Below are 72,089 nucleotides of genomic sequence, written 5' to 3' on the forward strand. Positions count from 1 at the left end.
TCGGGGTATACACGTTGATCCTGCAAAGATTGAGGCAGTCAAGGGATGGGTTACGCCAAAGAATCCGTCAGAAGTTCGCTCTTTTCTCGGATTAGCCGGTTACTACCGGCGATTCATCGAAGGGTTCTCAAAGATTGCTGTACCGCTTACCTCCCTTACTCATAAAGACAAGCCTTTTGTGTGGGGAACCGCGCAGGAGACTGCTTTCCAAACCCTCAAACACATGCTGTGCCATGCACCAGTTCTTACACTGCCGGACGGAAGCGATGACTTCGTTGTCTATTGTGATGCTTCAAACCTTGGACTTGGCTGTGTTCTCATGCAACGAGACAAGGTTATAGCATACGCATCTCGACAGCTCAAAATCCACGAGAAGAACTATACAACCCATGACCTTGAGCTAGGCGCAGTTGTCTTTGCCTTAAAGATTTGGCGACACTACCTGTATGGTACAAGGTGTACGATCTTCACCGATCACAAGAGCCTACAACATATCTTTAACCAGAGAGAACTCAATATGCGTCAACGCCGATGGGTAGAACTTCTCAACGATTACGACTGTGAGATCCGTTATCACCCAGGCAAGGCGAATGTAGTTGCAGACGCCCTCAGCAGAAAGAATTACGTGATAGGTGTTCGAAACATCCAGGCTCAGTATAACCTCGAAGCTCTCATCCGCGAAGCACAACACGCTTGCTTTAACGAGCGTACGTTGAAGAAAGAACGAATCTATCACGGTGGAACTCAGCTCGTGAGCAAAGCCAACGGGATATTCTATTATCTGGACCGAATCTGGGTTCCGAGGAGGACAGATTTGCGAAAGATCATCATGAACGAAGCCCACAAATCCCGATATTCCATTCATCCCGGTGCGGACAAGATGTACCAGGACCTTCGCTACAAGTACTGGTGGCCTGGGATGAAAAGGGATATTGCTCTATATGTTGGTAGCTGTTTAACTTGTGCAAGAGTCAAGGCTGAACACCAAAGACCTTCAGGCTTACTCGAACAACCGCCGATACCCGTATGGAAGTGGGAAAGCATAGCTATGGATTTCATAACTAAGCTTCCGACCACGCCATCAGGTCACGACAGTATTTGGGTCATAGTCGACCGTCTAACCAAATCAGCCCACTTTTTGCCAATACGAGAAGACTATAAGGTGGCCAAGCTAGCCCAAATCTACACCGACGAGATCATTAAGAATCATGGTACGCCTCGAGACATCATTTCGGATCGCGATGCTCGGTTTACATCGAGATTGTGGGAAACTTTTCAAGCAGCTCTTGGTACGACGCTGAATTTGAGTACCGCATTCCACCCGCAAACCGACGGGCAGACTGAAAGAACGATACGTACTATTGAAGACATGCTCCGTGCGTGTGTTATTGATTTTGGTGGTAGTTGGAACAAACACCTACCGTTAGTCGAATTTTCGTACAATAATAGCTATCACTCCAGCATCGAAATGGCACCTTTCGAGGCCTTGTATGGTAGGAGATGTCGCTCGCCTATTGTATGGCACGAGGTCGGTCATTCACAATTGACTGGGCCCGAGATTCTGCAAGAAACGACTGACAAGATCCACCAGATAAAGGAAAATTTGGTAAAGGCCCGGGACAGACAAAAGATGTACGCCGATAAACGACGCAGGCCCCGCGAATTTGCAGTTGGCGACTACGTGCTCCTAAAGGTATCACCTTGGAAGGGAGTAGTCCGATTCGGCAAAAGAGGGAAACTTGCGCCTCGATTTGTTGGACCTTTTAAGATTCTGGAAAGGATCGGTAAAGTTGCCTACAAACTCGAATTACCGGAGGAACTCAGCAATGTCCACCCGACTTTCCATATTTCAAACCTTCGAAAGTGCGTAGCCGACCACGACGCAATAGTACCACTCGACGATCTTCAGGTCAATGAGACACTACACTTCGTGGAAAAGCCTGTCGAGATCATGGACCGACAGACCAAGCAACTCAGACGCTCTCGCATTCCTATTGTGAAAGTGCGATGGGAAGGCAAACGAGGCGCGGAGTTCACTTGGGAACTCGAAAGTGACATGAAGGCCAAGTACCCGCAGTTGTTCAGATAGATCTGAAGCATCAAATTGGTAAAATCACACGGCGATGTACGGTTCTCGGCCTAATTTCGGGACGAAATTCCCTAAAGGAGGGGAGACTGTAACACCCCGTGTTTTTCCAAAAGTCAAAGTCAAAGTCAAGTGTTGACTGTTATTGGAATTAAAGATTAATAAAGATTAATTTCATTTTAGTTTCATTTTGATTTTCGTATTATTTGGAGTAAGTGTTGTACAATCAAACTAATCGACCGATAATCGAACTGTGAATCAACGACCGACTGTGAATGATGGGAAGTAACAACGCAATAAAGCTAATCAATCAATAATCAAGCTAATCAAATCAATCATCGAACTCAAGTGTGGGGATTTTAGTACTTTATACGTGTGTGTGTGCCTTATGTGTTACTTGTGCATGTTTATTTTTATGTTATGTTAAAGTGTGTGGTGAATCAATCAAATCAATCAAGACTCAAAGGTGAATCAAACTCAATGGAAATCGAACCCGAAATGGTTGTAAGGATGCTTGTATGTTAGATATAGTAGTTGAGACTAAAAGTAATTTGATCAGGAATTCTATCATCCTCAAATCATCGTTCATCGAAGTCGAAATATCAAAAATCGTCGCGAAGCACTCAAAACCAGGCAAGCCGATCGAACAGGGCAACCTGATCGAACAGGCTAGCCGATCGAACAGGACTGTTCGATCGGACAGCTGCTCGATCAGGGATGCTGTTCGATCAGCTGACCCTTTCCTCTTTTGGAAGCCTATAAATAGGGCTGTCCTTGTCAAGCTTTCCACTTTTGGAAAAGCTCTGACCGACCAGCCTCTTCTTCTTACTAAATCTCAGATTTCTCTCAAACCGGTAAGTATTTCGCTCTAATCCTTGTACGTTTTTGTTCATTAATCGATTCTCCATCTTTCTATCTTTCAAAATCTGAATTTCATCCATGAAATCACCAAGATCTAGGTGTTCTTGAGTGATGTCATCATGGTGTTCTTGGTGTTCATCAAGAACTTCATGTTCTTGACTTCATTCAACCATGAATAAGCTAGATCTAACCGATTTCCACATCAATAATCTAAAATCTACCAAAGATCTTAACATTTCACGGTGGAAAAGGATTTGAAGATGGGTTTTCATCTATCTTTCAACTCTTTTACACTCAAAAAGGTGAGAACGAGACTTGAACCGATTTACAAATCAATCTAAACAAACACATGGTTCAAGATTCGGGTTCTACCGAGAGATATACCGATTTCGGGTTAAACGTTAAACTTGGGTTCCAAACCGTCTCTAACCGAGTTTGGGTGATTCCTGCTCGAGTCAGTAGACTAAGTAGGGACTTCAGTTTTGTGGTTCAACTCGTAGTCAAAATATCTCCAAAACATCAACAATTAACGGGAAGAAACAAGTGTTAAGTGAAAGGTTAACCAAATCGAGAAGCTGGCCGAACGGCTAGGCTGTTCGATCGAACAGCCCAACCGAACGACTATGCCAGCCGATCGACTAGGCTAACCGATCGACCAGCACTTAGACCCACCAACTCACAAAGTGTAGTATTGACGAGGTACTGTTCGATCGATCAAGCCACTCGATTGTAATCATTACTGCTCGAATCATGAGATACTATACTTCAACACTTAGACGTTTCGAAACATTGGAATGTCACCCGATCGAACATGCCAACCGATCGAGTGACATATTTGAAAACAACGAAGTGCTAGCCGATCGGTTGGGCTAACCGATCGAACAGCTGTTCGATCGGCCAACTTGAAAGGTAGTACAAACCATCATACACAAACACATCCTTCTCATCAAAGGAAGAAACAATCCACTTGAAGGAACCAGCCGATCGAGCCAGCCGGCCGATCGAATGGATGTTCGAACGGACTTTCAAACCAATTGAACAGCCTACTCGATCGAACTGCTGTCCGATCGAATGGCCTATTCGATCCAAGTACATTGTTTACCTTTTTCCGCGTTACTCATCGTTGTGTTATCGAACTATTCAGGCTAAAACTATTCTCAGTGCTCCCTTCAATCCACATCAAACCACTGTGAGTATACTCGATCCCTTTTTGCTTTCAGCACTTTTGGGTGTTACATACGTAATCTATCAAATTCACAAACAACACAAACTATTTGAACGCTAACCTACTTGCATGTATTACTTGTCTAAATGATTGCTGTTTATTATGTTTACACGTGGAGTGCTATCTACCTGCTTTAGCAACGTAGTACTATAGTTTGGACTCAGCACCCGTTCACACGGGGGTTGCTAAGGACAATTACTTGCATGGATTACGGTGGTAATCATGTATTGCGAACTGTCTCGGACAGTCAACTCGAAGTCGTTGGTATCGATGGTCCCATGTTGATAATTTACATGCATCGTTTGCCCTTGTGTACGTGCTTGGTTATGCGTAAACTATTCGAACTCTATATGCTATATCAAACTTGTGTACTCACCTTTACATTATATGTATTGACTTTTATTTTAACGTATGTGACAGGTGTTTAAGCTACTAGCGTGCTAGGGAAGCGAGGCAATAATAAGCTTCTAGGAGCCTGTGACCTTAGGACAGTGTCCACGTACCTGCCCCAGGGCCATAATTATCTGTAGATCTTGTACTGGCACCTGTAGTCAGTAAGATTTACGGATAGCCGTCTAGAGGTCTTAAAACAATATTTACTTTCGGTCTGTAATAATTAAGAATTTGAGTTGTCGGAACAGTTCCCATATTGTTTGGTTGATTTCTATGATAACTTGTTATTATTTGGGACACGGTATGGGACGTGTTATATAACTGAATTGTATGATAGTTGTTATGGAAACTTCTGAACAATCTGTTTCGCTCAGTGCCGCGCCCCGATGATTCCGCCATCGGTTGGGGTGTGACAAAGAGACCTGAAGAGCCGTTTAGAATGCCGTTTGATGATGATTCAAGCGATGATGATGATTTCATTAGTATGAGAGAAATAAAGAAACGGTTAATGGTGGTTGAGCAAGATTCAATTCATAAAGACGCCAAAATCATCCAACTTGAAGATACTATAGTTCAAAAGAATCAACAAATTGAACAGCTTCAAGGAGATGTCAGTTTGTTGTTCAACATGGTATATGATTTACGTGGAAAGTTGGAGAAGTAGTTTGGGAATGAATTTTCTGACCCAACAGATGTAGAGAACAGAAGAAAAGCCTTTGATAAAGATGATGCTGAGCGAAGTGCTGCAATGGAAAAGTATTTTGAAAGGGAGATTGATCCTGTTGCAGAGAAGGAAAAGGCTGAGAGAATTAAGAAGAAAAGGGAGTTTGTGATACTGAAGAACAAGAATCTTAATCCTGATGATGATGATGCTCAGGCAACTCATCATTTAATGGATGTTGGTGAAACTCTCTATGATAAGGTTGGAAATAGATCTGGTGTTGTTAGCTGGGGATTTGATCATGATCGTAGAAGATGGTGGATTAAGAGAAAAGTTGGTCCTGTTGAATGGTACAAGGCTCCAGCTCAGTTTCAGACATTTACCAAGATTGATTTGACAAACTTGTCTAATGCACCTTATGTGGATAACAAGCCTGGAGGTCGTGGTCATTTGTTTTACGAGAGGTTGAAGAGGGAGGTTCTTCGTGGTTTTCCCTCCATGCATACTGCAGAGTCTCTTGTTAAACCAGTTAAAGGTGTTCGAGATCGATATACAAACAAGCGAATGAAGGTAGTTCACTGGCCTGCAACTGACAAAGAGAAAGTGATTCCCCTAGTGAGAAAGATTCCAAAAGGCGCCTTGAAATCGTTGCATTTTTGGGCTTATGATGAACGTCTAGGGCAGGCAGTGATCGTTTGTGATGACGATGTGAATTTCCGCTTGGTGGATCAAGTCGATTTATTGAATCTTGCTTATGAAGATCTGGAAGTGTTAGCTCAGAATCAAATTAGAGCTACTGAGAAGTACGAAGAAATTGCTAAAGGATGGACTGCAGCTGTTGCTTCAGCTATTCATATTCGTACAAAAGGTTTTGGTGGGCTCAAAGATCGTTTGGGTGGTGCTCGTGATGGTTGAAGTCTCAAGACTCTCTATGCATAAACCTAGGGGGAGATTGTTGGAACCTTAAGGTTTATTCATAGAGAAATATGATAGTATAGGGTTGATCTTGTAATGTTTTAACTGATATGTTTTGGGTCAGATATTGTATTGGGTTTGTGAGATCTCGAGTGGGCCTTAGAATGGTCTCGATTCATTCTAGATAGTATATAAGAAAACCTTTGTTAGGTTTAGGGGTTAATCGTCTGGTAGAAGGTTAAGGGAGGCCACTCGAGATCAGGTGTGCGTGTGTCTTGTATCAGTCATCAAGTCTAAGGTGAATGCAAGATAGTATTGATTTGATTATTGAGTTTATTTACTTTATTGTTTTCTTGAATCCGCTTGTGTTTGGATTCCGCACTTACACAAGTTAACTTTGATATCATTGAAAGATCCTATCGGGTTTTACAGTCTGCTTCAGCAAGCAATCAAAGAGGACATTTTGATTTTGCTTCAACATGATGGAACTGCTTATTCGATCTGGACCGAATTGGAAGCAAAATTTGTAGGAAGCGATGATATGCTTAAAAACAAAATGTCGCTCAGGAAGAAAGAATTTGATTTATTCCGTAGTTTGAAATCTGAAAACACCAAGCAAATTATTGAAAGATATTGTAACTTGGTGAGAAATATGTCAAAACTTGGTATTAAAAAGGATACTGATGAATTGATTGAAAAACTTGTAGATGCGCTACCACATGAAATCTGGGGAACTTTTCTGATGATGCTGAGAAACAACAAGAAAGAATATAAAAAGCTAACACTGGGAGAGTTCATCAAACACCTGGAAGCTCAAGAGATGGAGCAGCAAAAGATTGCCAGGATGAAGAACTACGATGGAGAACAAGATATCAGTCTATATTTCAAGAGTGGTGTTAGTGAAAAGACAAATTTTTCTCCAAAGGTTGAAACAGCTTATAATGCAAAAGATTCTTCGGAAAAACCATCTCAGGGATCAAGCAGCACAACAGGATTCTCTTCATTTCCGACATATGATCCATAGTTCACTACAACAAAGAGTGGCAAAGTTCTTCAATGCAACATTGCTTTAAAGCTGGAAAATGATCAGAACTATACCGAGGAAGTTGCTAAAAGCCACATGTCTTTGTTGGTAACTGTGCTTGAATCCTACGGAGGCTTAGTTGCAGGGAGGATCGGTAATCCAAAGCTCACAAAAGAGGATTACGATCAAATTGATGCCGAGGAAATGGAATTGATGGACATTAAATGGTGTATGGCTAGTGTGTTGAGACGTGCTGAAAAGTTCAAACAAATTACAGGCAGAGATGATTTTCGCGAGGCTCATGTGTCAACTTTGGGTTTTGATAAGTCTAAAGTTACTTGTTTTCGTTACAGGGAAAAGGGGCATTTCAAGAGGGAGTGCACAAATCGAGAAGCGAGTGGAGCTCAAAACCCTTTCGGAAACAACGATTACCACAAAAAGGCGATTTATCATCAAGTCACACCACAGCCGTATCAACAACAACAACAACCACCACATCAGGCACAAACTGCACATGGAAGGGTGATTGAAGATTCAAAGAGAGCTTGTTTGGGAAAGAATGGTGGTTTCAGTTGGGATAATTACATTCCAACAAATAGCAAAGTGTGTTTGGCAGATCAAGATGATGAAAAGTTGGCTGAAGGTTTTAGTTGGGACAATTTCTGCTCAGATCAAGAATTCATGGCCAAAGAAATGTCAAAAGAGACGTCAAATGTTAAAGCTTTTATTGCTAATGCTTATGATCTGAAATGGGCAGAAAAATAAAGAAAAGTCAGGGAAGCTGCTAAAGAAAAGCGGAGAAAGATTGAAGAAGAGGAGGAAGAGGAAGAAAGGCTAAAAGCTGAAGCAGAAGCCGAGAGAAAGAGAAGAAATGAGTTTTTCCAATCAAACAGAACAGTCAAAGACGTTCCAGAGTTTGAAATCAAAGTTGATAGTGAAGCAGTCAAAGTTCCGGAAAAGTGCCTGAATTGTGATTCTTTGATCAAGCAAAACAATGAACTATTGCACAATATTAACAGATTAAAAGAATCGTGTGACACAATGAACATCGAACAATCTGTAGCAATGAATACACTCAAAGGAGCTTACATGAGACAGCTTGATAATGTCAACTTCTACACAAAGAAGTGTGCTGATCTGGAGTTGAAGCTGGCAACACAAAGAATAGAAACTGAGAGAGTCAACAATTTATTAGAAATTTACTCATGTTCTACTTTTGTTGTTGACATGATCTATCCGATTGTTGAGAGCTTGAAGACATTTGAAGAAGTAAAGACTTTAGAAGAAAAGAAACTCGTGACAAAAGACAAGGATGAAGTGAAAATTTCTGGTAAGAAACCAAGTGTGGTCTACAATAGATGTCCGCCCCCGGTTGAAAATGGATATTCGCCTCGAAATCCAAATTCTGAAAGAGTCAAAAAGGCAATTAACTTACAATGGGAGTCTGGGCCATCAGATAACTTGCCAGAAAATATTGATGTTACGTACACGTCATCCGACACTGATCATGAGTCAAAGTTGATAAAAAGTGTGGTCGATCAGGTGTTAGATAAAGATGACAGTGAGGAGTCAAAAATGGAGTTCAAACCCGAGTCAAAGTCTGAGTCCGATACGTCAAAGCCAACAATAAAAAAGGACAAACGGGTTTATGATACAAAATTTTTGCTATCAAAATCTAATTTGAATGACGAACCGGTCAAAGTAGCATATACTTTGAAAGATTCTGACAAATTATATTCTGATGAAACTTTTCCAATAAGAAGTGTTAGATTTGATATGATAAAAAAGGTTTTCAAAATTACAGAAATTAATATTTCTGAAATAAAAGATTTAAATCTTTTCGGAAAACCTAAACAATACACTTCAAGAGACCAACAAAGAATTAACAAGAAAATGGGTTACAATTGTGGTTACAGTTTCCAAAAGAAACCAAACCATAATCGTAATTTTAAAAAGAAAGGTCTTGGATTTAATCAAACAAAAAATTATAAAAATGAAAAAGTTTATAAACCAAAAACTGTGTTTGTTTCAGGAAAAACAATAGAGGCTGAGAAAGAACAAGCATTCAGAAAGCAGACGAATCAAGAATTCCTTGCCAAGAAGCAAGAAGAGCTGAAGAAGAATGTTGCTCAAAAGAAGACTGAAACAAGAACCTGTTTTCAGTGCAAAACTGATGACTGTCGTAAGGGTCATGCAAAAACCTAAATAAGCTACGTAGATAGCGTAAGTAGGGTATCGTATCCATGGGGAATTTGTGGTCAGTGTCACGTTTTTATCTAAGAACTAAATTAATTAAACTGGGGGTTTGATGAATTTGATTGTAAAAACTAAAAAAACTAATTAAGAGAGTTGTAATCAATGTGAGAAAAAGTAACCTCCACCCGGAATCCCAATTACCCGTTTAACATAAAAACCTGTTTACCGATTCAAAACACCACATAGACATGGCCTCGGAATTAATGAATTTGATTAGTTACTAGGGATAGTTTTTAAGATTCACTATGCAACCTAGTAACCCGTTCGTGTCAACTACCCACCGATTTACCAACCCGCTAACAACGCAAGAAAGTTGCCAATACGCTTAATAAACGACAAATAATTCAAACACAATAAACGTCTACCAAGAATCCAACACGAGTGGTCAAGCTGTACCAGTTACAAGAATCCGTAAACAAAGTTCAATGCAAAACAAAGCAAAAGTTCATCCGGGTAGAAGTCACAAGAGAATTTAGCCGCTCATTGTTGTCATACTAGCTTCGGTAATGATTCGAGAATTACAAAACATGAAGTATCGACTTGAATAATGGCGTATGATGGAAAATGATGCTTTTTCGTTCGTCCAAAACCTGATTGCCGGCTGCTTGTTCCAGATGATCGCGAACAACCCTAAAAATCCCATCTTATCGATTAAAAACCTTTTCTTCTCGGCACCTTCCCCCGCGAGTCGCGACAGAACACACGTATCACCCCGCGTATCGCGGGGACAAGTATCTGGGCCGGCTTCATTTAACATCCTCAGGCGTGTCGTGGAGCTAACCATCTCCTGTGCCGCGTATCGCGGGAATGTCCATGTTGACTTTTTCTAGTTCAGCTCCATATGTTGACTTGTCAGCTCCTGAAACCTTCATTTTTCCCTGTTTTAAGCCCTGCTAAACACAAACGTCAGTATTCTATAAATAACCTAACTCCTACCACTTAACGTATGTAACGAACTAACAATCGACGCTTATCACAATAAACTATGCTTATTTTAACTTAACATCACATCCCCACACTTATCTTTTTTCGTCCCCGAAAAATTATTCGCAATGGAATCACAATCAAAACAAATGGCTTTCGATATTTTCAATTATATTATTAGACACATCTAACTACACGTTAACCAAAATTGTGAATATACGATCCACTTAAACCCAACCGCTGGTTTCCAAGCCCTTATTTTCGATCCATTAAGTTCAAGTAACATATAGTTGTCTATGGATCCCACACTCAAAAGACTACGATTCCACCTATTCCCATTTCAGGCTTATGAGATTAAAAGAAATTAATTCTACCGTCTTATATAAAAAACTCTTATGTTAGTCCGATTAAACTTTATGATGGAAGAATGGATGATATTGCGAGCTTACATGCTTTTGTATACGATCAGTTTAGCGGGCATACGCCACACGAGTCACCATCCCCATGGTTAATGCCATAAACCTCACGTTTTTTTTTTCTTTTTACATGTGCTCAGATGAATGGATGGATTTTTTTTTTCAAAGCGCCACACTGTTTCGGATTTGTTTTCACAAAAAGAAACAGGTGTGCCAGTTTAATCGGAGAAACTTATAAGTTTTTTACTTATGACGTACCCCTTATACCTTCCACAGTCTCAGTTTTACCATAGTTCCTAAGGCGGGAACCCACAAGACTCCTATTTTTAAGTTATTTTATATCAAATCTAAGGAACCTTTCAACCAGCTGGGCCTACCCACATATCCTAAGTTAGACGTGTGACCGATTGTTTCGTTATCTCATATATATAATAATCGAAAAGCCAATGATTCAATTATACCTATCATTTTCCATTTTTGTGCAAAAACTTTTACGGGACATTTTCTATTTTTCTATTTTTTTTATAACGACACGACAACCTAAAGTAGACACTAGTTTCCCCCTCCCCACACTTATTTCCTTCATTGTCCTCAATGAAGAAGGAAACTATGACTCAAACAAACTGAAAATAAAAATAGAAATAAAAATACAACAACAACAAATGGAACAGACTCCCCTGATTTCCTTGCCACTCTGCATCTGTCTAGTTCCACGCCTTCCAAAACGCCTCGCACTCCAATCATAGTTCCCAGCCAAATACGACCCATTAATAATTCTAGCAACATCACCAAACATAATCATAGCATAATAAACATATATATATCAGCCCAACCGGTTAACCCTTACAATTTTCCCCAAAGATGTCGAATATCAAGTTAAGTACAAACCATCATCAGTTAAAACAAAATAAAGGGAAAAAAAATACAAAAGATAACCAAAATCACCGGCGCTGATACTGCTAGAACCATCTACTCGTCATCACCATCCCTCTCCACCGGCTGATGTGGCGGAAACCAATCTGGGATGGGAACCTGCTGCTGCTCCAACATATACCTCATCATGTTCGACTGCATCCTAAACATATCCATCATGCTATCATAAACCGTCTCCAGTGTCAACGGATCAGGCCGCGGAGGCCTCAATGGATGCTGTGGCCTCGGCCTCTCAAGTCGAGGAACAATAACTTGACGCCTCATGGAATGCCCAGCCTGCATGGCCTCAGACGCCGGTGTTCCCCCCGGTGGTAATACTTGCGGTGACATCTTCACCGGCTTCCATCTAATCGGATCATCTAACTCAACCACCCCTGTCAACTTCAAATCCTCTACATCGAACGGCCCAGTAGCCGGCCCCTCCTTCAGATGCACCTCGGGGTATCGTGCAAACACATCGGTTGCCATCGCAATCCGAGTGACATAAGTCCCCAACTCCAGCTCTGCACCCTGCCTCCGTCCTTTCGCAAACTGTGATAACAAAATCGTACCCAGATTCGCCTCCTTCTTCAACACTAAGCAGTACAAACAGAAAAGATCCATAGTGTTCACTTTATCCTGCCCACTCTTCCTTGCCAGCAGCGTGCACGCCAAAATCCGATGAACATATCTCAGAAATGGATCCCTTATCGACGACTCTACTGCCTCCCCTGACCAAACACTATCAGCAATAGTATTCCAGAACAATGCCAACTCAGACTCCAGCACATACTCTGTCCGATAATCCTTCTTCTTCTTGCACGACCCACGCAATGCACTCTGAAATAATTCTCCCTCAGCATAAAAACCAACCGCGCGTGCAAACTGCTCCACACTCCATACATAATGCTGTCTACCTAAGCTGAACGACAACGTGTAGGGCTCAAAGTATCGATCCATGTCATATTTAAATGTGGAATGAAACTCCGTTGTCAGCTCAGCGTACTGCAGATCATTGCATCTTAGCGCATCTAACCATCTCGGGCCCATGAATTCCTCCATTCTTTGCCTTTCCCCCATGGCTTCTAATATTTCCCAATTGAATGTTCTATGCTTATACAACTGCATTGTACAAAACTTATCCCTTCGCGCTAATTCATCTGTGCCCAGATCAAAATCCAAAAGCGTATGATTCCGTAACACCCTTTGATCTACTGGAAGGATTGGTGTTTCCGGCATAGGAGGATTTTCCGGCCCACTATATCGAATCGGTTCCCGTATTCTCTTCCTTTTCTTTGACCCAGCGCGACTAGATCCTTCATCCGACATCCTGTCAAAAGAAACCACATTACACAATTAATACCATGTTGTTGAACTTGTAACCGTATAGCATTTCATTCGCGGTTACAAGTTCCAATCGAATGCCGACTTGTATTGGAAAATCATTTAAGTCGGTCAATCCGTTCGAATGGAGATTGAGTACAAACGAACCGACCGACAATTAAAATTCCTTTTCTAACTCGATTTCAGCTCTTAAGAATCAAAATCGGCATTCGAAAGAAGATAGGAAGCTTTTTTAAAAATTTTCAGCATTTATTTATATTTTTTTTTCTCTATTTTTTATATATATGTACACTATACAAACCGAGCCCCGACTACCAACCGGCCTAACTTTCCGCTCAAACTCAATCGCCTCGACACGAATAATCAACCTATCCATTTGCACATCGTAACGACTAATCTCGATACTATCCGCTCCTACACTCTTTCTAAATATCATTGCACACTTGACATCAGCAACACACTACTACTTAAGCACAACTTAATGGTCTCCCTTCTAAATCCAATTAATCCGGTCACCACCCACATCAAACTGAACAACCAATGCTGAAATCATACCACACATATTTCTTATACTAAAAATCATTCCAACTACTATGCGATTCAAACTACACCCACTATTTGTTCACAAACCAATCTCTCTCCAATTCCCATATTCGCCTACTCTAAACGCTACCTGAATCAATTAGACACATCCCATTCTTTTTAATATCAATTCATGATCAACCCACAATCCCTATTTTCACGTCTCTCAACCCAAACCATATTCTTTCACCATTTACATTCACTACCCCTTTAACAAACTCACATCAAAACCAACAGAAACTCCCAAAATTCTCATAATCTATCACCTCTCTTTTACTCATAATTTTAACTTGAAATCAACTACATTCCTGTTTCAACACCCAATGTATCATATGCTATATTCAACACTCAGTCGACAATTTTCACAAATTTATCATCAAAGCATGAAAGACTTTATATAATCATAAAAAAAAATTAAACCTTCATACCTGGGCCTTCACTTGAAAGTGACAATTAGAAGAAAACTTGAAGAAACTATTGTTCAATCAAACTCAGCCGGTCGTCGGGTTGTGTTGTGGGTGGCGGCAGTGGTTGCCGGCGACAAGAGAGGAGGTGGTCGGCGGTGGGTGGAGTGGTCGGACGGTGGGTGGAGTGGAGAATAAAGAGAATAGAGAAGAGAGCTGAGGGTGAAAGACTGAGCGTGACCCAAGGTTTTATTTGGTTGGTTTGGGCCGCGATACGCGGAAGAGTAAGAGGAACCCTACGCGACACGCTAACCCGTTTTAAACAAAAATTGACTTTTTGACTTAAATTCCAGGCGACACGCGGAAATGACCACTGACTCGTCCGCGACACGCCTGGGAACCAATTTTCCAGGAGTTTGCTCAAATTTTTAGTTTCCATGCCTTAGAAAATTTTTGGTTTTTCACTTGTTTTCACCTCCTTCACCCCCCAAACGAGTTTTTATGATAATTTAGCTCTAAAAACATACCTGGGGCTCCTCTTCTGATTGTTCTCCTCCTCCTAATCATCTCATATCCCTGCAATACTCCGGAAACAACCCGAAAACAACCGAAAATTGTGCAAAAATGCCCCAAAAACTGATTTTTCAACCCGAAAAATCACCTTGTCCTACCCCCCAAACGAGTGTGCGTTGCCCTCAACTGCACTAAAGCCTAACCAAACCACCCGAGCGTCCCCACACTTGATTAACGACACTGTTATACTCGAAAACTCGCTAAAAACAATCTAACTAACTACGAAAACAAAAACACCAATTACAAATGAACCTTAGGCTGCCTCCTAAGAGCGCTAAGTTTTAGATCTTCAGCCAGATCGTACCTGTGCGATTACTCAACATATTCGCGGACCGTGCTCACGTATAGCACCTCCACGTTCTTTCCAGGGCCGTTAATTTCTCGCGCATTGAAGTACGGCTTCAGTCTATGGCCGTTCACCATCTGGCGGATATGATCATCAAAGTCCTCAATCTCGACATCACCGTGTTTTCCAACTTTGGTCACACGATAAGGTCCTGTCCACTTACTCTTCAGCTTCCCAGGGAACAGTTTCAACCTGGAATTGTATAACCAAACAAGCTGGCCAACTTCAAACACTTTCGGCTTAATCTTCGCGTCGTGCACTTTCTTCATCTTATCTTTGTATGCAGCAGCACAATCGTAAGCTTCATTCTTTATCTCTTCCAGTTCACCCAATGTCAATTGTCTCTCCTTACCTGCAGTATCATAATCAATGTTAATCTGTTTAACTGCCCAAAATGCACGATGTGCAATTTCTACCGGTAAATGACATCCTTTTCCGTAGACCAATCGATACGGTGTTGTTCCAATCGGTGTTTTGTACGCTGTACGATACGCCCACAAAGCATCGTCCAATTTATTGGACCAATCCTTGCGGTCGGCTCGCACAGTTTTTTGTAAAATTTCTTTAATTTGTCGATTAGAAACTTCGACTTGCCCACTCGTTTGAGGATGATAGGGGAGTGGCAATTCGATGATCAACACCATATCTCTTAAGGAGTTTGCCAAAGTTGAAATTCTTGAAATGAGACCCCCCATCACTTATGATCACACGAGGGACACCAAATCTCGAAAAAATGTTCGATTGAACGAACTTGCAAACAACCTTATGGTCGTTAGTCTTGGTGGCAATGGCCTCAACCCATTTGGACACATAATCCACTGCCACCAAGATGTAAAGATTTCCAGACGAATTCGGGAATGGGCCCATAAAGTCAATTCCCCATACGTCCAAGATATCGACAACGAGGATTGGCTGCATGGGCATCTCATCCCGTTTCGAAATGCTACCCATCTGTTGACATCGTAAACAATTCTTAGCGTATTCAAACGAATCCCTAAACACCGTAGGCCAATATAGCCCACATGATAGCACTTTTCGTGCCGTTTTCTGTCCACTGAAATGTCCACCACATGCGGACTCGTGCACCAATGACAAAACTGATGGAATTTCTTCATTCTCAACACACTTCCGGATAATCTGATCAGCTCCAACTTTAAACAGATCCGGTTCATCCCATATATACTGCTTTGCTTGTGAAAGAAAGTGCGCCTTCCTAGATCTCGACCAATGGTCCGGAATGATACCTGAATGAGCATAATTAGCAAAGTTAGCAAACCATGGTTGAGTATCAACAGTAAGTAAATGCTCATCTGGAAAAGTTTCCAGAATGTCATGTTCAGGTCCTTCAATCTCATTCACCACTCGTGACAGATGGTCTGCCACCACGTTTTCGCTTCCCTTCTTATCTCGTATCTCCAAATCGAATTCTTGCAATAAAAGGATCCATCTGATAAGCCTTGGCTTTGTGTCCTTTTTCTCCATAAGATACCTAATTGCAGAGTGATCAGAAAAGACAATTACTTTATTACCACAAATATAAGGTCTAAACTTGTCTAAAGCATAGACAACAGCAAGTAGCTCCTTTTCCGTGGTTGTGTAATTCAACTGAGCATCCGCGAGAGTCTTGCTCGCATAATAGATTGCCACCGGTTTCTTGTCAAATCTCTGTCCCAAAACTGCACCTACTGCATAGTCACTCGCATCACACATTATTTCAAAAGGAAGTGACCAATTAGGGGATTGTAGGATGGGTGCTTCAACTAACTTTTGTTTTAGTGTCTCAAAAGATCTTTTACAATGCTTGTCAAAAACAAATGGGACATCTTTTAACAAAAGATTACACAACGGTTTAGTGATAACTGAAAATTTTTAATGAACCGTCTGTAAAAACCGGCGTGTCCAAGAAAGGAACGGACGCCTTTGACACTTGTGGGTGGTGGTAAGGTCGAAATTACTTGAATTTTTGCGTGGTCCACTTCAATCCCCTTACTCGAGACAACGTGTCCCAACACGATGCCTTCCTGAACCATAAAATGGCTCTTTTCCCAACTTAACATCAGGTTTGTTTCAACACATCTTTTTAGCACTCGTGACAATTGTTCCAAACAGGCCTCAAAAGATGTGCCAAAGATTGAAAAATCATCCATAAAAATTTCCAAAGACTCCCCGACCATATCTGAAAAGATACTCATCATACACCTTTGGAAGGTGGCCGGGGCATTACACAGTCCAAACGGCATTCGCCTAAATGCAAAGGTACCGTAAGGACAGGTAAACGTAGTCTTTTGTTGATCATCAGGATGAATAGCAATCTGATTATAACCTGAATAACCATCAAGAAAACAGTAAAATTTCTGACCTGCGAGCTTTTCCACAATCTGATCAATAAAAGGAAGTGGGAAGTGATCCTTTGAAGTTGCAGCATTCAACTTTCTATAATCTATGCAAATTCTCCACCCGGTTACCGGCCGGGTGGCCACTTCCTTACCGTCTTCACCTGTAACAATCTGGATGCCCGCCTTTTTAGGCACCGTCTGTGTCGGACTCACCCACGTACTGTCCGATATGGGATAGATGATCCCTGCATCCAGCCACTTTAAAACTTCCTTCTTCACAATTTCCCGCATGTTTGGGTTCAGTCTTCGTTGAGCATCTCGAGCCGGTTTTGCTCCCTTGCCGTGATGATCTTGTGCATAACAATGGATGGACTAATCCCCTTGAGATCAGCGATTGTCCACCCAATTGCAGCCCGGTTGGCTATCAACACTTCCATCAAAGCTTTTTCCTGTTCAAGTGACAAATTGGAAGCAATAATTACCGGTAGGGTGTTGTTGTCGCCCACAAAAGCATACTTCAAATGCTTTGGCAATGTCTTCAACTCGACTTGTGGAGGTGACTCAAGTGATGGCTTCAATTGAGTGTCAATATGATCCGGTAAATTCTCGACTTGATGCGTCCAAGTCGGCTTCAATTCCTTAGCAGCCATCACCTCCAACTCTTCTTCCGCATATTCCAATTCCACCTCTATTTCCGCCAAATCCCTGTCACAAACAAAACACGTCTCTATAGTGCATTCCCCACTTTCGTGAGGATAACACCCGTCAATAATGTCCGCCATGAAACATTCATCATTGACTAGAGAATCAGATGCACGGGCAAAAGCATTTAATCGGACCTTACGATTTCCAAACGTGATGTCAACCGTACCATTTCTACAATCGATTAGTGCATTAGCGGTTGCTAAAAATGGTCTACCAAGTATGACATTAGGTTGTTTAGTATTTTCAATTTGCACGTAGTCTAAAACCAAAAAGTCAACCGGGTAATAAAACTCGTCAACTTTGACAATGACATCACGTAAGATCCCCCGGGGTAGTTTTAACGTCAAGTCGGCCAACACCACGGTGGTGTCGGCTTGCTTCAATGGTCCAAAGTCGTATTGATCGTATAAACTTCCCGGTAAGATGCTAACACTTGCTCCCAAATCCAGCAAGGCTCGACTCATCTTAAATTCACCCACTTGAATGGGGATTAGAGGAGCACTGATGTATTGCAAAATACATACTTTTATCGTGTATAGTTTGTACGTTTTATCGTTATTTTTTAGCTTAGTTTAGTTTAGAATTACGTGCTATTGATCTACATTGCGTTTTCCAGGTCTTGATACATAAAATGCTGAAATTGGAGCAAAACCGAGCTAAAGTGTCAAATGTCAAGTTCCGGAATCAACGTATAAAAGTGTTAGAATAATTTTGAAGTTTTTGGAAGTTGGAGCTGAGCTTAGAGGGAAACATTCTGTGAAAAAAGCTCAGTCGCGTAGCGCTAAGGTGAAAACATGCTCAGTCGCGCTACGCGACTGAGGTAGCTTTGACTTTGCTGACTTTTGGGGATCTCGCGTAGCGCTAGCAAGAAGGGGAGACCAGTCGCGCTACGCGACTGGTATGAATGACGCGCCTGATTTGTGGATCGATTAGGGTTTGCTATAAAACCAAGAATTATAATCAAAAACCCTAACTGACGAATTATTAAAGTTTTGGAGCTTTCGGAGAGCAACTGGGGAGCTATTTCGGAGCTTTTGAAGGCAAGGAATCATCGGTACGGGTTGAGAGTGAAGAATCGAAGATCAATCGGGTTTTCCAGTCCCTTGTTAGTCGATTACCTGTTTGATACTTGTTATGATGAATTCTTTATTCAATTACTTTGATTTGATTTCACAATTTAAGATGCTTGGCTAAACTGTTATAACTACCTAGACGAGATGAATGTTTGATATAAGTTTGGATTTTTAATGGTTTATTATTGTTCGCTTATGGATTGATTTCTGAAAGTAAATTGTTCTAGATTTTCTGATTTGGTGCTTATGCATACTTGACAATTGTTTTATAACTGCTTGTTACTTCATATGATCCTTGGTGACGGTCTTTATCACGTAATAGGGTTGTATTAGGGTTCTTGATTGAGGTGAGTGTCTATATCACGTTATAGATCATTAATCCTTTAGGGTGAAAACGCGTAAGTAACCTTAGAAGTAATATTTGGTAATTTAATAAAATCAAGTGTTCTGCTTAACTTGTCGCTGAGAGGCTCGAGTTAGTTATTAGGTCGCAGTGTAATATATATCTAAGATAGGTTTTGAGAGAAGTCGATCTTATTTCCCTAATTGCATTTGTGTCTAGTAAACCAAGTTAGAACCTAGAATTGCCTTAGATTATCGCGCTGAGAGGTAGACAGTCATATTAGGGAACTTTTGGAATCGTTAGAGGACTGAGAGGAAGTCTAACAGTCGGTAATCACAACAGCCTTGTAGGATTTCCTAGGTTTCTTCCTGAGAAGGGTCGGGAAGTCTTAGCATTGAAATACCTTAAGGTTTAGTATCTTACGATCCCGGCTCCATACAACTTTAATACCATTAGAAGTCCATTCCTAGTCAAACTGGATTTGAGTCTAGGTAGTCTTTAATCTCATCTGAATACAAACTTCGTTCTTCGTTCGTGTCTTAGTTCTAATTTCATTATTTTAGTAGTTAATATAGATTTCCATAGTTTTCAGTAACCCCCCCCCCCAAAAAACAATTAAACAAGTTAGTCGCGTCCGTCATTGTCTTATCAGAGTCTAGTTTACGTAATACATAGAGTCTTGCGGTTCGATACTCGGACTTGCTTAGGTTATACTACATTGACCGGTACACTTGCCGGTTGTGTGGTTTAGGTCTAGAGAGTCTGTTTTATAAATTTAAAGCTTTGTAGTGTCTAGCTTAGAGAGTCTAACTTAGTTAATTTTTTATAGTCTGTTTAGCACACATCAAGTTTTGGCGCCGTTGCCGGGGACTCTTGGCAATCGCGTTCATTAGCTTTGATAGATTTCAGTGACAAATACGTGCTACGTGTTTTAATTTGTTTTGTATTTTTTATTTTCATCTTGAGTCGTAGTAACTTCTGTCTGCTTTTCTTGTGTTCAGGTTTTTGCTTGTAGTGGATGCCACATCTGCGCTCGCACGGGCCACCACCACCAGTCAAGCAGTCATCATCTCAATTGGGCCAAGGCCCTCAGGTTGCTTCTTCATCTTCTTCTCGTTTCCCCAATTTCGACCCCACCCCACCGCCTACACCACCACCTTCACCAAACCGCTCCCCTAAGGTTACACCACCCGATAGCCCTACTTCTAGTACCTCTAGTAATCCAGAAAACTTAGAACCAATGGCCAACCCTAGGCAAACCGTCCATCAGCAAGCCACCCAAAATTTCACCGGCCTCGCCTCACCCATCACCGTTCCACCCATAGTTAATGAAAATTCATGGCAAATTCCATCTTATGCCATGCAGGCCATCACCAATAGTATCCAATTCCATGGCCGAGATGATGAGGACGCCCCAGCCCACATTAACCGTTTCTCTAGGATGCTAGCTACCTTTAGCCTTAGCGGTGCACCCAACGATGCCACTTACCTACAGCTTTTCCCATTCTTTTTAGCCGGCCGTGCGGCTACTTGGTTGGATTCTCAACCAACCGGTACCTTTACCACTTGGGCGGGGCTTCGTCAAGCCTTTTTGAACAAGTATTTCCCGCCCGCCAAAGCCGCACGTCTTAGGGACCAAATCCACTCTTTCCGCATGGGGCCCGACGAGCCTTACTACCTTGCTTGGGAGCGTTTCCAAAACCTTTGTGCTCGTTGCTCCCAGCATGGTCTCTCTGATTGGGCTTTATGTGAGAAATTCTATAATGGTCTTACCCAAGAGACTAGAGATAGGTTCGATACCAACGCGGGGGGGCATATGATGGGTATTCTTACAGTTGAAGAGTGTCTAGAGCGTTTTGAGGCATTTGCTCAGTCTCAATCCCAATCACGATCCGATCAGAGGCACCAAAGTGGTAATTCAAATACCACTACTAGTGCACCCTCCCAAGGGGTGAACCATGTCACCATGGACCCTAGTTTAGCCTCTGTTTTGGAAAACATCACTCGAGAGCTTAAGGAGATTAGAGCTAAGGTTGATAAGTGTGAGTACTGTCGAGGTGGTCACGACACGAGTGCATGTCCTTTACTAGTTGGTGAGGAGCAATGTGATTATTTAGGAGGAGGGTTTGGTAGAGGTCAGTCTAGCGGGTTGGGTAACAATAATCTTGGCTCGGGTTGGCGAAGTAATAATAATAATAATTTTAATAATAATAACAATTTTCGCTCAAATGGACCTCCTGGTTTTCAAATAGCTCAAAATCCAAATAGAGGTCTAGGTTCGCTTTTCAGTGGGGGTTTAAATGGGCAAGTTAAGGATGGGGGGTCAAATAACCAGGTTCAAACAGGTCAAGGTTCAAGTTTTGATTTAGGGGGTAGCATGGAAAGAATGGAGTCCATGATGAGTCAACTGATTGTTAGGGATCAAAATACCCAAAAGAAACTTAGTGAACATGATCTTATGCTTAAGAATCACCAAGCTGCGGTCCAAGACCTTTCTAGGGTTGTAAGTGATATGTCTAGGAAGTTAGATGAAAGATTACCAGGTCAGTTTGCAGCTAACACCCAACCTAACCCGAACGCTCATGTAAAAGCCATTACCACTCGTAGTGGCAGAACCGTAGGGAACCCGAGCGTAGAAGAGAGAGAGGTCGATGAGGATGGAGACATTATAGATGAAGTGATAGAGATGGAGGCTCCCGGCAAAGTGCAAAAGAGGCTAAGCCCAGCAAGTACCGCACAGCCCGGTGAATCTCAAAGTGAGAAGAAAGTCGAGAAAAAGCCCATAGACGTTAGACCTTCACCCTATGTGAATCACGCATATGTTCCGTTTCCCTTGCGCCTTAAGAATCAAAAATACTCGAGGGAATACGGGCAGTTCTTAGATATCTTCAAGCAATTGAAGATTAATCTTCCGTTTATAGAGGCACTCCAGTCCATGCCAAAATATGCAAAATTCTTGAAGGACCTTCTTAAGAATAAAGAGAATTTAGGTGAGTTGTCTAATGTCCCATTGCATGGAGGGTGTTCGGCCATCGTTTCAAATAAGTTGCCCGAAAAGCTTACCGATCCCGGTGTGTTCACTATTCCTTGTCTATTCGGTAGTCACACGAACACTAGAGCCTTAGCCGACCTAGGTGCTAGCATTAATTTGATGCCCTTTTCTCTCTATGAGAAGCTAGACTTAGGCGAGCTTTCACCTACTCGAATGACACTGTCCTTAGCTGATAGGTCCGTGAAACACCCGAGGGGAATAGTGGAGAATTTGCTTGTTAAGGTGGACAAGTTTGTTTTTCCGGCCGATTTCGTTATTCTAGACATGGAAGCCGATGAAAACATACCGTTAATTTTAGGTCGCCCATTCTTAAACACCGCTAAAGCTCTAATAGATGTCTCTTTAGGCACCATCACACTTAGAGCGGGCGAGGAATCAGTAGTTTTTGAGGTTATGAGTTCGAAAGGGCATACTGACAGAGTGCGTTCGGTTTCGTTAGTGGGGGAGTGTGAGAAAGATGAGAGAGATGAGAAGAGGGATGTTAGTGATGCGAGTTTAGAGAAAGGGACAGGATTTAAGTGTGGGGACCCACCGGATAGAAAGTTAGAGGAATTAGAGGAGAGAGTGGAGCGTTTAGAATCTAGGATTAAGACACTGAGCAAACCTCAGTGTGGGGATAGATTTCAACATGGGGAATGTGGATTCAAAACGCTAGACGCGGAATTGAGAAGTTTTGAAAGAGATGAGGGTTTTCGGGTTGATTTGGGCGATACATATAGTGGTGCTACAGCCCGCGAGAGTATGTTTGGAGGTGAGTTGCATCTCCATGATCCTCCATAAGTATGTGAGAAGTTGCAATTCGTTTGTAGAGTTTGTATAATTTGTGTCTTCGTTTATTTTCCGTTTTTAGAGTAGTTAGTATCGTTTTTGTTAGTTTTTTTTTCGGGTCTTTGTTTGTGGTTTGAGTCGTTTGCAGGGGTACATCGCTAAAGATTTGCAGGGAATAATGCGAAAAGAGGTCCAGGTAAGTGTCTTAGACACTTAGCAACATTTGTGAGGGTTTTGGATGGGTGTGGAAATTTGTGAAAATTTTTCTAAGGCATGGAACTTGAAATCAGACGAAACATTCTGCCAAAACTGGCCCGTCGCGCAACGTCTAGCCCCCTCGCGTCACGCGAGGGGTGAAGGTTCAAAAATTAAATTGTTTCGACCCGCCGCGTAACGCGAGCCCCCTCCGCGTCGCGCGAGGCCTTCATGAACCGGTTCAATTGTGTTTTGGCCTTTATTTTGTATTTTGAGTCCTTTAGTTTGTATATTGAGTCTAAATTAGTGGTTTGGGTTGTTTTTAGAGTCGGTGCTGCGTTGGGTTCTGTTTTGCTTTGATTGTGCAGGTTCTGGATTGTACCACCCGTACTCGAGTTCCATTCGGGTGATTTCGGAACCGCCATATTGATTAACTCAAGCAGGCTAGGCAACGATCGCGAATGAAATGCTATACGATCGTTCGTGGGATTCAAGATTCGTACAGCTGGCACTGACTTTTGTCCTAACCAGCTAAGTCGTCTCCCTTTTTGTTGTTGTTGTATACTTTTATTTAAAAAAAGTAAAAAATTGAAAAAAATTAAAAAAATTGAAAAATCCAAAAAAATTGAAAAAAATAGAAAATGTCTTTCGAAATAAAAGAAGTTTGCAATTAATACGGAAAATGATAGAAAAAATGAATTTTTGCTCGGGGTCAAATAATAATAATATGAGATTATAATAAACCGAGTTTGCGTCTAGTTTGGGATATGTGGATAGGCCCGGGTTTTGATTCTAAGTCTCTTTGAGTTAATATACCTTAAATTGTCGGTCTGCTAGTGGGTTCTCTCCTGGGAAATATGGGAAACTAAAACTGGCAAAAATAGTATAAGGGATGCCGTTATAAGCTAAGATAGTTAGAGTTTTTATCATATCTCGCTGAAAAAGAAAAAAAATAGAATAAAAGTGAGCTAGAAACTAAATGAAAGTAACACAGGCCTATGTAATCCGAGTTGGGGATAGCGACTCTACAGCCGGAATGCCTCTGGGATGTGTGAAATCGACTTACCGAATAAAAGTACCGAAACCTATGTAATCTGTGATTGGGGATAGCGACTCTACAGTCGGAATACCGCTGGGTTAGGGAAAGCATCGTCTAGTCTCACGAAAAAGAAAAAAAAAGCAAGCTAGAAAAGAAAAAAAAATGAGAAAGATTAGATTTGATTTCAAATTCTCTTTATCTTGGTATAAAACGGTTAGGAATTGGTCAAATGACCGTTCTTTTAGTCCTATAAGCTTGAGTCGGGAGTAGGTGGACTGTAGATTCTAGCGTGAGACCCTAGGTAGACTGACCGCGCTTAAACTAAATTTACATGATAAGAGTTTAGGATTGGATTCGGGTTTAAAGGGATAAGTATATTTGCAATCGCGGCTAACACAAATCTTGGTTTTAATTAATTATACCTATACTTTTGACCCGGGTAATTGTTTGTTTTTGATTCCGTTGCATAATTCTTTTTCGGGGACGAAAAAAGAGTAAGGGTGGGGATATTTGATGTATTGCAAAATACATACTTTTATCGTGTATAGTTTGTACGTTTTATCGTTATTTTTTTAGCTTAGTTTAGTTTAGAATTACGTGCTATTGATCTACATTGCGTTTTCCAGGTCTTGATACATAAAATGCTGAAATTGGAGCAAAACCGAGCTAAAGTGTCAAATGTCAAGTTCCGGAATCAATGTATAAAAGTGTTAGAATAATTTTGAAGTTTTTGGAAGTTGGAGCTGAGCTTAGAGGGAAACATTCTGTGAAAAAAGCTCAGTCGCGTAGCGCTAAGGTGAAAACATGCTCAGTCGCGCTACGCGACTGAGGTAGCTTTGACTTTGCTGACTTTTGGGGATCTCGCGTAGCGCTAGCAAGAAGGGGAGACCAGTCGCGCTACGCGACTGGTATGAATGACGCGCCTGATTTGTGGATCGATTAGGGTTTGCTATAAAACCAAGAATTATAATCAAAAACCCTAACTGACGAATTATTAAAGTTTTGGAGCTTTCGGAGAGCAACTGGGGAGCTATTTCGGAGCTTTTGAAGGCAAGGAATCATCGGTACGGGTTGAGAGTGAAGAATCGAAGATCAATCGGGTTTTCCAGTCCCTTGTTTGTCGATTACCTGTTTGATACTTGTTATGATGAATTCTTTATTCAATTACTTTGATTTGATTTCACAATTTAAGATGCTTGGCTAAACTGTTATAACTACCTAGACGAGATGAATGTTTGATATAAGTTTGGATTTTTAATGGTTTATTATTGTTCGCTTATGGATTGATTTCTGAAAGTAAATTGTTCTAGATTTTCTGATTTGGTGCTTATGCATACTTGACAATTGTTTTATAACTGCTTGTTACTTCATATGATCCTTGGTGACGGTCTTTATCACGTAATAGGGTTGTATTAGGGTTCTTGATTGAGGTGAGTGTCTATATCACGTTATAGATCATTAATCCTTTAGGGTGAAAACGCGTAAGTAACCTTAGAAGTAATATTTGGTAATTTAATAAAATCAAGTGTTCTGCTTAACTTGTCGCTGAGAGGCTCGAGTTAGTTATTAGGTCGCAGTGTAATATATATCTAAGATAGGTTTTGAGAGAAGTCGATCTTATTTCCCTAATTGCATTTGTGTCTAGTAAACCAAGTTAGAACCTAGAATTGCCTTAGATTATCGCACTGAGAGGTAGATAGTCATATTAGGGAACTTTTGGAATCGTTAGAGGACTGAGAGGAAGTCTAACAGTCGGTAATCACAACAGCCTTGTAGGATTTCCTAGGTTTCTTCCTGAGAAGGGTCGGGAAGTCTTAGCATTGAAATACCTTAAGGTTTAGTATCTTACGATCCCGGCTCCATACAACTTTAATACCATTAGAAGTCCATTCCTAGTCAAACTGGATTTGAGTCTAGGTAGTCTTTAATCTCATCTGAATACAAACTTCGTTCTTCGTTCGTGTCTTAGTTCTAATTTCATTATTTTAGTAGTTAATATAGATTTCCATAGTTTTCAGTAACCCCCCCCCCCAAAACAATTAAACAAGTTAGTCGCGTCCGTCATTGTCTTATCAGAGTCTAGTTTACGTAATACATAGAGTCTTGCGGTTCGATACTCGGACTTGCTTAGGTTATACTACATTGACCGGTACACTTGCCGGTTGTGTGGTTTAGGTCTAGAGAGTTTGTTTTATAAATTTAAAGCTTTGTAGTGTCTAGCTTAGAGAGTCTAACTTAGTTAATTTTTTATAGTCTGTTTAGCACACATCAAGCACCTGGATCTCGGAGCTTTGGTGGAAGATCACCCGATAAAACGGCACTAACTTTTTCGGTTAAAGCTATCTTTTTCGGAAATTTGTTGTGCCGTTTTTGGGTGCAAAGCTCTTTCAAATATTTTGCATATGCCGGAACCTGCTTGATTGCGTCTAATAACGGGAGATTAATTTTCACTTGTTTAAAAACTTCCCACATCTCATCCTGTTGTGGGCCCCGTTTATTAACAACTTTTGTTTCCGGATTAATTAAAGCCTTAGGAAATGGTACGGTATTACCCTCCATACCCTTCTCCTTTTTATCACCCGGTTCAGTATCTATCACCCTATTATTTTCAAGATTTTCTTTTTTATTCTTTTTAGGGCTAATAGGTTCCGGCTCCGCGTCGGACTCGTTTTCCTCATCAACCTCCTCCACAACACCTTCAACAAACTGTGGAGGAGTCCCAACCTGATTATCATAAACTTTCCCAGAACGAAGAATACTTACCTGATTAATTCTGGCGTTAGACGAACTCCCTTGATGCTGTGGATTCTTCGTGGTATCACTAGGTAATCGACTCGAATCTTTTCTTCCTTGTGCCATCTCGGTCGCCAGTTGGGCGACTTGCTTTTCCAATGCTTGATGAGATTTAGCTTGTACTTCTTGGTCTTTTTTCATTTGCTTCAACATTTCCATAATCTCCCGATTAGAAACCTCCTCGTTTGAAGTATTTGCCTTGCCTTGCTCCTGTTGTTGTTGATAACTTCTTTGGTTGCTCTTGTTGTAATTTCCTTGAGGGTAATTCTGATTATAATTCGATTGACGGTTCTGGTACGGCTGGCTTCCTTGATTCGGTACCTGAAAATGAGGATTCAATTGATTAGTATTACTATACCGAAAATTTGGATGATTACGCAAACCTGGATGATATGTGTTTGAATTCATATCATAATTCCTTTGCTCTCCATAAACCATGTTCACGTCCTCCTCAGCCGCTACAAACTGACCCGGACATGCATCCACCGTATGTCCCAAATCTCCACATGAATCACAAACCGGAAAGGTTTGCGTCGCATGCACTGCATCCCGTTCGCCCAAACCTCGAAATTTCGCTAACTGGCGTTCCAATGCCTCCTTTTCTCTCTCTAACTGAGCAACCCTTGCATTAGAGGCTCCTGCACTTGATGGTGCCACAATTGGATACTTTTTATTCCTATCCGACTGTGCCTGTCTCTTCGAATCTGCTGCAACAATATCCAAATAATCCCAATCTACATCCACATGATTTTTCAAAAATGTACCCCCAGTGATAGCTTTAATATCCCGTCTATCCTCATTGGAAATCCCATCGTGGAATGCAGTGATCAACTCCCATCTTTGAATACCGTGGTGAGGACAATTACGGATCAATTGATTGAACTGTTTCCAAGCCTCGTAAAGAAGCTCACCCGGTAATTGTTGGAACTCTCTGATTGCTAATCTCCCCGTTTTAGTTCTTTGCGGGGTATAGTACTCATCCAAAAATTGTTGTTGCAGCTCTTGCCATGTATAAATGCTAGCATATGGCAACGATGTAAACCAATCCCTTGCAGCATCCTTTAATGAAAACTGAAACAATACCAACTTAACCTGATCTGGCGTGAAACCGTGTCCCGAAATCATACCACAAACTGCCTCAAAATCTGCTATGTGTGCATATGGCTCTTCAGTACCTTTCCCGTGAAAGGTAGGTAGCATGTTCAGAATATGTGGTTTTGCTTCAAACGAACGTTCCACATTACCCGGTGCGACTGGCATCACTATCGGTGATGCATGCTCAGCAATGTGTGGCCTGAAGTGGCTCTCAACCCCTCGAATATTCGGATCCGGAAAACGAGGATCTCTTTGTCTTTGGCGAGGTGCAACCGGTGCCCTGTGAACCTGTGGCGGGGTTTGATAAGCATCTACTCCCCGTGGCTGTCTTTGTTGCTGATACATCGGTTGATTGCGATTAACTGGCTGATTTTGGTACCCAGCTGGATACCCCATATACCCATCGTTTATCCCCCATTCATCGTCTCCGTATCCATCATCCCATGTCTCTGTTCTTGCCCTATGATCCACTTGCTCAAACATAGCACCCGACCGGTTCGGGTGTGGCACCAGGTTTGGTTGATTCACGGTCCGTAAAGGATCGGGCTGTGGTGGTAATCGGCTTTCTAGAGAATAGAGTGGTCCACCAATAAAATGAAATTCTCCAGTTGGAGCAGAGGTTGGTTGGGTGGTTGTGCTTGATGAGGGTGCAAGGGGTGTGGTTTGTTGTTGTGGTTCAGATGTAAATGGAGGCGGTGGCATTGGTGGTAATTCAGTAGTTGATGTTTGCTGTTGTGGGGTGGATTGGTTTTCTGATGGATTCATAGTGTCTTGAATTGCTTTTCCTTTCAAGGCTGAACGAAGAAGAAGATTTTGGCGTGCGGTTTTTTCAGTTTCGGGATCGAACAAGAGCGGAGAGGATCTTCCTGAAAACCGAGTATGCATGCAAAAAGATCACCTGCACACAAGTAAACAAGAAAACAAAGCGTAATACCGAACAAGACGAAACTAAATAAAAAGAAATATTTTTGGGTTTTTATGATTTTTTCAAAAACAATAAAAGAAACGACTATTACTAAACTAACACTAAGCGCACGAACTCCCCGGCAACGGCGCCATTTTGATGACTGTCGTAAGAGTCATGCAAAAACCTAAATAAGCTACGTAGATAGCGTAAGTAGGGTATCGTATCCACGGGGAATTTGTGGTCAGTGTCACGTTTTTATCTAAGAACTAAATTAATTAAACTGGGGGTTTGATGAATTTGATTGTAAAAACTAAAAAAACTAATTAAGAGAGTTGTAATCAATGTGAGAAAAAGTAACCTCCACCCGGAATCCCAATTACCCGTTTAACATAAAAACCTGTTTACCGATTCAAAACACCACATAGACATGGCCTCGGAATTAATGAATTTGATTAGTTACTAGGGATAGTTTTTAAGATTCACTATGCAACCTAATAACCCGTTCGATTGTGTCAACTACCCACCGATTTACCAACCCGCTAACAACGCAAGAAAGTTGCCAATACGCTTAATAAACGACAAATAATTCAAACAGAATAAACGTTTACCAAGAATCCAACACGAGTGGTCAAGCTATACCAGTTACAAGAATCCGTAAACAAAGTTCAATGCAAAACAAAGCAAAAGTTCATCCGGGTAGAAGTCACAAGAGAATTTAGCCGCTCATTGTTGTCATATTAGCTTCGGTAATGATTCGAGAATTACAAAACATGAAGTATCGACTTGAATAATGGCGTATGATGGAAAATGATGCTTTTTCGTTCGTCCAAAACCTGATTGCCGGCTGCTTGTTCCAGATGATCGCGAACAACCCTAAAAATCCCATCTTATCGATTAAAAACCTTTTCTTCTCGGCACCTTCCCCCGCGAGTCGCGACAGAACACACGTATCACCCCGCGTATCGCGGGGACAAGTATCTGGGCCGGCTTCATTTAACATCCTCAGGCGTGTCGCGGAGCTAACCATCTCATGTGCCGCGTATCGCGGGAATGTCCCTGTTGACTTTTTCTAGTTCAGCTCCATATGTTGACTTGTCAGCTCCTGAAACCTTCATTTTTCCCTGTTTTAAGCCCTGCTAAACACAAACGTCAGTATTCTATAAATAACCTAACTCCTACCACTTAACGTATGTAACGAACTAACAATCGACGCTTATCACAATAAACTATGCTTATTTTAACTTAACATCAAAAACTGTTGGGCACATTGCTAGAAACTGTCCTAAAACATTCAAACCAAAACAGGAAGTCTCTGGTAAACTGAAAGAGAAAATTGTTGAGAAAACTGAACTTACAACCAAAAAGTTTACAGGCTTTGAAAATTCAACCTTTGAGGTGGGAGAATGTCCAAAGAATGTTTTAGAAAGAAAAGAAAATTTGAAAAATGAAAAATGGGTTGTTAAGGGTTCAGGAAACAGTTCTAGTGATGAATTTGTCTCCACAAAGACAGAGGAGCCATGTGTTGAAGGTAAGATTGAAAAATCATTTTTGACAGTGGATGATGAGAACTTTCCACCACTGAATGCTAAAACTTTTGAAATCTAAAATCGGGAAAGTGGAAATTTCAAATCAATTTTATTCTGACAAGAAGAAATTTGATGTTGAAAAGACTTTCAACGGAAATGTGAAACACATTTTTGGCAAAATGGTCAATGGTAAGGCCAAAAGTGTCAAAGAATTTTATGCTGCCAAAAGAAGTGTTCACAAGTTTGTTGAAAGTAATGATGAAGAAGAGATTGTTACACTCACGGCTGGTCAGGCTTGGGTGGATATATTCTTCGAAGAATAGAAACCTGACTTGCCGGAGCTCCCAAGTTGGTAATCGCGGAGCATGAATCGGCATCTTTCTTGAAAATGTTTGTAAAATTTGTTTTGAAAAGTGTGAATTGCCGGAACTCCCAGGTTGGTAAGTGTGGAGTAGGAATCGGCACATTGAGAATTCAACCGACAAGAGGGTAATTGTTTGAAAAAACAGGTTTGAAATGTTTGATTTTTGATCCTACAAGTGAATCAATCATCGATTCTACAAGTGGTTAATCAAGGTCATTAAGTTGAACTTGATTTAACTATTATTCAAAAGATTGGTAAACACTGTGATGAAATGACCCCATAACCTACAAATGGTTGATAAACGAACTTATTTTCCAGAAAAACCATTTTGATTAAAACAAACTTAAGTGTTTTGAAATCTTAATGGGAAAATAGTTTGTTGTGAGGGGGAGTTCTGATTGTTTAAGCCAAGTGGATGGAGAATTGAGGCGATTAATATCAGTTGTTATATTTTTGTACAGTTTATTTTCAATTTCTTTAACTGTTTTTGAATTTTAGGGGGAGTAAGAAATTTTCAGAAAAATCCAAAAATATTAGAAAATCTGAAAAAGCGAAAAACAAGATAAAAATGAAAAAATGAGTTTTTTGTTGCATAAAAGAGGAAATGATAGTACATCAGTGGACTATCACAACACGCAAAAGATGTGTAAAGTCAAAATGTAATAAACAATCTCACTGTGGATGTGTCAGTAGGTTTTTACACATTTAGTAAATTGTGACGAGATATAAACCTAAATTTCAAAACTTGCTTATTCTGTGGGTAACAACTTCTTGGATATATAGGTAACCCCTGAAATCTTGTTTGAAAGGTCCCTTATTCTGAGATACTAGGTCTTTATGCTCAGTGATATCTGGGGTATTATCCGGGACTTCTGCTGTATGGAACTACTGACCTAATTCCCGGATAATACTTTCTGCAAATGCTTTGAAATATAAGCCCGCCCTCAGCAAGTTGATGAAACAATAAAATTGATAGTCACTGCGTATACGGAAGTATCGACCTGACCTCTCACGGCCCTCGCAATTTAACCCCTTTACAGATATCATCTGTGGTATACTCACCTGTAAGACTGAATATTGCGATCTGGATACAGGAGTATATTCAAGTGGTGGGACACACGAATAAGTTTAAGTAATTAAGACACTAATAGCGTATCTCGAAACAGTTGAAATTTGTGTGAAAATTTAAGTGGACAAACATACTGACAATCTAGGTGAATTGTTTAAAACTTAAAATGAAATCAAGCTTAACGGTGTTAGTGATATGTCTCAAAACTGATATGATCCTCTTGCACGAACTCACAAAAAAAATAATGTCTGTAAATATTTCATTTTTGCAATTTATTTTTATTAAAAAATCCAAAAAGATTTTAGTGTGTTTTAGTATAAATTTTGTAAAATCCAAAAAGATTTTCGACAACTGGTGTTGAAAAGCTGATTTTCGAAATCCCAAGCGCTAAACATGAAGAACAGGTTTGGATAAGAGCGAGTGAAAATGATTGTTTGTGACAAGTGGTTTTCAGAGAACAAATCATTTTTGTAGAATTTCTGACATAGTTTCTAAATTTTAAAGATTTAATCTTTGAGAAACTTATGTGTTGGGTAGAGATTATACAGGTAACCTGAGCTGAAAGAGAGCCAGGTCAAGATCTTAGAAGGAATGCGTGAATTCCAGACTACGATCCCCGCAACTTGAGAGGGGGAGTCTGAAGGCAAAGTTTGAGAAAGCAGTTAGAACCAGTGTTGATCCTGAAATTGCTGATGCTGATGAAGTTTAAAGATTCAACATTCGAGAACGAGGAGTTTGTTGATGATAAAGACTAATAAAGACAGAAGGTTGACAACCGAAGACTCGACACTGAAGACTCCGTCAACATTCGAGGGGGAGTTTGTTGGTGCATCCGTCTGTCGCATGCGTCTTGTATCGAGTCTTGCGTCAAATAGGCTAGAAAAGGGCACGGAATCCTAGATCATGTCTTAGGAAGTGATTCCGCTCCAAATGACATCTTGTCATTTGGAGCGAAACCCCATAACATATTCTGATTCCGCCCGAAGTGTTATTAGGCTGATTTCGCCCGAAACGTAAAAGTTTGATTTCGCTCCTGGTGACATTGCATGTTGGAGCGAAATCAGTAGTAGTTCTAGGTGATAGTCATTCCGGTTGCCACGAAGTGCTGCCGAAGTGTTGTCAGAGCTTGTAATTGCATCAGTGATCAATAAAACAACAGTTAAAACTGAATACGGCTGAGATTGCACCAAAACATTAGTTTCCGCCTCTTGTTTTGTCAAAGAACTCTTCTGATCGACTCATTCGGGTCTGAAAACGATCCTACACGTAAAAATATTCATATAGGCATGCAAAATATTTACATAATGGTACCTATTATTAATGTAAAGGATGGACGGTTGTTATGTGATCAAACTCATGTTGATCGAAATGGGGAAAAAGTTGTTAAAATTAATGGCCATTTTATGAAAGAGGTATATGGTCATGGATTGGAGAGCACAAATGGAGTGCCGACTTCTAAAGACAAACAGGTTTCTACGTTGGACACTACAATTCAGTCTGAAACCGTTACCGCACATTTTGTTCATTTTCCTTTGAAGTTTCAACTGAAGAAGAAACGGTCCAATGTTCCATTTGACCCAGGTGGTATAAGTTCATTGTCGACAGAGATAACTCGTGAAGTTGCTTTGCTTAGGCGGCCATGATAATAATAATAATAAATAGGAATCGGGTTGATGTTCCCTTCGACCCAGGCGGTTTGCTCTGAAGTCAAAACTCGAGGACGAGTTTTTTCGAAGATGGGGAGTATGATGCAGGAGCATGCATATCTTTTATTTATTTAAAATTCAAATTTCCTATTTTATCTTTTTAATTGTTTAGTATAAATAGGGCATCTAGGATTTATTGTTTTTCAGTTAGTTTTTGATTGATTTTGAATTGAAAGAACATTGTTCTTGGAACCATTCGGTTCGTTTTTATCGTCATTGATTACTAATTGTTCTTGAGCCATTTGATTGCGTGAGAAACTGCATCATTTTTTGTATTGGATTTTTTTGTACTTGATTTTTTGAACTAGATTTTTTTTGTTGGTGTATTTACGAGAAAACAAAAGAAGTGTCACATGTCGTCTTTACACTCCTACTTATAAGGTCTCAAATGTTTTAGTACCAAAATGTATTTTCTTCCAACTTATAAGGAGTGTCATATGTTATTATCACCTACTTAGGCAAAACCCAAAGTGGATACAAATAAATATAATAACTAATAAAGAAGAAACAGCTAATGTTGAGCTAATTCTGGTTTAAGGTCTTTGACCCACCACAATTCAAGTTGAAAAGTAAATCGTTCCCTTGTCAAATTGAAATTTCTAAATTCATATTCGGCTTATAGAGGTTTCTTGTGACAGAAGAAACCAAAACACGTCAGTTTCATCTCGAATGCAGTTTCTTGAACGCTTCCTTCATAATCTTGGGGAAACAATCAATAATTAACATCAAAATTTGACCGTTGATATTTCTGTACCTGACACGTGGCGTTAAGTTGCCAGATCAAATCTTGCCACGTAGGATCAAGCAAACGAAAATAATGCCACTCGATTTAAACCATGTTACAGGCGGCTAATCCAAACGATTACAGTCACACAAAAAAAAAAGTTGAACTTGTAAATCACGTCTAGTTGACCCCGAATATTCATTCCTAAATAAAAAAAAAAAGTCATCTTGTTTTAGATTTTCTAGGATCTGTCTTCCAGCTAATCAACTTTTTTCTATATAATCAAACACTTTTTAAGAGTTTAATCCAAACAAAAGTTAAAGACTCACTTAACCATCATTAAAAAGATGGTTAACTTTTCAAAAACCATATGCCATGCTTCATTTATTCTCTTCATATTATTTACTAAAGTAACGGGTCGGTTTTTACGTTCCGGGTTCATTTCAGACGGGACTAATGACCCGTCTCAAGGGGACGTCTCGTCTTTCTTGTATCTCAAAGGAATCGACGTTCCTGAACAGCATTGCGAGCAAATGTACGGTTTTTTGCCATGTTCAGAAACGCTTTTAGGCCATTTCTTCCTTATTGTGGTCTACGAGTACTTACTGTTTCACGGAGAGTCGTATGTATCGTCTGGAGGTAAAAGAATATTCCAGATTCTTGGTCCCGGGATCTTCGGTGCAAGTGCTTTCCAAGTCCTTGGGTTCCTTCCCGAGTCGTTGATACTTCTAGGTATGTCCACAAAACGCTTGGTTTCTTCTGCGGGACCCACAGATTGAAAATGCTAAATGTGTGTATCCTTTTTTGCAGTATCTGGACTTTCGGGTACTAAAGATGTAGCCCAAGAGTATGTTCTAACTGGAGTTGGGTTACTAGCGGGGTCAGCAATACTTCTTTTAACTTTGATATGGGGAACTTGTGTCATCGTTGGAGGTCGAAAATTTTCATCAGAATCGGGATCAAGCACATCAGTGATTCCTACCCAAAATCAATACCAAAAGTTGTTATCGTATTTTACTGGTCAGTCTGATTCCTCGATTCCTTAATCCATTTACATTTTAGTTTTTCTTTTTCCCCATGATAAACGGGTCGTAAATGGGCTAGCGGGTTGACATGATTAATTCACGGGCCAAACAAGTTGACACAAACACAGCCCGTTTAATTAAACGGGTTAACAAGCCACCCCTACTTGATCAAGGTTTTTCAGTATTTACTAGGGCAAGTTGAGCTCGAGCTCAAACTTAAACAAGCCAGCTCGAGCCGGCTCATTAATTCTTTTATTTTCTTTTACAAATATTGATAAAAAAACAAGAAAAAAATAAAAATACACATATGTCTATATGTGTTATTTTTATTTTTCTAATATTTTAAATATCAAAGGCATATAGAAGTATTATATGTGTAATTTTTGCTTATTTTTCCATATTTGTATATGTTATTTGGTTTATTAAATTCAAAATATTAGCACCGCAGCACACTCCCACATATTTTTACCTTAATAGACTTAAAATTAAAATTAATATATATAATTGGAGCCGGCTCGTGAGCTCACAAGCCGAGCTAGGCCTAGCTCGAGCTTAGCTCGTTTACAACCGCGCTTTTTTCGAGCTTTTTCTGAGGGAGCTTCAAGCAAACCGCAAGCTTTTTGAACACCCCTAGTATTTACTATACTGAAGTGTGTTTTCTTATTTGCAGGCTCTGGTGTAACTACAGATGAAGAGACGAGTTCTGCAGCCAAAATTATGGTTATTTCGGTTATACCGTTTGCGTTCTTCCTAATTATCGAAATATCTTTTGGCGTGTCTCAGGGCTACATCTTCATGATTCCTCTGTTTGTCTCATTTATGTTCTTGATCGTATACTTTATATGGCAGGTATATTAAAAGAAATAAAACAGAATTAGCATTATTTGATTCGTATAAGTACAACACATGTTTCCTTAATCTTTCAATATCTTCCGGTGTAGATGTGTGAGCCTTCGATCCAAAAAAGGAGACTATCATACGTGAAACACGAGCGTTTAGTTGTGGACATACTAAAACATCTGCAAGAGCACACTGCAGAACAAGTACTCACTGAAGATGGTTCAGTAAACCTACCCGCTATAGAACGGTTAGAGTCGTGTTCATTTTCATATTTCTGCTCCATTTATAGTTTCCTTTGCTTTTAATTTATTTGTATATTTTTTATTTTATATTTTTTTTTGCAGGCTATTTACAATGATCGATCAAGATGGCGATAGCTACATATCTTTTGCTGAACTAAAAGCAATTCTTCAAGATATCAAGTTCAGTCAATTAACTTGGAACAAGGAGAAAACACTAGAAGAAATAATGAAAGAATTCGATAAAGATGGCGATAGTAGAGTAACTATGGATGAATTTGTCGAAATATTTAAAAAATGGCTCGATGAGACCAAAAATGCAGTGGACAAACGACCATATCGATCAGTTAGATCGTGGAGGGACTTATATCAGGTACTTAAACTAGAAATTTTGCATCAAAAAATGTTTTTACAGTAAATTTTAAAATTTCTCATATGTATTTGTTTTCAGATTATCCACCCATGGTATGATTGGTATCAGACCAAAAAGAAAGAAGAAACGGCGATGAAGATCCTGATATCCGATATTATACGACACGTCCAAAGCTTACAACTAGAAAATTTTTACAACGAAGACGGAACACCAAATATATCTGCAATAAAAAGGTGAGAAACAAGTATCTCACTTTAGGTGCTGTTTGGCATTGCATTTGGAAGTGATTATCTCATTATCATCTTCGAATTGCATATAAGTTTCTAGTGGTTGGATATACTGAATTTGATTCTAATTGTAGATAACTAGGTTACAATTTCGTGTGTTACACAGGTTTACACATGTAAAATTATATAATTAGTAATAAAAAAGTTATATTTAAAAAAAGTACTGCACGGTTGAATAAACCAGTGTATTATACTAAGACCATCTAAATTTTAATACATTATTTCTTTCAACTAGGTATTAACTTTGATTTTTAATACCATCTATTTTTTAACATATTGTATTTTTACCATTATTACCGTCCAACCACATAAAATATTTGAAAATTTTTAGAAATCACTCATAAAAACAATTATGATAATTATTCCTCGTTTCTTAATATTTTAACGAGCATAATTTTGAACTTGGTGAAGCTTTTAGGTGAATAATATAGGTTCATTTAAAAAAAATAATAATTAATTTCATATTAAAATTCATTTGGTTTATTATATAAGTATCCATAATTATGTAGGAGATGGAGGGGGGGGGGGGGTGGGGGGGGGAGGGAGGGGGCAAACCCAAAAGTAGATAGCTCTAATGTTGACACGTATCCCCCATTGTCTTCTTTTATTATTAGTATAGATATAGATATAGATTTTGTATCAAATAAATAAACTAGTGATCTATGGTGCACTCTGCTCATCTAGCTGATTTTGTGGACAATTGCAGCTTGTTTGAAAGAATTGATCTTGATAAAGATAACTTTGTATCACAATCAGAATTGAAGCAACTGATCATGGAACTAAACTCTGAGAAAATGCCAGAGGATGTAGATGAGGCAACGGCTAAATTAATGCAAGATCTCGACACTGATGGAGACCAGCAAATTGACTTACAAGAATTCATAGACAGATTTAAAGAATGGCTAAACAACGAACTCGTCCCCAAGTCACCTGGGCCTACAACCAATACTTCCCAAGTAAGTAAAGTCGCATTTTAACCTTTTTAAACATAGAGGGAGAATCATTTGAGAAGAATTTTTAATTGAGTAAAAAAGAACAAAAGGCATATTGTAAAACATTAAATAATTTTTCTCTCATCTCATTTATTAGTATCTTTGCCTAACTAATTAGTTATAAAGACTATTATTCTCCACACCAAATTTTTTGTCTACACATATCAAAATTTATCCTACACTTTATGTACACAACGCGTAATTTATCATACGCACCTCGTAATTTATCATACACTCTAAATTATTTTTTTTAAATATATATTTTAAAAATAAGTTACAAATTTAATGTAGTTAGCTATTAAAGATGAAGACTACAATTTAATGATCCATGTAAGTTTACCAATATACCCTTATAATAACATTAAATACAAATATTCAATAAAGTAAAATGAAGCATTCGTATTGGTTGAAATTTCTTCTTTTTTCTTCTTACAAAGAATTTCTTCTCATAATCTCATTTGAACCCTCCACTTTAGACATAAGTTTGTGAAGTTATAAAATTTACCGACAAAGTCAACATGTATGCAGCAACCATGGGAAAGATGGATGGATGATGGAGTAGATAAATCTAAATGGGCCTGGACAAAAGCGATAATGTTGTTGGTGCTTGGAATAACCATGTTAGCTCTTTTGGCTGAACCGCTAATACACAGTGTTCAGAACGTCTCTAGTGCTGTAAATATACCATCATTTTTCGTATCGTTTATCTTAGTTCCGTTGGCCACTAACGCTAGAGCAGCAATCATAGCCGTTAAAACTGCAAGAAAAGGAAATGAACGAACGACTTCTTTGACCTTCTCTGAGGTTTGTTGACTTGTTCTATAATATTGATGATGCGTATTGGGTTGTTGTTCTTTGATAATGGATTTTAATGTACATGTTTTGTTTGTTAATGATATGCAGATATACGATGGAGTGTTCATGAACAATGTTCTTGGATTTTCTGTTCTTTTGGCGGTCATATATTTTAGAGGCCTGGCATGGGATTTCTCCGCTGAAGTTTTGGTGGTGTTGATAGTTACTATCTTCATGGGAACTGCAGCCAGCTTTAGATCAAAGTTCCCGATTTGGACATCATTCATTGCATACTTGCTCTACCCATTATCTTTGATATTCGTTTTTCTTTTGAATAGATTTTAAAATGAAAAGAGATGTTTATTTGTACAGAAGCATTGCATTCATACATAATTTTCCACAAGAGATTCATGTAATTGTAATTGATGTTTTTCAAATGTGTTCAATGAAACATTAGTTTAAATCTAATGAAATCATTCTTAAAAAGCGGGTCCAAATTGTCACCTATAATGTGGTCCAAGTCAATACGATACACAAATGTGTAACTTAAAGTTAAATCTAAGAAACCATTCCAGTTAAGATTTCATCGTAAAAATTATTTTTATTATATTTAGCGCAAATAGCAAAAGAATGAAATGGAGAATGAGTGAAATCCTTACCACCATGCCATCAAAGATTACCACATGGCACCAGGTAGGTATATTCTTTTATCCCTTCCACGCTCCATTGGAAACGCGATTACAATTTTCAACCTATAGGACCATAACGAGAAAAGATATTAATGTGTGAAGAAATACATTCCTCATGAAAGGGGCAATTTGTATTATGATTTAGAGCATCTACAACCATGGTCAAAGTCCAAAATCTAGACTGCCTAGTTAGCATGCCACATCATTCACACCCCACTTTTTACACTAAAAAAGCAAAAACAAAAAAAGGTTTGTGAGTGGGTGGTCCCCACAATTCCAAACAAGGTAGTCGGGTGGAACAAACCAGACCACCATGGTCAGAGTCCCACAGCAACGGTGATGCGAAGAGTGGACTTGGGCAACGGACTTGACCACTGTTGATGCTCTTATAAGAATGAAACATGAAGTCATGAACACAACAAGTTACTAGTTTCTACAGTTTTTATGCATAATTCTTAATATGATGTGCTAAGAAAACCTTATCCTAATGGGTACATAGAATTCATACAATTTTCCAAACCTCATGAGATATATACTTCACACATAACATTGAATAATTTCTGCTGAGATTCATCGTATTTTGAATTACGAATAAAATGCATAAACAACAATACGAAGAATCAATTGCAAAGCAGACAACATTACGGCATGATATTAAGCGTTAACGTTGGTGAAGATGGCGCTAGTTTGGGGAAGAATTTTGAATTATTTGGGTGCAAATTGCTGCATTTTTATCAACCCCTGTTTCTTGAACAAAATTTTCATCAGAAATCCTTGAATTCAAAGCAAAATCCTCTCTTTTCTCCTAATAATTAACTTAAGTCCACTCTGTTCTTTGATCTTTCTTGTCTTTTGAAACTTAAAATTCAAGAAAAATCCCTAAGAAAACTAAAAAAATCAAAAAAGATTCTAGTTCTTGAGTTCTTATGAACTCTTGGGTATTGTATCAGTAGATTTTTAGGAACAAAAATGAAGATGAAAGAAGGGAGATTGGGTTTATTCAGAAAATTGCAGCATCATGAATCGAGGGGACGATGTGAAAAATTGCGGTGTCTGTTCATCTGTTGTTGCAGAACCGCTACTGGTTCTCATATCTCAACTTTTAACGGAATCTTTTTCTAGATTCCTGCAAATCAAGAAATGAAAAAATCATGGTGGAGTTGATGCAGTGGCGGACCCAAGATTTTTTTTCTAGGGGTGCGGATGAAGGGTTCATGACCCGTAAGCCCGGCTGGATACAATGAAGGCGGTGATTATCTCTTGCGTAAGTTAATTTTTAATCTTATAATAAACATGAATATGATGTGATATGTGACACTGTGACAGATGAGTTATGACACAACCTGTTTGTTGAAATGCCCGAGAGAGATAAGATATGATCGATGCCAATGAGGAGGCAAGAGAGCGTGAGTTTTCATATATGACGTCACTTGATGTTTCCCCTAAGAGATTGCAGTTATGCAAGTTAACAAAAGAAATGATTTCGGGTCACATACTCAGCTTCGCTAATAACGGCTATGTAAGATGCTTCTTGGCATCAGTAAGTTATTTGGCTGCAGCTTAATGACATATTCAGGCAATGGGTATGACTCTAAACAACTAACCTAACTTCTTTAATTTGAATTTGCTTGCTTTTTGTGAAGTAGATATAACTATAAATTGCTTATATACAGGTAATCTATGCACTAAAAACTAATGGTTATACTGGGGCATCAGCTTTACTTTTGATCAACAATTTGCTTTTAAGTTTTAAGAAAGATAAAAAGGTGTACCAAGTAATGTTTCTTATTTTTATGTAGTTATATCGTATAAGCATATACAACCAGTGGATATACTTGCAAAACAAGCCACTGAGGTTAATAACAACTTGCCAGCCACTCAAGAATGATGATGTGTGTATGTAGCTTGCAAGAAAGATACTAAAAGAAGTAATCTTTATCCCCCTTATCTTTACAAATGACAATTATACCACTTGACTTTAAACTATAAGAGAAAAAAAAAGTAACATCTAATGATATGATGATAATTGTAGCAACATGTTTTATGTAATTTTAATATATCGATTTTATTCCCGTATGTGTCGTGTACAGCCTGCCATACAGGTTAGGGAGAACTGTTTCCATCTTTCTCAAGCAACAAGTTGTTCCTGATTATCTTTCACACTTCTTCTTATGTAGAAAGCAAGTCACATGTGTTTGAATTAGAAAACAGTTACAATACAACCAAATAGTTGCATAGTTACAAAAGAGCATCTATATATCTTAAGCTAGTTCGTAAAATAATTCAAAATCTAATAACTGAAAAATGTTACATAAAACAGTGCACAAATGTTTCTGATTCTGAGGGGCGCCTCGCGAGGCCCTAATAGGAAGTTATGGGCGTTTGAAATTAGACCGTTTCACATGTAAAACCCGACCAACTAAACTCTATGTATCTTGTTTCTCAATCACCTTTCTCATTTTCTTAAATTTCAATGTGATTTAAACTTTAAAGTAATAGATTATAGAGTCTTTTCCTATCTAACAAGTGGAGTTAAATAAAAAGGTTAATCTTGCATGGCAATGATCTGTTGATGATTCAGAAAACTTGAAATATTCAATAGTTATCTTATAATTGAATCAAACGGAAATGAATCTAGAAATTCTTATTTAAAACTTCAACACAACAAAAACTGGTAAATAACATTGTGTTGACATTCAAGTAACCTGAAGTACAAGTCTTCCTCAAATCTATTAAGATTTTCTTTGAACTTTAACACATCAATTACCGTCTCTATATAACCAATGTTTAATGACACCAAGTTTAAAGATACCAAACCATAATTAAAGTCTGAAATATGGTAAATTTTGAAAAAATCACATATTACGCTTCGCTTCTTCTTATTGTTTTATCCGTCAAGGTTACAGGCCGGTTGTTACATCACGGTAATTCTGAGTTAATTTCAGATGGCACCAAAGAACCAACTTCAGAAAATCCATCATCATTCTTGTATCTCAAAGAAACTGATTTTCCTAAAGAGCATTGTGAGCAAATGTATGGTTTTCTGCCATGTTCAGAAACTCTTTTAGGTCATCTCTTCCTTATTGTTGTTTACGAGTACTTGTTGTATCACGGCGAATCATATGTTGCTTCTGGAGGTAAACGAATATTCAAGATTCTTGGTCCTGGGATCTTTGGTGCAAGTGCTTTTCATGTCCTCGGTTTCCTTCCTGAATCATTAATACTTCTCAGTATGTCTCAAATATCTTTCTTTCTTCTTATATCAGTTAAACCCGTACATGGTTGTTTGCTAAAATTCGTGATAATCTGAACTTATTTGTTGTTTATTTGTAGCATCTGGACTTTCAAACACGAAAGATGTAGCTCAAGAGTATGTCCTAACGGGAGTTGGATTGCTAGCTGGATCAACGATACTTCTTCTCACTTTAATATGGGGAACTTGTGTCGTCATTGGTAGTCGAAAGTTTGATGGTGAATCAAGTTCTAGTTCTTCAGTGAATTCTATACAAAATCCATATGAAAAAGCATTGTCACTTTTGACAGGTTAGCACTAATCTTCTTCACTTCCTAAATCCGTTTTTATTTTTTGTCAAAATTTTGTCGTCTTTGGAGACAGCGGACAGAAGCGTGCTGGTTGGGTTCCAGCAATTGATTGTTTAAGCACACATCTTAAAGAGAAAATTAGCATATTTATTAATATCTTTATAAACATACAATGAAATCTTTATGAAAAAAATGCTGCAAAATGTTTTTCACATATTTTCCTTAACTGGGGAAGTTCAAATTTATAGGCCCAAATGTTGAGATTTGGGCCGGAGTGTTGCCAATTCATGTGGTCCGTTAAGATGTTTCCATGATCTGGCACAAGCCCATAGCTTCACTAAAATCTGAAGAAAGTTTTGATTAGGGGCGGCAATTCAAGACCCGACCCGAACCTAACACACACGCACAAAAAAAAAAAACCAGGTTTAGGTCTATTAACAAGACCTGTTTAAAAAAAGGGGTCGGGTTCGTTTAAACAGGTCGGGTTCGGGTTGACCGGTTAACCTGTTTAATTATTTAGAAAAAAAACTTTTATATTTTTGTTTTTTATGTTTTCTATTTACTTGGTTAGTTATAATAATGTTAGTTTTGACACACCATATTATTTACTTGTCACACTCATACTCACCACTCAACACGTTATCGATAACATGTATGACTCGTTTAAAAAACGGGTTAAATGGGTCCATGTTCGGGTTGATCCGAAATTATGTGTGTGCGGGTTAGGGTTAAAATCTTTGACACGAATAATTATATGGGTCAGGTTCGGGTTGCACATTTCAACCCGACACGATTCACACCCCTAGTTTTCATGTTAATGTGGCTAGTCGCTTCCGATGTTCCCATTGTTCAATAATTTGTTTCCCATCATTTAGTATAACAATTTGTGTTTGTTTATTCACAGAGACTGGTGTAAATACAGATCAAGAAACAAGTTGGGCAGCCAAACTTATGATTCTTTCGGTTTTCCCATTTACACTTCTCCTGATTCCCGAACTATTTGGTGTAGATTCGTCTCAGGGGTACATCTTCGTAATCGCTCTTCCTGTTTCTGTCATGTTCTTGCTCACATACTTCATTTATCAGGTAATTCACTTGAGCCATCAATGTTATAGCATCCAGCATGCTTCCATACTCGATAAAATATATTACTTTTTCATGATTCTTAACTAGACTCATGAATATTCCAACGTAGGTACTCGAGCCTTCAATCCAAAAAAGAAGATTGTCATACGTTAAACACGAGCATTTAGTTGTAGACATACTGAAACATCTACAAGAACACACTACAGAAAAATTACTCACTGAAGATGGTTCAGCAAATCTAGCTGCAATAAAAAGGTTTTTTTCACCTTCCAATATTTTTGTATATATATATATATATATATATATATATATATATATATATATATATATATATATATATTGGTTTGATAAAACATGATTTATTTTAAGTTATTATGCAGTTTCTTTACAAAGATTGATCAAGATGGCGACAGTTACATATCGTTTTCTGAACTTAAAGAGCTTCTCCAGGATATTAAGTTCAGGCAATTAAGTTGGAACAAGGATAAAACAATGGAAGAAATATTGAAAGAATTTGATAAAGATTCTGATTGTAAAGTCTCCATGGAAGAATTTGTTGATAGATTCACAAAATGGCTCGATGAGACAAAGGGTGCGGTGGATAATCGACCATATCGATCAGTTAGCTCGTGGAAGGATTTATATCAAGTAATCAAACACTTAAACTATCAACTTGCCATTTCAAACCAACATTTTCTTCAATAAATTTGTAAATTTGAAAATCCATATATTTACAGATTGTCCAACCATGGGTTCAGACGAAAAAGAAAGAACAAGAAATGATGAAGATCCTGGTATCCGAAATTATTCGACATGCTCGAAGCCTTCCTTTAGGAAACTTTTACAACGATAATGGAACACCAAACGTATCTGTGATAAAGGGGTGAGAATCAAGATTTGTTTTTTTCGGTATTAGATTGATGAATTTGATTGTGATGGTGATTTTGTGGGAAATTTCAGGTTATTTAGAAGGATTGATCTTGATAAAGATAATTGTTTATCGCAATCTGAATTGAAGAGATTGATCATGGAAGTAGATTCTGAGAAGATGCAATGGAATGTAAATGAAGCAACAGATCAAATAATGCAAGATCTTGACAGAAGTGGAGATCAGAAAGTTGATGAAAAAGAGTTCATAGATGGATTTAAAGAATGGCTCCACATGTCCAACGGTGAAACTCTTTCCAGCACACCTAGTACTGAAAGTGATTCATCCCTGGTAAGTTTAAATTTCTTAACAGAGATCTTGCATGACAACCAACACTTATTTTTGAAAAAAAAAAAAAAAAAAAACAAATCTCAAGAGAAATTTGATTTAATATTCAATGGCTAGACCATTTTGAAAAACTGTAATTGACTGCCTAATTATTAAAGAGTTATTGGATTTAAATAACCTTAACTTTCATTATTTGGTCGATAGCACTTCAACTTACGAATTGTACCACACCACTCCCAACTTTAAATTTATTTTCATCTGGCACTTTCAGACTAACTGAACCCTAACCAAGTTAGTTTTTTTTTTTTTTGTTGATGTGGCACTTGAGTAATAACGTGGCTTTTTTTTATAATGTCGCACTTGTTTAGTGATGTGGCATCTGATGTCAGCTAACTGCGTTAGGGTTCGGTTAGTTTGGAAATGCCGAGGAAAATAAGTTGAAAGTTGAGAGTGATATGGTACAGTTCGTAAGTTGGGAGTGTTATCGGCTAAATGGTGAAATTTAGGGTTATTTAAATCTAATATTTCATTATTAATTTGACTTACTTTAAACATGTATATTACATATATTATTATTCACGCATTTTTACATTTAAAAGGAAACAAAAAAAACATAAAGTTGGGAAAAAACAGTTGAGTTTGAAATCGGGGCTCCGGATGATGGAATTCATGTCTGATAGCATGATCCGGCTCGTTTAGACGTTTCCATCCATTACTTATGGGGCCCATAACTCCAGACGTAGCCAAAGTTGTGCCCTTTTTAAAATGGGCCCTTATTAGTCCATTTGCCTATGGCTGGCTGGCCCAAGTATGAGTGTGCTAGCTCTAGGATCATGAGTGTGCTGGCCCATTAACTAGTTTGACACAAAAAGTCAAAATGTATGCAGAAACCATGGGAAAGATGGACAGATGATGGAATAGATAGATCTAGTTGGGCCTGGACAAAGGCCATAATGTTGCTGGTGCTTGGGATAGCCATGTTAGCACTTCTAGCTGAGCCTCTGATACACAGTGTTCAGAATGTATCAAGTGCCGCAAACATACCCTCATTTTTCATATCTTTTATTCTAGTTCCCTTGGCTACTAATGCTAGAACAGCGATCTCGGCCGTCCAAACTGCAAATCAAAGAAAAGAACGAACGACTTCATTGACTTTCTCCGAGGTATGCCTTGTAATCATATATTCAACTCATTAAATATATAAATTAGTTCAAGAACGCATTTGACCGGTTACTTAACCCGCACATTTCAGGCTAAAGATTATTACATTTACATTTTGGAAAGTCTTTTTTTGATGAATAATTTGTAGGTTTTTTGTTTATAATGTGCAGCTATACAACGGTGTGTTCATGAACAATGTTCTTGGATTTTCGGTTCTTTTGGCAGTTATATATTTCCGAGGTTTGACTTGGGATTTCTCCGGTGAAGTGTTGGCTGTGCTGACCGTTTGTATCATTGTGGGTGTGACAAGTAGCTTTAGCTCGAAGTTGCCAATATGGACTTCGTTCATAGCATACATGCTCTATCCCTTATCTTTGATCTTCGTTTACATTTTTAATAAATTGTAACTTAGAAGGGGCAAAAGGAAATTCATTCATTCTTTTGTTTATTTGTAGCAGAATTATTCTTGATATTGTATCATATAAATTGATATTTAATAAGACCTGGCAATCTTAGCCCACCTCTTTAAATCTGGGATGATTTTGACTGTTATGTTCATGGTTTGTTTTGGGTTACTACTATAATTTTTAAAGGGCCATGTGATGGTTGGAGGTAGTTCATAACAGATTTTGCTCGTGTTGCAGCCTTGTGATTGGCATTAAGAAGGGAGGGTCCTCCATCGTAACACACTATATGTTTTTTTTTTGTTGGATTGATCAAATCACCATGAAAATGGAGAAAAAAATAAGCTTTGATGAAGCAACAGGGAGGAATCATTATGAACCAAATGCCTTTGTTCCTGAATTGGGAATTACAATGTATCTAATGTTCTTGAAAGCAAGAGATCTTGCACCACAACCTTCCCTTGCTACCCGTTTCAACCCGTATCCAATTTTGTCAATACCGATCTGACCCGAACCAAATGGACATTCTTTTAAAACAACCTGACCTGACCCGTTACCTAGTCCAACCCGTTCATTTTTCTAGGCATAATTTTGACTGTTATGTTATATTTGTTTGTGACGGGTTGCTTTTTAAAACAACCTGACCTGACCCGTACCCCTGATGCGTAGGAACCGGATGGAATCCGTAAACCCTCGTACCCGGAACCGTACCCAACCCTACCCACCGGGTACGCATAGGGTATAGATTTCTATGCAAAAAAATCATACCCAGAACCGGACCCGATTTTTACCCGTTTGTACCCGGGTTTTTTAATACCCGGAACCGGGTTGTACCCGTACCCGGTTTTTTTTATACCCGGAATTGGGTTTTCGAATACCCGAATATCTGTTTATTTTAAACAGTTCACTGATGTACCCTAGGGCAAGGAGGCGTTGCATGAGAATATGGAAGGTCAGCAAGAACAACAAGAATGTCGTAATGTGGTTCAAGATCGAACCGGTAATGGTGGGGCAAGGTCTAGGTATGTTCATGGCACTGTATCATACGTGAGCGTTACGTACAAAAATGCAGGGCAGGGATCTACCTCAACTAGGTCTGTGGAGTTCGAAGGGGATGTCGTGCCATACCCAAAACATTGCAGGGGGGCGATTTTGGGGGAAGTTGTTGATGTAGAATCCTTGTGCAAACTTCGACTGCTTTTAGACGAAGGAAACCTACAAGATGCAGCGTTCTCATATGTAGGAAGTTTGAAGGTTTTTATTACACTGAAAGATCAAAATCAAGTGGAGGAATTCCTGGCGGAAAGACTAATTAGGTGGTCAACGTTTCTCAATATGGCAGAGGCTAGGAGGGGTCAGAATTGGAGAGTATTTGGGAAAGTCATATGGCCGCCGTCATTTTCATGGAAGAAGACGGATAACTCTGCCGGAACTTGCTATGTTCTTACCACCAGAGGTCCGAGAATTGAAGAAGAAATCCGTCTAAACTGGAAAGAGTCAGCCTTTCCGGTATGGGTTACTAAAGAATCTAACTTGTGGGTGATGAATTTTGTGGGTGAAGTGGCATTTTCCCGGTCTTCGTCATCTGATGGTGAGGAGGAGGAGTTTGAAGATGAGATGGAAGACAGTGAAATTCGAAATGTTTCATCGAATCTGGAAAATCCATCAGTTCCGAAGACGGTGGAAGTAGATACGGAACTGGTGGAGATGCCATCAGTCCAGGAGGTGGTAGAAAATTCGACGGCATTGGTAGATGAATCGCCAAACATCTTGGGCAGCGAAAAGCCGATTGAAAATTTGCATGGGGAAGTGAAGGGTCCAACGTAGAATTGGAGCATGGGAATACAACCCAATGCATTAATGGGGTGCATTGGTTCACGTCATCACAATCAGTACCGAGAACAAAGTTTTGGAAGAGGGGCCCAACTAAATTAAGGTGTAGTGGGTCCACTTCTCCTGTGGGCCCGACATCAAATGAAAGAAACCGAAAAAGGCCAAGAATTGTGGAAGTCCAGGAGAAAGAAAGTAACGGGCCTTTAGTGAATATGTCGACTGGGCCAGAGTGGGTCTTTAGGCCTGTAATTGACTTAAATAATTCACTCAACCAAGAGGTGTCGGATAAGAGTGATACAGAGAACAATCTTGAAACCCTTGTAAACGCGTTTGTACAAGATACACCTTCGATTAATGTTCAATCGTAAGCGAGCGACATCTAGATGAAGGGGTTTTAGAGGTTTCGAGAACTGTATCGATGGGGGCGATTATTGGTGTTGATTTGGTTGGAAGGGAAGAGCATGCAAAAGGAAGTAATCGATGGAGAAGCTGGACCCAATGTGGCCAGATGAATCTCCTCTCAGCAAATCACAGGGGGGTAAGAGAATCCAGGAAAGTTGATTGGATTCGTGGCATTAAAACAAGTATTTTCATCTCCATTCAGGAAACAAAATTGGGGTTATCTTCAAAGTTCCAATTCTGTCAATTCTAGGGTAAGTCTGTTTTTGAATTTGATTTGGTAGAAGCAGTGGATAGGTCCCGGGGTTTATTATGTTTATGGAACCTGACAATTTTTTCAAAGTCAGGGGTTATAAAGCAGACATTTTTTAGTTGTCAGTGGGTTAATTAAGGCGTCCGGTGAACACATAAACTTGGCAAACTTTTATGCTCCAAACGATCCCGCGGATCGCTGGGTACTATGCTCAGATTTGGTTGTGGTTATAAGGTCAACACCGGGTTTGTGGGTCTTGATAGGTGACTTTAACCATGTTTGGGAACCGTCAAAAAGAGTGAACTCAGAATTCATTCCGTCTAATGCCGAACAATTTAATGATTTTATTACTCGGGCGGATTTGGTCGAATACAACAGGGGGGATTTAAGTTTACATTCATGTCCAACAAAGGGGACAAGTTAAGTAAACTTGACAGATTTTTGGTTTGTCGCGATTTTATGGATTTCATTTGTGTTTGGTTTCCGCAGATATTTTGTCACACCCCTAATTTCCATGTGTCACCGGTGGGCCCGGTGGGGGAGTATCGTAACGTAGTTGATATCATTATAATCAAACAACATAAATTATAATGCACAGCGGAAGCAAAAGATAGATTTATTTCAACCAAACAAACTGTAATATCCAAGTATCACAATGTAGCTGAAATAGATCCACAGGCGGATCAAAATAAAAAGGGAAAACTGTTCAACAGATAAATGGCATCCAAGCTTGCGAGACTCTAACGATGCTAAGGAGTAGCCAGCCTATTACGTGTAGAACCTGCACTTAATCTTTTTGAGGAAAATACGTCAGTTTACACAGGTAATACAATTTAACTGACTCATTTTGAAAACATTTAAAAAATTGATTTGAATGCACATGGCACAAAACTTTTTATAACTTGCTGGGATAATTAGTCAAATTTAAACTTGTAAAAGAATTACATGTTTGTTATGCGTTTAGTCGCCCGGTTCGTGCCGGGTTTAAGATTAATAGACACACCACATAGTATAAATCCGCGGCGGGAAACCAACGGATTATACCTTAATAAATATGGACACATTGTCGGGTGTACGCCTACACCCGCGTGTCAAGGTCGTGGCCATTTCATGAATGATACCAAGGATATCCGGGACATGGTCATTAAACTCCCAAAGGCGTAAAACAAACAAAACCAATTTTCAAACGGGTTATCTTGATAATACTTAACCATTAATCGATTAAGGTCAAATGCCCGACCAAGCGGTATTTTATATACCGTACCCCAAGCCCGTATAAGGGAAAATAAGTTAAAAGTATTTACCTGAGCAAGTACAAAACCACAACAAGCAAGTGCAAGTATCTTTTACTGGATCTCCTATTCTGGAATGAAGGTTTATAATAACCTATTAGAATCCTAACGGGTCTTTTACTTAGCTTAAGCTTAGACCGGTTAGTTTCAAAGAATAAATACGGTTTATTTGAATGAAAGGCGAAAACCAGAATGGAATGTGATTTAGACCCAACAAGTTTGGAGACTTGTATAATATGAGTAAACTCTGGATTTTGAGACAAAGATGATATGGTTTGACCAGTTTCGGCTAATATGCGTAAACTAGTTACATAAGCCGATCCGAACGCGAAAGTGCGTAACGGGTAACCATATAATTCATATACAAGTTTCCTGAGGTTATATGCACTAAATATGTTGGGATATCAGCAAGGTATCTCCTATTATGCCCAAAGTAGTTTTAAACTCACGTTATGCCTCATAAGGGCATTTTGGTCATTTTAAAGGGTATAAAAGAGTTAAACTAGTAATCTGAGTTACATATCTGAAGAATTCAGTAAATATACTTCATTTACTATGTTATAATAGTAGGGTATCATATATATATGAAATTTATTAATTATAACCATACTATGCACCGTAGGGGCATTTTGGTAATTTCACATAAGCCTAAAAGGCCAAAACTGGAAATCTGAGTTTAAAACTTTTGCTTACTGTTAAAATATAAAAATTTACCAAGAAAATCAGTAGGCATCAACCCTTATATCTTTAAACTAGGTTTGATATATACTATGCGTTAAAAACGCTTAAAAAGGCGATTTGGAGCCATTTCCGGGTTTTGAAAGAAAAGCTGATATTTTTATAATTCCAGAAGGCTCAAAATAATATATTTAACATAATAAATTAGTAGAAAAAGGTTTGAGGTCAAAAGGATTTATAAAACCCATTTAATAGCCTAAAAGGGCATAACCGGCAATAACCGAATTAAGCTTAGAACTCTAAGTTATGCTCATCCTAAAAATAAATAAAAATCTCTAAAAATCCCAAAATATTATTATATATCAGTGGGTTTAAAGTTTGATATTAAAATTTGGGTTTAGATAGACTACATGCTAATTATGCTATTTAATTACTAAGAAAGCTTCTAATTACGCTAATGAGCATAACTCTTAATCTAGACCTCAAACTGATGTCAAATTTTAGGTACAAGATTATACCTCAGTAACTATGATGTCTACCCTTTTATATTTTCAAAAATTACATTTTATGGTCATTTGGGCATAATGGTCAACATATGGGCATTTAACGGAATCTTGCATAATAATTAGACAACTAGTGAACCAAGCCGTATAATCACAGAGGGTTATACTAACATGTAACTAGGTCCAAAAGAAGCTCTAAGGCAATCCTAAACTTGGCTAAAATGGGTCAGAACTGAAAGTCAAAGCGAAAGTCAAACTATGCGACTTTCGGTTCCAAACCGGGTCTAAACAGAAAATTGTCGAGTTGAACATGTTGGGACATGTTCTTACATTAGTTACCAATTTATATTAATGATCAAACAGGTTGCATGTATCCTACATTGCTAATTATGAGTTAATTTGGATTTTAAGCATTCTGTTGACTTTTTAAAGTAAGCTTTGACTTGACAATTATCATTGTTAGAGTGGGAATCTGGAAATACCCTTTTTAAGGGTTTGTTACCCACATAATTACCTACTTATAGGTATTTTTAATTCGAGATTTGACTGAGTAATTATTGACTAATCTCGAAGTCAAACCTTAAATACGACGGTTTGACTTTTAGCTAGTTAACCAAGCTAAACTGGATTAAGGAAGGTTAAGGACACTTACAAGAGTCCTAAGAATGCTTATGGAGCCTAAGAAGAATTGGTTGCTGTCCAGGAGCTCCAGAGAAATGCCTTGAGTGCAAATGAGAATGAGCAAGGGAAATGGTCACCACTTCTTCACCTTATATAGTGATCAAGGGAGCTCAAGATCATTCCATGCAACTCTACAAGTGTTGCAAGATCACCCCAGATGTCCCTAGTATGCTAAATACTGCCTAGCAAGTCCCTGATTTCGAAAACCATGATAATAAGGCGGTGTAAGAGGCTGAACAGGCAGCTGTCCATTTTCTACTGTCAGCGACAGGCTTACGGACCGTAAGCCTATGCTCTTGCGGTCCGTATGCTCCTTTTGCGGACCGTATGCTTGAACTGTTGCGGTCCGTAACCGACCCTTGCTGAAATCGCCCTGGTATGCACCTTACGGACCGTAAGCCTAAAGCCATAAGGTCCGTAACCGTTGACCAGAATTCAAAAATCTTGCAAACTTCCAAGCATTGACCATGCATCTCCACAATTCCAAATCTTGGGTCCTTTAATCAGTTGGGGTCCCTCTTGCTCAGACCTTGCATGCTTAGCATGCTCTTACACCTTTGGCACCTTGTGGGAGGCTTTAAAGTGACGGAAATAGCAAGAACTTACCATGAATTTGAATAATTCAAGTTTAATTCTTTTAAACTCAAGAATCTAATTTCCTGGATGTTGTAGTGACATTCAAAAAGACCCAAATCATGGAATTTAATTCACTTAGGAATAACCGGTTAAATATATATATCAGATTTTTATCATAACGATTTAAGGATCTTGGGATTTATGATTCGGGTCGCTCAGATGTGTTTTAATAACATGTCGCCCTTTGGGTCGTTCAGGGGTATTTTCAATAACATGACGCCCCTTTTTAAATCCTACCATACATCTTTATTTGATCCGGGTTCCTGACATGTTTGTCTCACATGACACGTGTCTTTATTTTATTGGATAGGAATTTCCGAGGTGTTACATCCACACCCCCTTAAAAGAAATCTCGACCTCGAGATTTACTGAAATAATTGAGGGTATTTTTCTTTCATCGTGGACTCTAACTCCCACGTATAATCGGGACCTCTGCGGGCATCCCATTTGACCTTGACAATAGGCACGTGCTTCCTTCGAAGCTTCTTTACCTGTCGGTCCTCAATTGACACAGGTTTTTCCACAAATTTCATGCTCTCCTCTATGAGCACATCTGTGTGTGGTATGAATAGCGATTCATCAGCTAGACATTTCTTCAGATTGCAGATGTGAAATACATTGTGAATACCACTGAGCTCTTCAGGTAAGTTTAACTTATAAGCCACTGTTCCTACACATTCGATAATCTCGAACAGTCCTATATACCTCGGGCTTAACTTACCTTTCTTACCAAATCGCATCACCCCCATCCAGGGTGATACTTTGAGCAGAACTTTATCACCAACCTCGAACTTGAGGGGTTTTCGCCTTTTATCAACATAGCTCTTCTGCCTATCCCGTGCAGCCTTCAGGCGCTCACGAATCTGGACAATCTTATCCGTCGTTTCAAAGACTAGATCGGGACCTGAAAATTGAGTGTCTCCTCTGCCCAACAAATAGGCGTTCTGCACTTTCTACCATATAGTGCCTCAAAAGGCGCAGCCTGAATGCTGGTATGGTAGCTATTGTTGTAGGAGAACTCGACCAAGGGTAGGTGCTTATCCCAGCTACCTCCTAAATCGATCACACACGCACGCAGCATGTCTTCCAAGGTCTGGATGGTACGCTCACTCTGTCCATCCGTCTGAGGATGGTAAGCCATACTAAAATTTAATTGCGTGCCCAGAGACTGTTGGAAACTTTTCCAGAAATGCGAAGTGTATCTAGTATCCCTATCAGAGATAATAGACACTGGTACCCCATGCAGGGATACGATTTTATCAACATAAAGTTGGGCCAACATGTCCGAACTGTGAGCTCCCTTAATGGGTAGGAAATGTGCTGACTTAGTCAGTTTGTCAACTATGACCCAAATAGTATCATTTCCCTTCTGCGTCTTTGGCAACTTGGTGATGAAATCCATCGTCACCATTTCCTATTTCCAAGTGGGAATTTCTGGCTGTTGTAACAAACCTGACGGTTTCTGATGTTCAGCCTTGACTTGAGCACACGTCAGACATTTGGCTACATAAGCAGCTATAGACTTCTTCAAGCCTATCCATCAATAGTTTGCCTTCAAATCCTGGTACATCTTATCAGCTCCAGGATGAACGGAATATTTGGAACTGTGGGCTTCCTTGAGGATAGCATTCCGAAGTCCTCCATAAACAGGAACCCATATTCGTCCATTCAACCTCAGGATTTCGTCCTTATCATAGGATAATTGTTCTTCAGTTACTCCTAACTTTTCCTCAGGATAATTAGCTTCTAGCACAGCTTCCTTCTGTGCAGCTAACAACCTTTCATTCAAGCTATTCTTGATTTCAATGCTTTTGGCATTGATTCTTATTGGCTTCACTCTCTCTTTTCTGCTTAAGGCATCTTCGACTACATTAGCCTTTCCTGGATGGTATCTTATTTCACAGTCATAGTCGTTCAGAGTTTCCATCCAGCGTCGCTGCCTCCTGTTCAAATCCTTCTGATTGAACAGATGCTGAAGGCTTTTGTGATCAGAATAGATCACGCACTTAGTTCCATACAGATAATGCCTCCATGGTTTTAGTGCGAATACAACGGCACCCAGTTCCAAATCATGGGTGGTGTAATTCTTCTCATGCACTTTTAACTGTCGTGAAGCATAGGCAATGACCTTGCCCTTCTGCATTAACACACAACCCATCCCAGTGTGTAATGCATCACAGTACACTACAAATTCTTCAATCCCATCAGGCAATGTCAATTCAGGAGCATTGCTCAACTTCTGCTTCAAAATATCGAAAGATTCTTGCTGCTTAGGCCCCCAGTTAAACTTGCTATTCTTGCGAGTGAGAAGAGTCAGGGGTGCTGCAATTCTTGAGAAGTTCTCGATAAAGCGTCTGTAGTATCCTGCCAATCCTAAGAAACTGCGAATTTCTGTAGGCGTCTTCGGCTCTTGCCAGTTCATGACAGCTTCAACCTTAGCGGGATCTACTTGGATACCACACTCACTTACAACATGTCCAAGAAATTGGACTTCTCGAAGCCAGAACTCACACTTAGAAAATTTGGCATAGAGCTTTTCTCGATGTAGCAGCTTCAGAATACATCGAAGATGCTTCTCGTGGTCAGCTTGATTCTTCGAGTAGATGAGAATGTCGTCGATAAAGACGATGACAAATTTATCCAGATAAAGTTTACACACACGATTCATGAGATCCATGAATGTGGCAGGTGCGTTAGTGAGCCCAAAAGGCATCACTAGGAACTCGTAATGACCATACCGAGTCCTAAACGTAGTTTTGTGTACATCTTCATCCTTGACCTTTAATTGATGGTAGCCTGACCTTAGATCAATCTTGGAAAAGTAGCTCGCTCCTTGAAGCTGGTCGAATAGATCGTCGATCCTGGGTAAAGGATACCTATTCTTTATAGTGACCTTATTAAGCTCACGGTAATCGATGCACAAACGCATCGAACCATCTTTCTTCTTGACGAACAAGATTGGCGCTCCCCATGGAGATGAGCTAGGTCTAATAAAACCTTTGGCTAGCAGATCATCTAGTTGCGTCCTCAATTCCTTCATCTCTGTTGATGCTAGTCTATAAGGCGCTCCTGCAATAGGTGCAGCTCCTGGAACGATGTCAATTCTGAATTCCACTTGTCTATCTGGTGGCAAACCAGGTAGTTCTTCCGGGAAAACTTCAGGGTAGTTAGAAATGACTGGAATATCTTCAATCTTGGGTTTCTCCTTACCAATGGTTACCTGTGCCATATAAATGACACAACCTTTCTTCAAACATCTGGATGCCTTTAGCATAGTCACTTGCTCAGGCAATCCATGCTGAGTATCTCCCTGAATGGTAAGTGGTTCTCCAGACGGAGTCTTGATCACCACTTGTTTCTTGTTGCACATAATCTGGGCTTGGTTATGCGATAACCAATCCATACCTAACACTACATCGAAACCGGCTTACTTAAACGGAAGGAGGGATAAGGGAAAAGAGTGGTTCCTAATGGATATGACACATCCATCTAATACAGTCGAAATTGTTTCCATGGTTCCATCAGCTAATTCCACCTCATATTTCACACTTAAGGCTTTAACAGGTAATCTTAACAATTCACAAAACTTATTATCTACAAAGGATTTATCTGCTCCAGAATCAAACAATACTCTGGCGAATACATCATTAATGAGAAACGTACCGGTTATAACATTGTCGTTCTGGATGGCCTCCTGAGCATTCATTTGAAAGACCCTGGCGTTGGTCTTTTTCCCCTCCTCAGCTTTCTTTGCCAGTTTTGGGCAGTTGGTCTTGATATGCCCTTTTTCATTGCAACTATAGCAAGTTGCATCTTTCAGCTTTTTACAATCAAGGGTCCTGTGCTCAGGGGACTTGCAAATCCCACATGCCTTTGGCTGGGATTGGGACTTCTGCTCAAACCTGCACCTACCGAAATGGTGCTTCTTGTAAATCTTGCACTTGGGTCTATCACCCGATTGTTGATCACCCTTCTTAGCTTCAGACCCCTTCTTGTGGTCATGGTTTCCTTTGTGCTTCTTGCTCGACCGACGTGAATTATCATCATCACGTTTCCTTTTCTCCGCGTCAGTATTTCTCAGTGATCTCTGTCTCACTACATCCAGAGTGAGGGACAGAGATATATCAGCTGCGGATCTAAAAGTAGCGGGCCGAGAGGCCTTCACGCTTGCTTTTATTTCTGGGGCCAAACCCCCAATGAAACGTGCGATTCTTTTGGGTTCCGGGGTCACAAGGTACGGAACCAATCTTGACATGGTGTTGAAGCTCGTGAGATAAGCCTGGCAATCCAAGTTCTTCATGACCAGAGATAGAAAATCAGACTCTATCTTTTCAACCTCATGCTGAAGGAAGTAATTTTCTTTGATAAGAGCAACAAATTGCTCCCAAGACATGTTGTACAATGGAACTTTTCCCGAAGCTTGAATTAATGATCTCCACCATGCTAGGGCTTCACCCTTAAATGACTGGGATACAAACTTTACTATGTCCCTTTCAGCACAACCACTTGTCCACAACAGTGTCCATTTCATCCAGCCAGGTCATGCAATCCACAGCGCCCTTCTCCAGAGTAAAGTCTTGGGGCTTGCACGAAACAAAGTACTTATATGTGTAACCCTTGGCGCGAGGTGCATCATCGAACACTATCTTCTTGGGGTGAACACTGTTCTCATTGGAAGAATGTCGATCATCATCTTTCTTAGACTCATCCTTCTTAGACTTAGGTGGGGTAGGTGGTGGTTTGCTGTGAGCCTCAGAATGGGTCTTAGGCTTAGAATGTGGTGTAGACAGGGTTCTACTTTAGGTCCCAGAGGACTCACTGTTCTGTCTATCCAAAGCTTTTGTGATAGCATTATCCACTAGCGCTTGCAGTTCCGCACCAGTTAACTGTATTCTAGCGTTATCGTGGTTTTCCACCGGATGACTATTCGCTTCATCCGACCCAGCCATGTAGCTTCAATTGCTACACGTAAAAATAATGGACAAGGTTTTATTTATAAGCTTTTATAGAAATTTATATTTTATTAACCCTGGTTTTAAATTGTCATTTTAGGTTAATTTGCTAAAATTTTAGGATCTTTATCATTACCCTAAATTTTAAATTAATAACAGCACATAAGGCCTAGTCACAAGGACAATTTAATCTAATTATAAACCAGGATTTTACAGTATCCAGGTATTTAGGTTTGAACCACAGTTCATCACCTTTTCATGACAGGGAGTCGTAAGCTACCACTGTTCTTAGTCCCAGAGGACATTTAATTATTGCCCGTAGGCACTTCGCCTTAAAGGGGCGATTGTATAATTAAGGGAATTTAAATTAACCCTTTTTAAAAGATGGCCTATGTGACTTTACTGATTCACAATTTGCCAAGAATGTTAACATACTCAGAGATGTTAACAAAATTTGGAATCCTTTGGACAGGTTCTACCGTCTTGGCCATGTCTACAACGACACTGTAGGTGCACGGAATGTCTGTTGACTACGTTCGTATCAAGTCTTACGTCAAGATAAGTTAGATTGGAGCTTGAAAGTCAAATTTAGGGTTTAATGATGTAATTTCGCTTATATGTACATTTAGTTAGGAGATTTCGCTCATAGGTTTACTAGGGTTTCGCTCATAGGGGTTCCTGATGATTTCGCTGATATGGTCACACGGGATTTCGCTCTTTAGGCAGTCCTAAGAGCGAAATCAGTCCTCCTATAAATACTCTGATGTGTGATTTTCATTTGTAACTTGGAGCGAAATCTGGTCATATGCTTGGTAACAAAACTCTGTCAAAATCAATTCAGAAAGCATCAATATAGAAGGAATTAAAAAGGAAAAGCTGTTGTTACTATGTGTACATTGATTCCGCCTTTATACGCAAAGATGAACTACCTTAACTGACTTTTCAGGGTCACAAACCGGTCCAACAAGTGGTATCAGAGCTCAGGACGAGGAGTTCATACTACTACAGCTTGATTCTACCAGATTCTCTTACTTCTACTCACTTCTTCTTATACTTTTCTGATTTGAACTGGTTCCTACGGTTGAAATGTCCTGAATTTCGAATATAACGTGTAAAACATAGAAATAACAAACCCTAGAAAGAAACAGGTTAAAATTCGGCTTAAAAATGGTAAAAACTACCTAAAGACTTGATTTCGCTTTTACGGCATCGAAGGGGTTTCGCTTTTAAGTGCTTAAGTTCGCTCAAAAGTATACCTAATTTTGCTCATTAGGACATAATTTGTCTGATTTCGCTTTTAGAAACATTCTTGATTTCGCTCTTGTGGAATTTATCTGATTTCGCTCATTGTGACATACTGCTATTTCGCTTATCTGTCACAATAAGTGTTTGCTGATTTTGCAGGTACATTCAAGATGGATGATATTTTCTTGAACCCGTTTAGCGACATGTATGCTTTTGCTGGAAATTCGGGAGATGATACATCTACAAGCAACAACAATGAGAACCCGCCAAATGCCAAGAAGAAATTATCGAATGCTTTAGAGGTTGAAAGTGCTTTCGGAACTTATAACAAACCACCGAAGTTGATGGCTATCGAGGAGTATAGTCGGTGGGCAAAGAAATTCGAAGATTGGTTGATGGCTTTTGCGTTTCCGAGTTGGAAGAGTCTCAAAAATGGATACGATAATGGAGGCAAAGAGGGTCAAACTTTATCAACATCTGATGAGATAGAGTCGTTTGTTGCTGAGCAGAAATGTATTGTGTTGCTGTTTCAATCTGTTCGTGAAGATATTATCTCTCTGATCGAATATTCTAGTGCAAAAGATCTCTGGAAAAAGTTAGAAAAGAAATGTTTATGAAGTAATGAAATCGTGAAGAACAAAAAGAAACTTCTTAGAAAAGAATTTGATTTGTTCGGGTGTTTAAAGAATGAATCAGTTTCAAAAATGATCGAGAGGTTTGGGCACCTGAAGCTGGAACTAGCTAGACATGGAATTAAGTATCCTGGAGATGAGCTAGTAGACAAATTGTTCGATTCATTGCCAGACGAAATGGATTGGCAATATTATGCGATGATGCTGAAAAATACTATCAAGGATCCAGAAGTGTTAACTGTAGATTTGCTGATTGAGAAACTCGAGAGTCATGAGTTGGAATTAAAGAAGACACACAAAGTTAATCACTCATTGTACCAGCAGAACTTGGATGTGTATTATCCAAAGAGCATGATGCCAAAAACATTATCTCCCAAAACTGCGTTTTCTACTGAGAATGTATCTACAACAAGCAAAGAAAGTCCAAGTAATCAAAGCAGTGAATATCACAGTGGTTATCACAGTGGATCTGCATAAATTCAAACCAGTCTAAGGCAAAGAACCTGTTTCACTGCAACATCGTTGTAGATATGAAGAATGCTCAGAATTTCAGCGAGGAGTCGGCTAAGAAGCAGATGGTTTTCCTAGCATCGGTATTGGAATCGTATGAAAGCCTTGTAGCTGGGAAGATAGGCAACACCAACTTAACAAAAGAGGATTATGACCAAATAGATCCTGAAGAAATGGAACTAATTGACATAAGGTGGTGCATGGCCAGTGCTGTTTGTCGAGCTCAGCGTTTCATGGAAATAACCAGCAGGAAGTCAATTGGTGGACCATCTACCAAGTTGGGGTTTGACAAGTCCAAGGTGACATGCTTCAAGTGTAAGCAGAAAGATCACTTCAAGCGTGAATGCATAAACGCATATGCTGATGAGTCTGAAAACCCGTTCAGGGAAGATTACTACAAGAAGGCGATATATCATCAAAACAAATCGGAGCCGCCAAGAATGAAGCAGATTGAAGAGAACAAAGAGAAATCTAGAGCTCTTGCGGTGATTTATGATGATGAGGGTTATGACTGGAGTGAACTACTACCGGAGGAAGATGCGGTTGGTTACGCATTCATGGCAAAGAATGAACCTGTTCCGTGGAAAGAGAACAGAAATGAAGAACAGAAGTATAATTACAGAAGGTTGTTGGCCACAAACAGAATGATCAGAATATCTGGTATCTTTTCGGAAGAAAAGAGAGCAAATAGATGGGATCCAGACAGAGAGTGTTATCTTGACCCATATGGAAACATTGCTATTGATCACAACACTCTTGATCTAGAGGCCATAATCAAAGAGTTAAAAGATGAAGATGATTACTGGCAGAATAAATGGTGGGGAACTGGAGACGAGAAGGAGAAAGAAGAGAAAGAGAAGTCAAAGAAAGTTGATACTGGGATAATTGATACTACTCAGAAGTTGACTGCTGAAAATCTCGGAAAGATGGCTGACTAGGTGCTGGCAGCTAAGGCGATTGAGGTAGATTCTAAATCCGTCTCTGAGTCTAAAAGCCAGGTCAGTACAAACACGTCAACGATTGAATCAGGTAAGAAAGTCAATGGGGATGTAGATTGCAAAAATTGCATCAAAGAATGCAAATTTTGTAATACAGTCACGTATCGCAATGGTAAGAAGGTTGATGATCTGACAGAGAAAGTCAGAAAAGTTGAGGATCAAATTCTTGATCGTGACAAGATGGTTAAAGAATTAACTAACAAAATTGAAAATGATAAAACTGATCATGAAAGAATTAGAAAAGAAAATGAAAAGTTAGTTCATGAAAACCGTCAAATCACTGAAAAATTTGAGAAGCTTAAAACCACAATGAAAGATAACGATGATCGAAACGGTAAAACTTATAAAGAAAATATTCAACTAAAAGCCGTGATTAGGGTAAAAGAAGAATCAATCAACCAACAACTGGATGAAATCGCTAATTTGAAACTTAAAGTTCAAGAGGCTGAAATTGAAAATGAGCGAATCCAGTTGAAGCTTAATAGTTACAACTCCGCAAGCTTTGTTTTGCAACACATTGTTCCCAAACCCATCGGGAAAAACAAAGCTGGCGAAGATGTTTATTCTGATGGAACTGGGGTGGGTTTTCATAGAGTTCCACCACCGATTATGGAAAATTATTCGAAAAAACAATCAGGGTTGGTTGAAATTGGAGAAGAAAGTGAAGTGAAACTTCCTGATTCAATTGAGGTCACGTTCACATCTTCCAATGACGATAGTGTCCAAAATGATGTTGTAAAAAGTGTTGTTGAAAATGTGCTAAAAACGGATAGTGACACTACTGAAGAAGATGGATGTTTCTTGGACAAGTACATTCCGAAACAAAAGTCCAAGAACAACTTAAATGAAGAATCAAATCTTGTCATGTACAAGATGTTGGGTTCAGATAAGTTGTTTTCGGATTCTGAGTTTCCAATTGAGAATGTAAATGTGAACAAATTGACAAACGTTTTTAAATTGATTGAAGTTGAGTTGTCGGAAGTGAACAATCTGAGTCAAACAAAGAGAAAAATGAATTTTGAGAAAGATAAAGCTTACAACAAGAATCGAAACAATTGGTCGGGCGGTTATCAGGGGGGTAAGCCTTATCAGAAAAAAGAATGTTCATAACAAGAAGTTTGCTGAGAAGAAGGTGTTTGTGAACAGTTCGAGTTCACTTGCTGATAAAGAGAAAGAATTTTTTTCAAAATCAAATGAAGAATTCTTTGAGAAGAGAGCTTCACAGGCTCAGTCTGAAGGCACGAGTCGGGGAGTTGATACTCGAACATGCTTCAGATGTAATCAAGTTGGTCATATCGCACGAAAGTGTACCAACGTGAAGCCTAAGACTGAGACTGTGAAGATTCAAAAGAAGAAAGTTGACGAGAAGGGTAAAGCACAAGTGCTTGTTGAGAAAAAGAGTGTGAAAAATGACAACATCAAAGTGAAAAATGAACCCGTAAAGAAAGTGGTAACTAAAAATGACAAATTTTACAAACGGGTTGCATTATCTCATCAAGTTTGGAAACCTAAAACTGAGAAAAAGATTTCACCTTCTGAGGATACAATTCAAATTGATTATGATGCAAATTTTCCACCTCTGAAGGCTGAAAACTTTAAAATTCAAATTGCGAGAGTTAAAAGTGTCAAGGTTACACCCAAGGCTGATGAAGCTTGGGTGGACACAATGTTCGACTAAGCAGTTTGAATTGCCGGAGCTTCCTTGATCGCGAAGCATGAATCGGCATCCTTATTGAACTGTTTAAATCATGTTTTTATATGTGCAGGATCTTCCGAGATTAGTCTCACGCTGGATTATGGACAGTGGAGCATCTCGACATATGACAGGGAAGACTGCATTGTTGTATGATGTGAAGAATATCAATGGAGGTTATGTTGGTTTTGCGGGTAATCAAGGAGGAAGGATTATTGGTGAAGGAACGTTATCCAACGGGATTGTGACGTTTGAAAGAGTTAACTACATTGCTGAGCTGGAGAACAATCTGCGGAGTATCTCACAGATCTGTGACAGGATGTATACCACTCACTTCACTGATAAAGAATGTTTGATCTTGAAACCAGGATTTGTAATCCCTGAGGAATGGATTATCATGAGGGCACCAAGAGTTAATAATCTGTACGTGTTGGATATGAGCATAACTACTACAACAATGGGTCAGGCTCATTGTTTCGTGTCCAGAGCAACTGAAAAAGAATCGAGATTGTGGCACTGGAAGATGGGACATATACATCTTAGAAAAATGAATCACTTGGTGCACAATGATTTAGTTCTTGGAGTTCATGTTAAAGGTTTTCATCTGGAAGGGGAGTGCATTAGCTGTGATTAAAGGCAAGCAGAAGAAAAAGTGACACCCTACAAAGCAAGTCCATTCAGTCTCAAGACCCCTGGAGAGACTTCACATGGATTTGTTTGGTCCGGTGAATGTCAAGAGTATTACAGGAGACAAATATTGTCTTGTGGTTACTGATGATTATTCCAGATTTTTGTGGGTTTCTTTCTTGAAAACGAAAGACGAAACGTTTGACAGTTTGATGGCGTTGTTCAAGAAGATTGAGAATTTGTACCAAAGGCGTATCAAAAGAATTCGAAGTGATAATGGTACTGAATTCAAGAACAGCAAGATGGAAGAATTTTGTGATGAACGAGGTATATTGCATGAGTTTAGTGCTCCGTACACTCCGCAGCAGAATGGAGTCGCAGAACGCAAAAACCGGACACTAATCGAGACGGCTAGAATGATGCTCGCAGATTCAAAGTTACCGATTAATTTTTGGGCTGAAGCTGTTTTTGCCGCATGCTATACGCTCAACAGGGTTCTCACTGTCAAAAATTTCAACAAAACATGCTTTGAGTTGATCAATAACCGCAAACCGAATTTGAAGTATCTTGAACCGTTCGGGTCACCCTGTACTGTTCTAGAGCCTTATGGAAAGTTTGGTCCGAAGTGCATTGAGGGTATATTTGTTGGTTATTCAAGTCCTTCGCTACGTGTCTTCGTTCCAAGTGAGAAGCGGATTATTGAAGCTGCAAATGTTGAATGTCAAGGTTATACTATGCTGCCACAAAGTCCAGGAGATTCATGGCGTTATCATTATGACAAACTGTGGGATTCGTTTGACATGAGAGAAGAATCAGAGGATGATGAAGATTTCTTTGATGAGTTGGATATTTCGCGTGAGTACGAGTCACATCAAAGGTTCCCAGCTGAGTATTCGAGGCGACCACGGGAAACTTCAAATGACGATGAAGCAGGTCCGAGTAATGCTGGTGAACATGATGATGTCCAACAGAATGATGTTGCTCAAGATAATCAGTAAGTTGAGAATGATAATCAAGAAGCTGAAAACATGCCGATCTTTGATCACGGAGATTCAGATTCTGAGGGGGAGCAGATTCAGGATTTAAGTCAAACAAACCAAGTTGGTGAACAAGGTGCAAATCAAAATGTTACTAATCTGGAAGACGATGTGGATGTTCCAAATGAAGCAATGCCGCGAACTCTTTCATATCATCCAGAGGAGTTGATCATAGGAGAATTGCAAGCAGGCGTTCGCACGAGACGTCAAATTGACCAGGGCCTTACATGTTTTTATTCTACAGTAGCACCTTTACAAACTGAATTTTCACTAAGTTGTTTCATTTCGCAGATCGAACCGCGAACTTATAAAGAGGCGCTTACTGAAGACTCTTGGGTCATTGCAATGCAAGAGGAGTTAAGTCAGTTTGAAAAGTTGGGAGTGTGGAAGCTAGTGGATTTGCCGGATGGTCATAGAAAAATCAATACAAAATGGGTATTTAAATGTAAGAGAGACGACAGATGAGTTGTTGTAAGTAACAAAGCTCGACTCGTTGTTCAGGGCTTTAGTCAACATGAGGGGATTGATTTTACAGAAGTCTATGCTCCTGTGGCACGACTAGAGGCAATCAGAATTTTCCTTGCATTTGCGTCTTGGAAGAACTTCAAAGTATATCAGCTAGATGTAAAATCGGCGTTTCTTTATGGGAAGGTTAAAGAGGAGGTTTATGTAGGTCAGCCGCCGGGCTTTACTGACCCAATCCACAAAAACAAGGTCTACTTATTGGACAAAGCGCTGTATGGTTTACACCAGGCCCCGAGAGCTTGGTACGAGACTTTGTCTCAACACCTACTAGGCAACAGTTTCATACGTGGAAAAGTGGATGCCACTCTCTTCACTAAAGAGGTCGACGGTCATCTTCTGATAGTTCAGATTTATGTGGATGATATAATCTTTGGGTCGTCGAATGAAATTTTGTGTAAAGATTTCGAACAGGGGATGAAGCAAAAATTCGAAATGTCATCAATGGGGGAGATGAAATTCTTTCTGGGTCCACAAGTTGAACAACTACCTGAGGGAATTTTCATTCACCAGACGAAGTATGTTCATGATATTCTAGAGAAATTTGGGATGTCAAGTTCTACTCCAGCTGCTACCCCACTTGCAACAAATCATGGGATTCACCCAGATCTCACCAGAGACAGGGCTGATGAAACGTTCTACCGATCCATGATAGGTTCTTTGATGTATCTAACTGCTTCACGTCCTGATATCATGTACCCAACGTGCCTCGCAGCAAGATATCAATCTAACCCGAGAGCTTCGCACATGATTTTGTGAAGAGGATATTACGCTATCTGAAAGGAACTCCTTCATTGGGGTTGTGGTATCCTAGGAAAGGCGACTTTACGCTCGAAGGGTATTCCGATTTGGATTTCGGATGCTGCAAAGTCAATTAAAAATCAACAACAGCAGGTTGCCAGTTCTTTGGACCTAGATTGGTTACCTGGCAGTGTAAGAAACAAATGTCTGTGGCGCTATCTACATGTGAAGCGGAGTACGTTTCTGCTAGCAGTTGCTGCTCTCAGATCCTATGGATACAGCAACAGATGCGCGACTACGGTTTGCAGTTTCTTAACACACCTCTTTTTGTTGATAATGAGGCCGCTATAAATATAACAAAGAATCCAGTACATCACGCTAAAACTAAACACATAGAAATTCGTCATCACTTTATTCGCGATTGTTTCGAGAAAAAGTTGATACGAATTGAGAAAATCCACACTGACGAACAGAAAGCTGATTTACATACCAAAGCTTTTGATAAAAATCGGTTTAAATATTTGTTAAAACTGAATGGTATGAAGCTTCTTTCGGTGTCGGATGGAATTGTGGGTGTTGATCAGAGTACTGTTGTGGATGAAGATGAGAGACAATCTGCAATGGTTTGTCGATTTTTTACATGTTTTGGTATTTAGGGGGAGTAGATGTAAATAGATATATTTTCAGAAAATACAAAAACAGTAGAAAATGCAAAAATACAAAAACATGATAAAATTTCAAAATCTGAAAACAATAGAAAACTGAAAAAGAGCTTGTGTATAAAGGGAAAATGATAGTACATCGGCTAGACAATTACAGTATGCTAAAGAATTGTAAAGTTTTAATGAGTTAAACAGTCTCACTAATGATGTGTCGATAGGTTTTCGCACATTTAGTAGATTTATTCGGGATATAAACCTAAAATTTCAAACTTGCGAAATTCGTGGGGAACACTACTTGGATATATAGGTAACCCCTGAAATCTCATTTGAAAGGTCCCATATTCTGAGATACTAGGTCTTTATACTCAGTGATATCTGGGGTATTATTCTGGGACTTCTGCTGAATGGAAGTTCTGACCTAGTCCCCGAATAATACTTTCTGCAAATGCTTGAAACATAGCATCGCCCTCAGCAAGCTGATGAAACAATAAAATTGATAGTCGCTGCTGTTGTAACTAAAAGATCCTCTAAAGGGGACACACCGATAAGTCGAAGCCGTCATCTCTTTGCGTATACGGAAGTATCGACCTGAGCTCTCACGGCCCTCACATTTAACCCTTTACATATATTATTTGTGGTATACTCACCTGTAAGACTGAATATCTGGGATTCTGGATACGGGAGTATATTCAAGAGGTGGGACACATGAATGAGCTAAGTTCTTAAGACATCTAAATCGTATCCTGGGTAAATTGAAATTTGTGTGAGAATTTAAGATGGATCAGTATATCGACAATCGACGTGAGTTGTTTAAGTCTGAGAATGAAATGAAGCTTAATGGTACTTGTAATGTGTCTGAAAAGCTGATATGATTCCCTGACACGCTCGCCAAAAAAATAAGTTTATAAATAGTTTACTTTGTTTAATTTCTGCAATCTAAGTTTCTGTATTTCATTTCTTAGTTTAGAACACTTTATTAAAATCCAAAAAGATTTTATTTCTGCTTTATTTTTGACAAACCAAAGTGGAGAGTAGCAGATGCAGGAAAAGTTCTGAGCTGAAGAATGAGGAGAGCTTACTTTGACAGTGTTTGAGTTATTTTCAAGTTAAAACAAGTTCATTAATTTGATACTTGTTACATTTTTTAGAAAAATGTTTGAAAATGTTTTACAAAATCAGTCTGTTTTGTCAAAAAGATCAACCAAGGTCATTAAATTGGACTTGGTAGATAAATTGAGTAATTAGGGTCATTAACTTGGACCTGAATATTTGAGTGGATTTCTAGTACTGATAGACTGTGTGTTAGTGTTAAAAGATAAGTTTGTAATGTTTGATGTTTGAGACACGGGTTTTGGACTTCATTATTCCCACGGAAGCTAATTGTCAAAGCTTGAACCAAATCAAGACCTCAGATTCTAGCATACTGAGAGGGGAGTCTGTGATAGGGGGAGTCTGGATCAACGGTCAAAGGGAAGTCTGAAGATGAAGCCAGGACAAGATCCTGAACCTGTGAAGATAGAATTGTTTACGATGAAAAGACAGAGTTGGAGAAAAGACCAAGACTAAAGACTCGGAGCTGAAGACTTCGTCAACATCCAAGGGGGAGTCTGTAGGTGCACGGAATGTCGGTTGACTACGTTTGTATCAAGTCTTAGGTCAAGATAAGTTAGATTGGAGCTTGAAAGTCAAATTTAGGGTTTAATGATGTAATTTCGCTTATATGTACATTTAGTTAGGAGATTTCGCTCATAGGTTCACTAGGGTTTCGCTCATAGGGGTTCCTGATGATTTTGCTGATATGGTCACACGGGATTTCACTCTTTAGGCAGTCCTAAGAGCGAAATCAGTCCTCCTATAAATACTCTGATGTGTGATTTTCATTTGTAACTTGGAGCGAAATCTGGTCATATGCTTGGTAACGAAACTCTGTCAAAATCAATTCAGAAAGCATCAATATAGAAGGAGTTAAAAAGGAAAAGTTGTTGTTACTTTGTGTACATTGATTCCACCTTTATACGCAAAGATGAACTACCTTAACTGACTTTTCAGGGTCGCAAACCCGTCCAACAGACACGTGGCTAGGTTTTTACCCCCAATATTCTTTTAATAATTAACGCAGAGAAATCCTAATTTGAGATGTTAAATTGGATCTAATTCTAATTATGGAACTGCCATCTTGGCCTTGTCTTAAGATGACATATGGCTAGGCCTTGTCCTCTTTAGATTTTTGCCATTTTAATATAATGGTAGATCTCAAAAAAAAGGTAATTTCATTTATGTTATATTTCATGATTATGCACATATTAATTAAAAATGAAAATTTTAAACCAAACATCTCATTAAGATTCAAACAGTACATTTTTCCCTAAACGAGACTTTTACAAAAATAACATGCTCACGCAGGGGCGAAAAACAAACAATTAAACCCACGCATGGGTCAACTAAAAGACATGCCCACTGATGTGTGCTAAACAGACTATGAAAATTAACTATATTAGACTCTCTAAACTAGACACGACAAAGCTTTAAATTCTAGACTCGACCTAAACCACACAATCGGCAAGTGTACCGATCAATGTAGTATAACCTAGGAAGTCCGGATATCGAACCACGGGACTCTATGTATCACGCAAACTAGACTCTGACAGACGCTGACAGACACGACTAAAACTCGTTTATTTGTTTTGGGGGGGGGGTTATGAAAAATCTAGGAAATCTATATTAAACTACTAAATTAACTAGAACTAGACTAAACACGAATTAAGACTGAGACGATTCTTATATAAGAATGAGACCACCTAGACAAGAATCCTGGATTGTTTTTAAGAGATTACCGATTAAGTTAAATGCACGAGTTATGGAACCGGGATCTTAAAGTACTAAACCTATTAAGAACCATCGAGGCCCCTCGACCCTTCTCAAGGAGAACCTGTGGAGCTACCTAGGCCGTTAATCCTACCGGTTATTAGACGCCTTTCCAGTTGTCTAATTATTGTGTAAGTACCCTAATGTTGACCTATTATTTTCCAATCCTAGATCTAGGGTAGTTTGAAGTAATTAATTTGACTTGGTAGACTAATAAGACCGACAGGTAAACCAAGACATGACCTTATCTAAGGACTATCTAAAGCAATTCGCCGGGTAAGACCTACCAATAGCCCCTCACTTCCCAGGTATTAGGACTAGTAGAACACTAAGACTTAGCAAATTATTACCAATTACTTCTAGGGGTTATTGCGCAATTCTCCCTAAAGAGTTAAGGTTTTCTAACGTGATATAGACACTCACCGAAACCCTAAACCCTAATATTGTGACACCTCGTATTTTCAATCTTTCCATTTTTGGCAAGTCTACTTGTACTTTCTATTTTTGTAAGTTGTACCTTTGTGGTAATTGGTTTTATTCCCTAATTGTACTCGAGACTTGAAATCATAATGAAAGTGCATGATTTTATTCATATCTGTGTTTGAATGCTATGTATTGTCAAAACAATTAAAAACATGATAAACTATGTTAAACACGTAAAAACAGTGAAAATACATCTTAATCTCAGCTCCCAAATTCATCACTGCCAAGAGATTACCCTAAACCGTACAAAAACCGGGAATTTATACGTTAATTCGGTAAAAAAATATCAAAATTGGGTTAAAATAATTTTTATATTATGTTATTAATATTTTAAATAAGTAAACTAATGATTAAAATTAAATAATAAATGTTTAAAACTGAATTTTAATGATTTTGTTAGTTTTGGTTAGTTAAACTAACTCAGTTAGTGAAAACCCAGTTAAATCAGCTAACTGGGTTAATTTTATCAAAGGGCAGCACTAACTGAGTTAGAAAACTCAGTTAGTGACTAACCCAGTTAGTCAGACTAACTTTTAATAAAAAAGGGGTTAAACCCCAAAGAACCGTATACGCGCGGGATCGAACTCGTGACCTTGACCTTAACAAGCAACGCACTAACCACTTGGCCGGGAATGCCACATCCGGCATAACTTGGAATCGAATTCTATTTAACATCTAATTAATTACGCTAAATTCAAATATAACCGCCCAGAACCTGTTCATCTTCTCCGATCGAATTAATGGCCGGAAAACCTTGACCCTCCATCTCCGTAACTGTCACCTGCACTCCTATATAAGCCGACTAACCTTTCATCATTCGTTCCTTTCACCCGAAGCAAACCGAAACAAACCGAACCCGAATCGCTCTTCATTCACTTCGTCGCCGGAATCCTTCACCACCACCGGGAACCACCTTCGCCACCGATCACCGCCGTCTGCAACCGGCCGGTGACTTGTCCGGTAAACCCATTTCGATTCCGTTTCCGTTTTCCTTTTTTTTGTAATTACAGTTTTATTATTATTACTATTATTATTATTATTACTAATATCATGTTTAATATCACATTATTATTAAATTATTGATAACCAGATTTATTTATTTATATTAATCAAATATATTATTACTATAATTATTCAGAATAATTATTAGTATTAAAACAGATTTATTAATATAACTATTATTATTATTTTTAAACATATTTATTAATATATTTTTAAATCTGAAATTTTATAAACAGAATTATTATTTCTGTTTTTTTATATAATCAGAATTTTTACAATAAAATAATTCAGATTTATTTTTAAACTTTCAGAATTATTATTAAATCAGAAATTATATTTTAAAATCAGAATTATTATTTTAATCAGAATTTATATTTTAAAATCAGAAGTATTATTTTATTAAATCAGAATTATCATTTATATATATATATAGAGTAGGAGTTGGGTGGAAAGTCTATTTTTCCTAGAAAGTCTAGGAAGGAATAAGAATTGGACATGTGTCATTGAGGGATTTTAAGTAGAAGGGCTATCATGTAATTTCACATTTTAATTTTATTTTTGGAATGTATCTTCATTAA

At 39.0% G+C, this 72,089-nt stretch overlaps 3 protein-coding genes and 1 long non-coding RNA gene across 4 annotated transcripts; 3 read left to right on the top strand and 1 right to left on the bottom strand.

Annotated features, from left to right (window-relative positions):
• Nucleotides 1-17,557: 17,557 nt before the first annotated feature.
• LOC110882753 lies at nt 17,558-18,427 on the bottom strand. The gene has a single exon (XM_022130697.1). The coding sequence runs from the start codon at nt 18,425-18,427 to the stop codon at nt 17,558-17,560; it is 870 nt and encodes a 289-aa protein (XP_021986389.1).
• A 16,489-nt stretch (nt 18,428-34,916) lies between these two features.
• Nucleotides 34,917-39,654, top strand: LOC110885867 (sodium/calcium exchanger NCL2). The gene is made up of 9 exons (XM_022133590.2): nt 34,917-35,349; nt 35,428-35,637; nt 36,313-36,491; nt 36,584-36,729; nt 36,827-37,094; nt 37,173-37,327; nt 38,088-38,337; nt 38,902-39,177; nt 39,277-39,654. Exons 1-9 carry the CDS (start codon nt 34,965-34,967, stop codon nt 39,511-39,513), a joined length of 2,106 nt encoding a protein of 701 aa, XP_021989282.1. The 5' UTR covers nt 34,917-34,964; the 3' UTR covers nt 39,514-39,654.
• Nucleotides 39,655-41,374: 1,720 nt separating this feature from the next.
• Nucleotides 41,375-41,809, top strand: LOC110885869. Its single transcript, XR_002562472.2, has 2 exons — nt 41,375-41,440; nt 41,657-41,809. It is a non-coding gene; the product is annotated as an uncharacterized LOC110885869 (long non-coding RNA).
• An 858-nt stretch (nt 41,810-42,667) lies between these two features.
• LOC110885866 (sodium/calcium exchanger NCL2) lies at nt 42,668-47,395 on the top strand. The gene is made up of 9 exons (XM_022133589.2): nt 42,668-43,087; nt 43,191-43,400; nt 44,305-44,486; nt 44,596-44,741; nt 44,867-45,134; nt 45,224-45,369; nt 45,447-45,705; nt 46,590-46,865; nt 47,034-47,395. Exons 1-9 carry the CDS (start codon nt 42,694-42,696, stop codon nt 47,268-47,270), a joined length of 2,118 nt encoding a protein of 705 aa, XP_021989281.1. The 5' UTR covers nt 42,668-42,693; the 3' UTR covers nt 47,271-47,395.
• The last annotated feature ends 24,694 nt before the right edge of the window (nt 47,396-72,089 follow it).

This window comes from Helianthus annuus, chromosome 10, assembly GCF_002127325.2.
Source record: "Helianthus annuus cultivar XRQ/B chromosome 10, HanXRQr2.0-SUNRISE, whole genome shotgun sequence".
In the NCBI taxonomy this organism is placed as follows: Eukaryota; Viridiplantae; Streptophyta; class Magnoliopsida; order Asterales; family Asteraceae; genus Helianthus; species Helianthus annuus.

Bases quoted from the DNA above. Each gene is read 5' to 3' on its own strand.
- LOC110885866 (XM_022133589.2), top strand. From the start codon at position 42,694: ATGGTAAATTTTGAAAAAATCACATATTACGCTTCGCTTCTTCTTATT. The intron at 43,401-44,304 runs GTTAGCACTAAT...GTTTATTCACAG, and splicing joins AGCATTGTCACTTTTGACAG to AGACTGGTGTAAATACAGAT. The intron at 44,742-44,866 runs GTTTTTTTCACC...GTTATTATGCAG, and splicing joins AATCTAGCTGCAATAAAAAG to TTTCTTTACAAAGATTGATC.
- LOC110882753 (XM_022130697.1), bottom strand. From the start codon at position 18,427: ATGAGTCGAGCCTTGCTGGATTTGGGAGCAAGTGTTAGCATCTTACCG.
- LOC110885867 (XM_022133590.2), top strand. From the start codon at position 34,965: ATGGTTAACTTTTCAAAAACCATATGCCATGCTTCATTTATTCTCTTC. The intron at 36,492-36,583 runs GTATATTAAAAG...CTTCCGGTGTAG, and splicing joins TCGTATACTTTATATGGCAG to ATGTGTGAGCCTTCGATCCA. The intron at 39,178-39,276 runs GTTTGTTGACTT...AATGATATGCAG, and splicing joins CTTCTTTGACCTTCTCTGAG to ATATACGATGGAGTGTTCAT.